Source organism: Chrysemys picta, chromosome 4 (genome assembly GCF_011386835.1).
Source record: "Chrysemys picta bellii isolate R12L10 chromosome 4, ASM1138683v2, whole genome shotgun sequence".
Taxonomy (NCBI): Eukaryota; Metazoa; Chordata; order Testudines; family Emydidae; genus Chrysemys; species Chrysemys picta.
The window spans coordinates 60,799,606-60,860,553 of NC_088794.1; the positions used below are offsets into that span (position 1 = coordinate 60,799,606).

Consider the following 60,948-nt stretch of genomic DNA (forward strand, 5'->3'; position numbering starts at 1 on the left):
TAAGAAAGCATGGGGTCACATTTCTTAGCAATACTAGTGCTCCTAATCCGACATTATCATTACTGCAGCTAGATGGGCAATGTAGGATAGTTATGATTCAGTTTGCATCTGGGTGTTATAAGTGAAGGATGCAATTTGCATAAAGGATGGGCAGTCACCTAACCTCAAGCAGTCTTTCCTGGGAAGGGGAAATCTTGTTAGTTCCTCCTTCATGCTTTGGAATGCTGTTACAATGGAGACAGATAAATATGGCATTTCAGAGTTCTTGTTAAATATTAAGTCTCCTGGAGAATTTCTGCCCACAGCTAAGAGATACATGGGAGATAAAATCCAGATTTTTTTAATATATCAGCTATTTCATAGAGTTTAAGGCCAGAAGGGGCCATTAGATCATCTAGCCTGACTTCCTGTATTTCACAGACCATTAAAATTTCACCTAGCAACCCTACACTGAACCCAAAAACTTGTCTTGGACTAAAACATTTCAGTCTTTAGGAGACTAAACTGTTGTGTGCCATAGGCAGAGAACAGGAGAGACTGCGGTTCCACCAATGCCTGAGGCCCTTGCAATGGTAGAGAATTGATTAGGTCAGATATACCCAGATGATCCTAGCAGGTGATCAGTGCCCCATCCTCCCACCAAAGGTCCCTGCCAATCTGAGCAGGGGAAAATTCCTTCCCACCCACAACTCTGGAGATCAGTTGGACCCTGAGCATGTGAGCAGGACATCTAAGGAAACAGATTCTCTGAACCATCTTGGAGCACTGGTCCACCTTACCAGGTGTCCCTTCTCCTGCTATGGTCAATCCCTGATGCTTCAGATGAAGGTTGGAAGGAACCACCTGACCCCACTCACAGCGTACACCTAGTCAATTGTATATGGGGGGAAAAGTCCTTTATGACCTCTACAGGCAACCGGATGAACTCTGTTCCATGAGTCTTCTCTGCAAGTATTTAAACGACCATAAAATAAGATTAAAGGCTTTCTTCAAAACAGGGGGCCTAAAGTTAGGCTTCTAAATTCATACCGATGTCTAAAAAAGTGGCCTGATTTTCAAGAGATACTGAACCCCAAAAAGTTCCCAACATAGCCAATAGGTACATGTGGGTGCTCAGGATTTTTGAAAATGAGGCCCTGACTAAGCAAAACTCTTAAGCATGTGCTTAACTTTAGGTCTCTTTGTTGTCTTAGACTTAAGCATGTGATTAGGATGCTGACTCAGGGCATAGGTGCCTTAATATGGATTTAGGAGCTTAAGTTTAGGCACCCAGTTTTGAAAATTTTGACCATAAATTATTATTCTGTATGGGATCAAAACTCTTGAATTGATAGTAAAGAGGGAAAGGAAGATTATTTTACATGGGGATCTACTTGAAAGGAGCAAATTTTCTTCATTATGATTTCCCCCCAAACACATTGGGTAGTTCGGCAAACAAACCTGGTCATCAGGCGCAAGGAAGAGGATTTACATGATTCCCAGGTCTACTTCTCACCGTGTTTGGGCTCCTGCAGAATCTTTACTGGACAGTGAATTAAAGAGGCCGGCATCAATTTCTACTATCAGTGGTAACCAGCCGAATCCTTTTATTTAATTTCAGGTGTTTATACTGAGGTTGTTTCCCTCCTGGCAAATATGGATGACCAAGATAAGGGCAAAATTGCCCTCAGGATTGCCTTGATAGCTGAGACCGAGCTGGCTAGCGTTGTGACAGTTCTGCTAGAGAAACTGCAACAGGATGTGGTAGGGCAATTTCATGAAATTACATCTGCTTTCCATGTGTCCAAACCAAATTCTGCCTGATTTCAGGGGGGTATAGGGGAATGCATGGGAGTAATTCAGTATAGAACTTGGCCTGGCGCACCATCAGTATAATCAGTATTCACCCTTCTGTCCTCAGGCATAAACTCATAATGCAAAATGCTGTTATTACAGATCAGGATGATATAATGCTCTATAAAGAGAGAGTTGTCCTTTTACACACAGTGGAGTACATGGGCTGGATATAGTAAAAGTACACTGTAGGACTTGCAGTAATCTCTTCCAATAATACTTTGCCCTTCTTTAGCATCTTCATCCAAAAATCTCAAAGCACTTACCTAATACTAATGAATTAAGACTCACATCTTGTGAGAATGGTAAGCATTATCCCCATTTACGGATGATTTGTGTCACAGGGAATTAAGTTACTTGCTCAACACCACTTAGCAAGTTAGTAAAAGAATGTGAATAAAGTGAATAAAGTGAACTGACTCCCTGTTCTAAATCCTAGGCTCATTAATTATGTACGTGCGCAGTAGTGCAGAATTCCCCCAGGAGTAATATTCAGACCCCTTTTTCCATTTATTGATACTTGCATCCAACAAAGTTCATTTCTCTATTAAGGGCCAACACGGAAGGTATTTTAGTTTCAATTAAAGTACTAGGAGGCCAAGACAAGCAGTTCAGTTCAAAACTGAACTTGGCCTCCTAGTACTTTAATTATTTGAATTACTCAATTATGCTAATTAATTTGATTAATTACTTGAATTACGTACTGCTTATGTATTCGTAAGTTATCAGTGACAATTTTCAATTAAAAAAATCCTCCTTCCATTTAAAAATGAATGGAAGGAGCTTCTCCCCAGTGGAGCTGTCTGGTATGATTGCAGTGTGCAGAAGCATTCCTTTTCAAGCAGAACCACTGGAATGTTTAGCCAGTCAAGAGATCTGATTGGCTTTGAACATTCCAAAGTGCTTTATGACCTTGGCCTGCAGGTCACATAGATTTAGAGACTCGCAGGAGACAGAGATGGAAAAGACCTATTGGATCATCCAGTCCATTTCCCTGCTAATGCAGGAGCATTCCCAGCGACCATTTTCCTAATAGACCTGTCTCACAGTTGGGGCATTTTTCCTGTTATTAAATTGTATGTCTTTTTTTAGTTTAATCCCATTACTCATAATTTTACCTAAATGTATTATACTAAAAAATTCCTCTCCCTCTTTGGTGTTCACACCCTTCAGATACTTGTATGGTATTATCATGTCTCTCTCATAGTCATCCCTTGGCCGCGTCTGCCATAGACAGCTCTTTCAGTCTGTCTGCAGAAGCAGAGGTCTGCTCGGGCCCAATTTTTAAGCCCAACCTGAACTGGCCCCAAGCCCACTCACCTCACCCTGAGAGGGTTGAATCATTTTCCATTCTGATCCCAACCCTTCCCCCCAAACCAGATACTCAGGGCCGGCTTTAGGCCGATTCAGCCGATTCGGCTGAATTGGGCCCCACGGCAAGAGGGCCCCGCGCCGCAGCTCTCCACCCCGCCCCCAGCTCACTTCCCTCTCCTCCCCTGAACGCTCCGCCCCCTGCTCCTCCCCCGCCCCTGCTTCCCGCGAATCAGAGGTTCGCGGGAAGTCTGAAAAGAAGCAGGGGCGGGCAGACAGCACCAGGTAAGCTGGGGTGGTGGGGGGTGTGAGAAGGGCTCCGGGGAGGCGTGGCGCGGCCCAGTCCAGCCCCGGCCGAGCACCTCCGGCCCCAGCAGCTCCGGCCCCGGGGCGCCGGTCCGGGCTGCTCGGCTTGGCTCCGGCCCAGGCCCCGCGGCTCGGCTCCGGGCCCGGCCCGGCCCCCGCGGCTCGGCTCCGGGTCCGGCCCGGCCCCCGCAGCTCGGCTCCGGGTCCGGCCCGGCCCCCGCGGCTCGAGCCCGGCCCCCGCTGAGCGGCTCCGGGTCCGGCCCGGCCCCCGCGGCTCGGCTCCGGGTCCGGCCCGGCTCGGGCCCAGCCCCCCGGCTCAGGTCCAGCCCGGCACTGGCTGAGCGGCTCCGGGCCAGATCCAAGCCCCACGACCCCGGCTGGAGCTCCGGCCGGAGCGGGGCCCGATTCCTGGGGGCGGGGCTTGTGGCAAGCCACGCCCCCAGGAATCGGGCCCCGCTCTTGCTAAAGCCGGCCCTGCAGATACTGCCACCGCATCCTGCTCATGGGGAGCGGCAACAATGTGCAGCAATGGCTTCATCCTCTGCCCCCTGGGTATGTGCTGCAGAGAGAGAGATGCTGTGACTCCTCGGCATCCTCACTCCACAGCGCATGCAGCGCAGAAAGGAGGTGATGGCTGGCAGAACATGCAGTCACGGTTCTGCCGATCCCATGGGCTAAAGGAGGAGGGCCGAGCTGACCCGAGTCCAAGAGGGGTTTTCTCATCCAACCTGACCCTGACGCCTGTAGTCAGGTCCCATAGGATTTGGGTCAGGTTGCAGGGCTCTATTCAAAAGTCAATTCAGCCACCACCCTGCATTCTTTTTTGCTCCCCCATGAATTACTTCCAATTTGTTGATCTCTCTGGGAATGTGGTGCTAGAAAATGCAACAATCCAGATGCAGTCACACCTCAGCTGAACAGAGAGGAACTGGTGTCTTCTTGCTTTGTACCATCATCCCTGTGTGTAAAAGACCCAACCCACATGGCTCTTTGTGGGAGCCATCACACCTTGCATATACATGTTGACTTTGTTTTTCACTGTCACCCCCAGGGCACTTGTTGCTTCCCACTTTTCTCCCTCCCATTATGTCAGTTACTTCTACCTCCTTTCCAGATGTGGCAGTTTTCTGAAATGAATCTTGTTCTCTGCTCAGGTTTTTAATTTCTCTGTGTCCCTCTTTATTTTTTCTCTGTCCCAAATGATACTACAACTGCTCCATATTTACAAAAAGAACAGGAGTACTTCATAGAATCATAGAATATCAGGGTTGAAAAGGACCTCAGGAGGTCATCTAGTCCAACCCCCTGCTCAAAGCAGGACCAATTCCCAACTAAATCATCCCAGCCAGGGCTTTGTCAAGCCGGGCCTTAAAAACCTCCAAAGAAGGAGACTCCACCACCTCCCTTGGTAACCCATTCCAGTGCTTCACCACCCTCCTAGTGAAAAAGTTTTTCCTAATATCCAACCTAGACCTCCCCCACTGTAACTTGAGACCATTACTCCTTGTCCTGTCATCTGCCACCACTGAGAACAGCCAAGCTCCATCCTCTTTGGAACCAACCCTCAGGTAGTTGAAAGCAGCTATCAAATCCCCCCCTCATTCTTCTCTTCTGCAGACTAAACAAGCCCAGTTCCCTCAGCCTCTCCTCATAAGTCATGTGCTCCAGCCCCCTAATCATTTTTGTTGCCCACTTTACTTGTGGCACCTTAGAGACTAACAAATTTATTGTAGCATAAGCTTTTGTGGGCTACGGCTCACTTCATCGGATGCATGTAGTGGATATATATACACAGAGAACATGAAACAATGGGTGTTACCATACACATTATAAGGAGAGTGATCAGTTAAGGTGAGCTGTTGTCAGCAGGAGAGAAAAAGAACTGTTTGTTGTGGTAATGAAGATGGCCCATTTTCAGCACTTGACAAGGAGATATAAAGAACTGGGGTGGGGGGAAGATAAGCATGGGGAAATAGTTTTACTTTGTGTAATGGCCCATCCACTCCCAGTCTTTATTCAAACCTAATTTAATGGTGTCCAATCTACAAATTAATTCTAATTCAGCAGTCTCTTGTTGGAGTCTGTTTTTGAAGTTTTATCTCCTTGTCAAGTGCTGGAAATGGGCCATCTTCCTTACCACAACAAACAGTTCTTTTTCTCTCCTGCTGACAACAGCTCACCTTAACTGATCACTCTCCTTATTATGGTAACACCCATTGTTTCATGTTCTCTGTGTATATATATCTTCCTTCTGTATTTTCCACTACATGCATCCGATGAAGTGGGCTGTAGCCCACGAAAGCTTATGCTCACCTAAATGTGTTAGTCTCTAAGGTGCCACAAGTACTCCTGTTCTTTTTGCAGATACAGACTAACACGGCTGCTACTCTGAATCCTCCATATTTAGTATCATCTGTGAATTTCTACACTGATGGGCCTCATAAAAGACACCTTTGAGTGTGCAACTGTCACTGTAGATCTAACTGCTGAGCTAATTTCCCCTAGGAGCTGTTGAGGACTTATTGCGGGAGTTGGGTATTTTGTAATTACAAATTTACAAATTCTGTCTGGAGTGGATAGAGCAAGGGCAAGGTGCTCATTTGTATTGTTTGTTTTAAATAAATGAACTAGATAAGGGGGCAGTGAAGGAGGCTTATTCTGGCTCTTTTCTCTCCAGGAAGATTAAAATATGTAAATTGCTCGGCTGCTTCTGAAGTGCTGCTAAATGCGGGGATTGGAGGGCATGGCATGTTTTACACCACTTAAGCCAATGCAGGCTGAGGAGTCGGTGTGGCCTAGTGAATAGAACTCTGGATAATGACTCAGGAGACATGGATTCTCTTCCTGGCCACGGACCTGCTCTGTTATGATAAGACTTGGGCTAGTCATTTCATGTTTGGATTGTAAACTCTGTAGGGCAGGGGCTTATTTGCCAAATTACTGTGTGGTCATCAAGAAAAACTTTTCCCAATTGTTTGTTCTCTTATGTTTTGTCCCCAGCAAAACAGAGCAGATATTTACTGTGTCCTGGAAAAAGTATTACAGCAGGACACCGGGGGCCTAGAGAGAAGGCTACTGAACAAAATAATAACCCTGGCCTCCAACCACATGAGAGAGACTCAGGTAAGTTAGTTCTCCCGAGATACTGATCAAAGGCTCCAAAGCTTTAACTAATTAAAACTCTCTTTTTGAGGGGGTAAACTATATACTGAAACAAAAATATATTCTCCTGTTAGAGGCCCACACCTTCCTCCAGACGAAAGCCCAGGTCCTAGACAGCACTTGTGCACATGCATAGGATGGGAGAACTCACATGCGAAAGTTACACATGTGCTTAAGTGCTTTGCAGGATCAGGACCCGAGACACACGATATCAGACACAGAGACAGGCCTATGGTTTCTTAATGAGCAAGTCTTTCCCAAAGTCTACTAGGGATTTCATTATTGATCCTGATGTTATGTGGAAGGCGCTGTGATACTATCGCGATAAATGGCAGTATAAAGCCCCAAGACAGACAGAATCTGAGCTATCTCCAAAAGAAGCAGCATTGGATTTAGAATATAGTTTGCCAGCAGGAAAACCCATGGAAAAATCCCTCTCTTGTTCCAAAGGAAGTCAGCCTCCTTTGGGGGACAGTTTATTCCAGGAAAGCTCTCTGAATATCTTGAAGCTGCCCAGTCTGTGTCTCACTACCTCCTCAGGGAAGAGCAGGGAAAAATATCATATGACATCCACCACAAGTAGCTAATAGTAAATAGTCTAACTAAGCAGCTTGCAAGGAACTCAAAGGCTGAAAATTGTTTAGCCAAATGACTCGATGAATATTTATGACTAATGACTCTAGCCACAGAAAGTTGGGAGGCTTCATTCACAACTTATGCACAGAAATAAGGACTTGACTCATATAAACAACCCTGGCTAGTGCAACCGGCTTCAGTCACCTCAGTCTCTCTCTCTCTCTCTCTCTCTCTCTCTTTTTTTTTTTTTAGGAAGCAACAAATGAACTAAAATTGGCAGTTAGCAACACCTTAGTGACCCTGGCACGCTGCTATTTCCATGAGGTGATGTGCGAGCTGCAGTGTCATCTGAAAACACTGGATGAGTTTATTTTCATTACGTTGGGCAACCTGTCATCAGCCTATGGTATGGTAACTTCCATCTTTTGTTTCAAAGTTATTGTCTTTCATTTAAGGACAGGGGATTACTCTCTCTACCTAAAAATGTTACAGCTAAACAGAGCTCTGTTTGAGTGTGTGCATGCGGGTGTGTGTGGGAGAGACACAAGATTAACTGCTGTTGCTAGTTCTTGGCTTCCAGATCATGAGCTATCCAGACAGAGGTGCAAGCTCTAACTTATGTCCCTGACTGAAGTTCCTTAAGGATCGGATGGGGGAAGGTCAGGTCTAGTGGAGCTCTTCTCCACCCCACTTCCCATCCCGCCCCAGTGCTCCCTCCCCTTACTCTGGGAGTGAGTTGGGCATTGGGCACAGCTGTACACTGGTGGAAGATTCCCCTCTTCAGGGTGAATCCCCCACTAGCTTTCAATGGCTGCTTTAAAGCCATTCTGCTCTGCTTACGCAGTGCGAAATGGCCTAGGAGCCCATAGCATCCTGCTCCACGGTGTTTCTAAGTGTGTTGTAAGAAGGCGGAGAGCAGCTGATTATCTTTCTTCCTTCTCTTCTGGCCTTTCTCTGCAGCACTTGAGTGTATCCCTTATGTGGGAATGACCCTGAAGCACATGTTCTCCATGTTGGAGTTAGTCAAGGACAGCAGGCTGAGACAAGCATTTTGTGGTGGTAAGTGCCAGCACTTACTGTAGTGCCCAAAATGGATATTTAGGGGGTCTTGGTACAGATTTAAGTGACTGGCTAAGTTTGCAAACAGGCTCTGAACTGTGCTCCCTGCCCTGGATTGTACCAGGTGCTGCGTTCCTTGGCTGCCGTGGCACTCAGTGAAGTTGAGAGTGCTCCGTACTTTGCAGGAGGCGCTGAGCATTTGTAAATTCAGGCCCTTTATGACTCATGGATATAATTTAAAATAAACAGACACAAAGGCTGTGTAGTAAACTTTAGGCCTGGGTGTGTTCACTGATAAAGCAACTTCTCCTCGTTACTAATATGTCCTTTTCACATTGCCTGTCTTCTCTCCTTCCATGCAGTTCTGGAAAAATGGTCAATGGCAGTCCATGTATATATTACTAACTGGGAAAAGTGCACATTCCCCAGAATGGGTGCATCGCAATTCTGCGATCAAATTATTCCTTTACAATGTCATGTGACCAGCAACTGGCTGACCTGTGAGGATCTGGAGGTGAGAATTGCTGGCTTTCTAAACCTTTAGCAGAAATTGTAATGTTAAATTCTATGTGTCTGTCACTCTTTGTGATGATGGCATTTAATGGTAGGTCCTTTTGGATGGAACAGAGTGTCATGTAAAACATCTAAAACCCATATATTTATAATGTCACCACATCATGGAAATTCTGTCTGTGCACCGTGTACATGTATTCTAGTGTTATGCACCTAATGTGCAGATGAACATGGGATAGTGGGCTAAATTAATTCCTGATATAAGTCCATTCAGCCCCAGTGGAGTTACAGCAGTTTTGAGTTGGCCGAGAATGCCTACTAATCTGGGGAATATTTCACCTGGTGTAGTTGTGAGGTGCATTAGAATATAATCCTGAAACCAACCCTACGAGTCCCGGTTCTTTACCAGGAAATATTGAGATAGGGCCGTTCCTACAGTGGAACAAGGGAAGTTACACTCATTAGAAGTAGAAAAAGTGTGCCCATTGGATGATATTGAATGAATTCTTAGGAACATAAATTCTGTGTCTCATCTATGCAGCTCAAGCAGGCCATCATCAAAGCCCTTGGTCCCATGATGAGCCTCTTGCTACACAAAGAGGAGCATCACGATCGGGTATTTGAACTGATCTCATGGGTCCTTGAACAATATAAGGAGGACATTGATGTTTTTCACATCACCAAGGTGAGGTACCACTCATTAAGGTCTATGTGTGTGCATGTATGAACTGCACGAGGAATTTGCTGCCAGTGGGGTTTCCTGGTCTAGACAGTGACTTGTTAGATAATAAATATCCACACGAGTTCTGGGTTTATACACATGGTGACCCAGGCAACAAGATTTGTAGGTAAATGCCTCTTATGAAAAGCATCCTCTGTTTCCTGGGGGAGGATGATAAGGAGATAAAAAACAAATCATCTGCCCCCCTCCCCAACAAAATACTCCCCCCTTGTGATTTCCCAGTACATCCTGTCAACTCTGTGTCTCTCTTTTAGATCATAAGCTGCTCAGAGCAGGGACTGCCCTATGTTGTCTCTGGTCAGTACCAAGCCAACTGTCAATGATTGAAAATTAATACTAAGGAGGCTTGAGGGTGATTTCTTTGGATTATGTAACTAGATCGATATAAAAGCATTGCATGTCTATTTCATCTACCGTTCTATGCAGTGCTGTTGTAGCCATGTTGGTCCCAAGATATTAGAGCGACAAGGTGGGTGAGGTAATCTAATTAAAGATATTGTCTCACTCCCCTCTTCTCTCTATTTCATCTACCCTCAGTACCACATGAGAAGAAGTAAGGGGCCATATTCTGTCTTCAGTGGGGCTACACAGTGGTAAATGAAGTCATGAGACAGCTATAACTACTTGGTAGTGATATTTACTCACCATCTCTGTTGGTTGAAGCTTTCTGGTACAAAGTATGTGGTCACTTTTGGGGCTGAAATACCCATGATTTGGAGGGAACCAACGCATCATGGACTTGTTTGATAGCATCAGGGCACTACACAACTGCTTAAACATAGTAAAATATGTAGATGGCATCAGAGACATTCTGGAAGCTTCAAGCAGCAAAGGAGAAAAGTGTTTAGATGCAGGAAGGAATTAGGCCAGGTCTACACTAACCCCCTAATTCAAACTAAGGTACGCAACTTCAGCTACATGAATAACGTAGCTGAAGTTCGAAGTACCTTAGTTCGAACTTACCTCGGTCCACACGCGGCAGGCAGGCTCCCCCGTCGACTCTGCGGTACTCCTCTCGTCTAGCTGGAGTACCGCAGTCCACGGCGAGCACTTCCGGGTTCGACTTATCGCGTCCAGACAAGACGCGATAAGTCGAACCCAGAAGTTCGATCGCTCGCTGCCGAACTACCGGGTAAGTGTAGACCTACCCTTAGATTTTCACCTTTTTTATCAATCAGCTGGCAGAGGACATAAAACCATCACTGGTAAAGTTGGCAGATGAGGTAAAAATTGGGGAGTGGTAAAGAATGGAGAGGACAGCTCACTGATTCAGAGTGACCTAGATCACTTGGTAAACTGGGCGCAAACAGGTGCATTTAAATACGGCTGAATGTAAATGTCTGCATCTAGGCACAAAGAATTTAGGCCATACGTAACATGCTGGGGGATGCGGTTCTGGGAAGCAGTGACTCTGAAAAAGATTTTGCGGGTCATGATGAATATTCAGCTGAACACGAACTCACGCTGTGGCCAAAAAAGCTAAAGCTGGGATGCATAAAAAGGGGAATCTCGAGTAGGAGTACAGTGGTTATTTTACCTCTAAATCTGGCACTTGTGTGACTACCGTTGGAATACTGTGTCCTGTTCTAGTGCCCGCAATTCAAAAAGGCTGTTGATAAATTGGAGAAGATATTGACAGAAGAGCCACAGTGATTAAAGGATTAGAAAACATGCCTTATAGTGGTAGAATCAAGGAACTAAATCTATTGAGTTTAACAAACAGAAAGTAAAAGGGTGTGTGATGGGGTTTACCTACCCCGCATTGGTTCAGCAGGGGTTAATCATACATTGTGGGCGGAGGAGGCCATGCCCCCTCATCTCTGCTGGGCATGCTTCAGCTGGAACCAGGATATAAAAGAGAGCCGCTCAGCTCAGGCTGAGATGACTGCCGAAGGGAGCAGAGGTGCATTGCAGGCTCCTGCAGAGAGACTGCCAGTGCTCCAGGATTCAGAGGCCAGCCGGACTGTGGCTGCAACCAACCCCCAGCCACCCAGTGCCAGAGATGGAGGAGAGACCACAGAATCCCGGAGACTACCAGCTGCTGAAGAACGGGTGGGAAGTAGCCTAGGTGGATTAAGCACTGATCCAGTTGAGGTACCAGGCTTTGACTCGGCATGTTTGGGAAGGATCCCCTCTGAGTGGAGGCAGATACCCCTGCGGCAAGACAGGGCCCTGGGCTGGGACCTGTGGAATAGGTAGGAGCCAGTGGAGAAGGACTGGCCACTAGGCAACACTTCCCTGCCGCAAAAGGTGGTTCTATTGACTCTGGCCACTAGGCCGCATTGCCCTGCTGCCAAGGGCGGTTCCATTGACTCTGGCCACTAGGCCGCACTGCCATACCCAGAAGGGTAGCCCTAGTGACTCGCGCTGTTGGGCTGTGGACCCTCACCGAAGGGCTGCTGCACTGATCCCGACCATTAGGCTATACTGCCCTAGGAGCCAGGACTGCTGCGGTGACTAGGGAGACTAGGCCAGTTGGGCCGCCCCAGATCTACTTCAATTCCTCCACAACCTGGTACCACCCTGACAGGGTGGACCTATCCTGTGACAGGGTGACTTAATGACAGTCTATAATATCTTACACGAGGGATTCATGTTTTATAATGGGCTCTTCAGTTTAGCAGAGAAAGGTGTAACTTGATCCAATGGCTAGAAACTGAAGCGAGACACATTCAGACTGGAAATACGGCGTACATTTTTAATGGTGAGATAATTAACCATTAGAACCATTTACCAAGGGCCGAGGTGGATTCTCCCTCACTGACAGTTTTTATATCGAGATTGGGATGTTTTTCTAAAAGCTCTGCTCTGGGAATTATTCTGGGCAAGGTCTATGGCCTGTGTTGTACCGGAGGTCAGACTAGATGATGGCAATAATCCGTTCCAGCCTTGGAATCTAGGAATCCCCTGAAGCTGCTTCAATCACTACATATTGCTCCTGTGTGTGCCACCATCTGACTTTCACCCTCTGTTGCAGAGTCTGAGCCAGCTCTTGAAGGTCTCTTTTGAAAATAAGATCCCTCTACCTAAAAGGAAGTTTCAAGCCATCTGCAGTGCTCTGCACAACCAGGTGAGGGGTGGTTTTGCTTGGATCCCTTGAGTTTAGGCACAGCAGATCTGAAGCATATTAACAATAAAAATCTATCGAATGATAGTGCAGAGCCTGGGCACCTCCTCATGCCTTACTGATTTCTGCAGGCTCAAGAGTAAGCAGGTAGCGGTCTCATTTTCTTAGCTAATATCCAGCTCAGTTTGTAAAGCAATTTCACCATAAGCCAATTATCAGGGGAGTCAGAGTTGTATAGTAAAAACTGTGTCTTGATTAGATCAGCTCTGCTGCTCAAAACCCTTTAGCTTCTCTTATCTAATGTATTGGTCATTGTGTTTGATTCTTGCTGTGCATTCAGTACCATCTACCTGGGGTTCAGATCTCTATTTGGACAAGTAGGAAGTGGAAGCTTAGAAATTAATTGAACATTTTCTTTTCAATTACTTCTGATTAGTTTTTCTTTGACCATTTCCCTTCTTCCCACAGATCTGTTCTCAAGCTAAGCCGCTCAGCACGGAAAATCACGCTGAGCTGTTGGATTGTGTAGTTCTGCTAGGTAAGGGGAAGAGACTCTGAGTTGCACAGTGGTTTCCTTGTAACTTCCTTTGTCAGGTATGGTAAGAATAAGAGTTCTGTTGTCAGTGAGGACGTGATTTGTTCCCTTGCAGCCCGTTCTTCTCCTGATGATCTGATAGCATTTCTGCACTCGCAGCTGGAGATTGAGAATGAGGCTGTTCGTGTGGCCTCTTTGAATCTGCTCAGTGCCATTGTTGGTGCCGACTGTAAGTAACACAGGAGCAACTGTGCCAGCTGCCCTCTTGGCCGACATGCTGAGGGTTAAGTTGGGGACATCCAGAGCAGGGCCGGCTTTAGGAAGTGCGGGGTCTGATTCGTGGGACTTGTACTCACCGGGCGGCGCTCCGAGTCTTTGGCAGCAGGTCCTTCATTCGCTCCGAGTCTTCGGTGGCACTTTGGTGGTGGCTCCTTCATGTGCTGCCGAAGAGCCGGAGGGAGTGAAGGACCCGCCACTGAAGTGCCGCCAAAGACCCCGAGCACCGCCGGGTGAGTAAAAATTGAAAAGCCACTGGGCACGGGGCCCTGTTAGGCGTGGAGTGCAGGGCCCTCTTAGGCACAGGAGAATCGGGGGAATCGGCCTAAAGCCGGCCCTGATCCAGAGCTAAAAGCATGAGCTACTATAGATTGAGCTAAAGAACCAAGGCTTTGTAGGCACGGCAGGGCTGTAACAGACTCATCGCCTCTGCAAATGGGACACTGAGGCTCTATAACACACAGTCACCAGTGGTTTGGATATCCACTAAGGAACCAAATGCTGCTATAAGTTACCCCCGTATGGCCACCCAGAAATCAACAGGTTCAACTAAGTGCTGAATGTAGCCCAAGGTATTTTTCAACTTCAAATACAGAAGTTAACTTGGGGCTAATGCATGTTAACAATAATCAGATACAAATAAAATAGGACTCCTGACTCGATATTCATCAGTATTATACACTATAGATTCTGAGTTCTGTTATACTGGTGTAAACACAGATTAACTTCAGTGACCCCAGTCTATCTAACGCTTTTATAAGATTTCCATCATGGTAGTATGATGGCACTATTTATAGAAGTGGAATTACTTTAGATTTACACTGGTGTAATTGAGACCAGAGTCTGGTCCTATGTTTTTCCCACTGATTCTGTAGATGAGAGAAGCTCGGTACTATTCTTAAATAGGGCCCTTTGAAATCCAGGATTAATTCCAATGTGGAAAGTAAGTGAGTAGAACAAAGAAGTACTGTACACCTCTCCTTATCTTTCAGTGCCCGAGACAAGAGTTAAAAAGTTTCTGATTGTGAAGGCAGTGAAATCCACTCTCAGTGATCAGAATGCTAAGGTAAGATTGTGTGTGGAGCAGTGAAATATTTCAATTTTTTTCAATGATATGGGATGAATGGATATCTGGGTGGAGCTTTCATTCAGATCCAGGGGAGAGACTGCAGACTAGAGAAGGCATGTCATTCTCCTGCCAGTGTTAAATGTAGCCATGTTTATAATCCAAGGAGATAAACTCAAAAGCATAAGGACTCTCATATCCTATCTCCTATTTCAGGCAGAAGGGATAACAAGAACTCTTGTGTGTAATCTCTACCCTTGCAGGTGAGGAAGGCAGTTCTTCATTTCATCAGGAGGCTGCTCAGTTCAGGAAGTGTGGAGAATTGTGCAGCATGGGATATGGTAGCATATGTTTTCCGCGAGTTCAGTGTGTCCACCAGCAAACTGGTAAGGAGAGTTCTTAACACGTAGGACTCGGTCCTACCATTCTTGCATGCTGATTGCTCCCTTTGCCTTCCGTGGGAGTTTTGACTCAAGGACAGCTGGGCTGAATGATTAGAGCCAGAGTCTGATCAGTTATATTGGTGTAAAGTCAAGGTAACTCCACTGACTTTAGTGGCGTTACTCTGGATTTATACTAGTGTAACAGAGATCAGAATCTCACACTGGATATTTACATCTAACAGAGTTATCTAGGTTGCTCAAACCTCTGATGAGACACTGAAAATTCTGAAAACACCATTTTTCAGTGAAATGTTCTTGTACAAGGAAGCACATCTTTTTGTTTTCAATAGACTCTCCAGAGAACATAATGATGCCCAATTCTGTGGGTGTTGAAGCATACATAAACTATCAGCAAAACACCGAGGTTATGCAGGCTGCATCCCAGACTGTCAGGAGCCTGGAAAAGCTTGCTGCATATTTCCCTCACTACATACTCGACCCTACATGTACTAGTTTAAAAATATCTTCAATCCGTATTTCTATCCATGGACACAGCCAGGGGCTCCAGACACTTTGTGCTCCATGACTGGATCCATGATATGTATTAACATAAACAGTTCAACTTTACAGTAAGTTGTTGATAGACTCACACTCACTACACACAGAATGACCAAGCTGGTTGGGGCATCAGAACAAACAGAGTGGATCCCCCTGGTTCTGCATATTTATTTCCACTGAGCGGAGACTGAATGTTTTTCCTCAGAGATAAAAAGTTGAAACAGTTTTTTTTTCAAATTTAAAAAAATTTAACACTGTTGGGGAAACTCTTTTGTGTTCAGTGAATCATTCCCTTCACTTTAGGGTTTTCCTAAGCCTGGGATCTGACCCACCAGTTAGGAGTTTCTATTATTCTCTTTCCTTCAGACGTTTGTGCACTTCCGGTGCAATATAAAAGCAGGCATAGGTCAATGTTCAAGATGGCTTCGTAAGAGGACACTGATTCTATAGCCAGTGTCTTACTACTAGCTAATAAGTTCTATATAGCTATCTCACAGCAGGGTACAATACTTCTCACCCAGGCTATTCAGGAAGAAAGCACTATCCAAACCCTGTGCATTGACATCCTGCAATGTCTGGACACCTCAGTCAGTGGAATGACCCAAGTAAGTGACCTGTTGCTACTGCTTCTTGAAATAGGGACGTTCTTCCTTACGTTCCTTGTACCTCTCCACAAGGAAGCTTTTTGCACAGTCAGCATAATGGAGGAACAGCATGTCAAATTCATGTCAGGGATGGTGTGACCCCTTCATCATGGAGTAAGTGGTTCACATTAGAGAAAAGATATAAAGCAACTTAACTGGAAGGAATCATGTTGCAGAGATCTTCTCTTAATTCTTTCCACTGTCTGAGTGCAACTTCCCCTTAGATCCCCCATGAATACTTCTGATTTGGTGATCCTGGATTTGAACAGATATTGGGGCTGAGACTGTGCCTTATATAGGTCTGTAAAGTTCTGGGTGAGTTTATGGTGCTATCTAAATAGCTCCATAATGCTCTAATGCAGGGAAAGAGGATTCACCAAACAAGGCAGTGTATTTAAAAGACAGAGTGAGGGGGCACCAGACAGGTAGAGTGAGATGATGGGGATGAGGTGATAGGTTAGGGAAGGGTCAATGAGGAATAAAAGGAGAAGGGAGGGATTGAGACAGCAGGATATTGGAGGTGGGGGAATGGAAATAGCTGTGTACTGAACAGTCTCGCTCTTCTCTGCAGGTGTTATGGCCAAGGCTTCTGGAGTATGTGGTGCCAGCTCAGTACACTGGTACTTTGAAGCCTCTCTGCAGATGCCTTAGGGAACTGGCTGAGAAAAAGCAGCAGGAAGGAGAAGAAGCTGCTTGCCTCGACTACAGTGGACGAGGTTTATAACAGAAACTCTTTCATTTATTCTCTCCAGGCCCTATGAAATGAACAGATTCAGTCTGTTCCAGTTCTCTCGTCTGCAATCAGGAGGCTAAAATGAATGAGGGATGGTCTTGTGATTACAACATGGCCATGGGAGGGAGCTAGGAAATGTGGGTTCTCTTCCCAGCTTGCCACCAAAATTCTGATGTGACCTTGGGGAAATCACTTGATCTTTCTCTCTCAGCTTCCCCACTTGTAAAATGAAGGAGTAATTAATGCCAACCTCATAGAGGTGCTGTGAGGCGGAATTCATTCCTGTTTGTAAAGCATTTTGAGATGCTCAGAGACTAAAAGCACTATGGAAATGCAAATTATTATCAGCTGTATTCAACATTGGTGGGCAGGTTGGAAATGGATAGGTGAATAACATCAGCAGGACTCTCTGCAAAGCCTGGCATAATGAATGCTATTCTGTTTCTTTCCCTAGTGAAACTCCCTACACCCCAGGGACTGCTGGCGCGACTCTTGGTGAGTAGACCATGAGAATAGAGAATGTGAAGTGGGACAGTTAACTATAAAAATCGGTTTTATAGCTAGATGCTTATAGACAGGCTAAGGAATGTGTATGATTGGGTCTCTCTCTCTCCACCCTCTCCTGAGACACACTGTTCTGCATCCTCGTACTAGCTAGAATGCTTGCTTCTTCAGGAAGACACTGCAGTAGAAGCAAAAACTCTATTGTACGGTCTCCACAATGAGAGAGTCTGAACTATTCCCTCCTTCAGGAACAAACTGGTGTTGTGCTGACAAAACTTAGCCTGTTCTTTCTCTCTCATTGACAGGTAGTAGCCTCATCCCCTTATGAAAGAGAAGGATATGGATATGCTGCCTTGCAATTACTTAAGGCCCTGCACCACATTATCCACGCAGCAGTGGATGAGATGTGGGTAGTAAAGATCCCACCTCTGCTGCAGTACATTGAAGGTAAAGTGCTAGTTAGGAGGAGTGCGGTCCATGGAGAATAGAAGGGAAGCCACAAAATGCAGCTTCGTATTGACATGTGTTGTGCCATTCCTGTTGCAGTACGTGAGAACAGTGGGGAATTGAAGTTGGGGTTCTGGGCCCTCACTTTTCCTTCACCTGGATAACTGGGAACCACTGGGATAAATCCAGAGTTTAACCACTGAGGCCAATTCAATCAGGGCAGAATCAGGCCAGGAAGGTTTCAGCTGAATGGAAATTATACAGCAGTTCCCCCCACACCTTTGCTAGGTTATTAGTTGGGAAGGTGAATACCCATGAAGCTGGAGGTTAGTGAAATATTTTGGGGTTACATATATAGTCTGATTTTGCAAACTAAATTTTTCTGAAAATTAAACCCCATGTTTACTTTCAAGGGCGATTCAATTAAAAAACCCAGAGTTTTCTTTCTGTAAGGAAACCTGAGCCATAAAAGCTAGGTTGGCCAAGTGGCTGCCCTATGTAGAATCTAGGTATTGTGGGCCCAAAAATGTCTTTCACCAATTTTACAGTGGTATGAATCTATTGACCTCCGTGGAAAAAACCCTTCAGTCAGTGTAGGCTGTGTCTACACTATGGGGATATGCCAGCAGAGCTCCAATGACGTAGCTGTGCCAGGGTAGTCTCTGTGGAGCATGACAGACCCTACGTGGAGCACAAACCCGATATGTTTCTGATGAACGTCGGACCCCACAATGTTCAAGTGGGTTTGATATTCAAAAAAAGATTTAAGAAATGAGCTGTATCTTCCCTAGTTGTTGTTGCTGTACAGAGTCTCCAGTACTACATTGTGCCGACATTAAAAAAGGGTAGGTTAGAGCTGGACATTCAGAAACAGGGCCAGATTCTCAGCTGATGTAAATCAGTATAATTCCATTGACTTCAGTGAAGCTACACCGATTTACATCAAGTTAGGATCGAGTCCAGAATCTCTTATTATGCAGGAAAAGTTTGTATTCACATTAAACCCAGTCCTCTGATGTGCTGAACCGTTTTGTGAGGTGCTCAGCACCCTCAGCTTCCATGAAAGTCAACAGGAATTGGGAGTGTTCAGCGTCTCATTCCTGGTGGGTTGACCCTGAATAAAAATGCCAGCAAGGTACATAATATGATACTTTCTGTTGGTCCAACAAAGAACGTTGGCGTAGGTCCCATTTAGCCTTGAAAGCCCAGGTATGTTACAGCTTGGCAGACCAGGGGTTTTAGAAGGACAGATTGCAAAGGTAGGGTGACCAGATGTCCCGATTTTATAGGGATAGTCCCGATTTTGGGGTCTTTTTCTTATATAGACTCTTATTAGCCCCCCACCCCCTGTCCCGATGTTTCACATTTGCTGTCTGGTCACCCCATGCAAAGGAGATACCTGGGACGACTCTTCTTGCTAACCTAGGTGACACTATTGTTTTGCCTCCTGCTTTATAGGAAACACAGAGAATTCCCTGGACCATGAACGGTGAGAGCACATGCTGCTTCAGGTACAAGATGGCTTTCAGATGTATTGTCACAGCCCTCCCTCCCCCCTCCAAATGTACCAGCTGGGGAAAAACTTAATGATAAATTATTCATTAGAAGCAGAGCTGGTCAAACCATTTCATTTGCAACTTTTGTTCAGTGAAAAATGGCCTTTTTTATTTTCATGGGAGATTTTCAAATTTTTCAGTTTTTGTTTTTGTTTTTTTTTTTACAAAAAACAAAACAACCCCAACCCAAATAGAAAATGTTTAGTTTTTTTAAACTGAAGTTGATATTTTGGGGGTTTTTTTCCAGGTGCTTTCCTGTTTGTCTCCTCCCCCCTCTGGCTTTTTCAGTCACAAAGTGGAAGAGGGGAAAAAGGCATGGGGACGAGGGATAAAGGGAAGGAAAGGGGGGAAAACAAAGAATTGAATAATGGTCATTTTTGATTTGTAAAAGCAAAATATTTTTGTTTCTTTCACTTTTCATTTGTGTGGTGAAAAATCCCACTTGTTTTGTGAAATGGACTTACTATTGTTCAACCAACTCTAGTTATAAATAACTCTGTATTACCTCTGGGAACAACACAAAACTTAACCATAAAACCAGCATGCTAATGGTGCTAGTGCATCACTGGGGGACATCTAAAGGATTCTTTTTTTCTATTTGCCACTCAAAAGAAAATTTGCTCTGAGAAACCCAACGAGGAAAAGAGACAAGACAAGGTTTGGTGACTGTATCTCATGGAGAAGCCTTTCTGGTCAGAAAGAGCTCTTTACAGCCTCGTGTAAATCCAGACAAGGAACATTTTTATGGCGAGCGCTGAAAATGAAAGGAAAGGAACTAGTGACAAATAAGCCCCAGAAGGTTTGGAGTTCCATTTGGGGTTGGATTACACTCTAGAATTTCCCATTCCAGATCCAGGCTCATTTGAAATTCTTTGGGCTAAAAAATCAAATAAGATTAGGTTCTCTTGTGAGGTTTTTGATATTTCCTGGCTGCTGTTCAAAATTCGGGCCCGAAACAGCAAAGTGCTGAGAGTTACTAACCTCTCGCTGACTTCAATGAGAGTTGAGAATGTGACCCCGGATCCTTTGGGTGCCCAGTGGCAGAGGCCACAGGAGTGCATAAGATTACCAGGATTCCCTGGATCTGATCTCTATATAATCAAAGGGTGTCATGTAAAGACTTTACTGGATACCTGTGCCACACGGATCATCATAATCATTGCACAGTGACTGGATGGATAATATATAAGGCGTTATGGTTGTATACTGAAGTTTATGCTTTTAAGGTCTGTGAGTTAGGGCTGGTCACCAGAAAGCGATCAACAAGTTTCTTTCAGGCAGGAGATGCTTATCTGCCTGAATGGCTGTATGTAGATGAGTAATTATTCACAGTGGATGCTAATCAATAGAGCAACATTCTAATCAAGTGGTTGCAAAGTCTCCAGAGGAGATTCGATACAAGAAAAACAAACAAACAATAGGGGGTACCCTGTTTACAAGTGAAGACAATGGATGCTTGGAACTATATCTGGAGGTCCAGAGGTATCCTGCATCAGGTATCCTTCGCCTATTGGATGAACTGCCAGCTAGCTTGTCTCATGAATGGAGGATCACATTTGGTCTGGGTGTTTCATACTGGGAGAGAGATTTGGGGGAGCTGTCCTTTGTGAGACAGGGGAATGTTTGGTTATCTAAGTTTAAGCTCTAGAAGTGTGTTATGATTTTATTTTTATGTAACCATTTGTTTACATTAATTTTACTTGCTGCTTCTCAAATCTCTGATCTTTGTGAATTAAACTCTACTTGTTTTCACTATAAACGTATCTAAGTGAAGCATAGTTGTTTTCACTCTAAACGTATCTAAGTGTGTTAAATGGAGCGGTGATGCTGAGGTGACACCGGTGACATGGTATGTAGCAAATCTATGAATTCTGTGAGTGTCCAGTGGAACAGGGGCTGGACATTCTGGGGCTGCACAGAGGGCTCGGCGGTTGGAGTGTACCGATTGCTTACCTGTAGAAGGACAGAGGAGCTGGATGGGGTGAGAAGGGTGTGCTTGTGTTTCCTGTGGCTGGCAGAGTCAGGAGCTGACACCTGGCAGGCACAGAGAAGGCTTCCTCATGCTAAGGGCAGGTGGTAGTGAGGTACCTCACAACCCTGGGTACTCTCGGGAGGTGTCATAAAGGGTCCACAGCACTTCAGAGAAGGTTCCTGGTCCTTCGTAGTCCAGGGTTCTTTGTTCAAAATTTATTAGACCTATTCTCCATCCACTATAAAATCACTCCTCAATGGTCAGATTTCTTGGCTCCATCTCATTCTCCAATTCACTGTCTATCTGGGTTTGGAGACTGAGAGGAATCATCAGGCAAAGGTTTAAGAACAGGCAGAGGAAGTCTGGGTTGTTGATGTTTACAGTTCTCAATAGGGAAATAATCTTCCCATGACACCTGAATATTGGAAAGTTTAAACAGAGAACAAGGAAGAAAACAAACAAACAAACAAACCCCACAACAATCCCCAAATTCTTGCAATTAACCATCTACTTTACCTCTTGTTTTACACTCAGTTCCTAAGAACATCTCTGGAGACGATAGACAACAGTGCCTGGAGCAGCCAGATAAGCCTTGAGTTGAGCCAGCAGATGGCCGGCTATGCCAGCCCTTCCAAAGAGAAGGTTTGTTATCTGTTAAGGCTTAGTTTCTAGTTAATTTCCCTTGAAATTCTGACTGGGGGGCTGCATAAGGCTTCTCTCAAGGCTTCATTACTTTATATTTTATTCTGCATATAAAATTTGTTTTTACTTGTTCCCTGCTCTCTTGCCCCCAGCCCGCCCTTCCAATATTTGCTTGGACAGGCTGCTTGTCTGTACTGCATTGTTGGTTCTCTGGCTGGGCTAGATGATGGGATGTTTCTGCAGTATGGATGCTTGGACTTGGCTATCTTGTTCCTTCCTGAATGTTGCTGAGCTGGGTCTGTACTGACAGGCACGTTGTGTTACCGATATCTCAGTGCTGGTCTCTTTCTTTCAGAGTTTCCTGTATAAGGCGCTAGGAACATCCTTAGCAGTTTGTCAGGACCTGGTCCACGTTAAATCACAGACTCATAAATTTCTGTCAACAACAGATTATATGGAAGCCCCTGAGAGAGAGGTGAGGACTCTGTCCCTCTCCCCACTTTACCAAGTAATCCCTGAATGCTCCCTGTGGGGCTCAGCTCTGAGTTGGCCTGGGACAGATGCCATTTTGCTTCATATCCTCATTGCTATTTCACTCAGCCCCCTCCCTCTCCCCATGTGTCTCAGGCCTCATTGGCACTTTACACCACTTCAGGTGAAAGGAATGAACTCGTGGGATCTATCAGGCACCTGGTTAGATCCTAACCAGTATTTTTCTTGGGTGACAGGGAGTAATTTCCATCCTCGCATTCTCTGCTGAGAGCCACTTGGACCTCACCTTGAACGCACTTCAGGAGTTTGGGGCTGCAATCAGCAAGGTTAAGATTTCTGGGCTCATCGACCGTCTGAAGGTAAAGGAGCCAGGGGGTTCTCTCAAACTTCCTCTCCCTCTAAAGCAGGGGCAGCAACCCTGCGGTAGTGTCTGCTCTGGTCAGCTAGCATTGTCCCCCAATGTATGCGTTCTGTGTGATGCCTGCAGTTAAGCAGGGAGGAGCACAATCTGGAGCTGGGGTTCTCTCAAATGATTTTTATCGTCTCATGGCTTGAGCACCCCTCCCATGCACAATGTGTGGGAACTACATCAGTTGCTTGCATGGAAAAACATTTAAGGTATTTTTATGTTTTTTAATCCCGGAAATGAGAAGGTGTTGCAAGCAACATGTGGCTAACCAACCTGCTGTAGGTAGACCACCAGTGGTCTACAGATGACAATTATGGAACCTCTGATTTAGAGCAGTGGTTCTCAACCTTTCCAGATTAGTGTACCCCCTTTCAGGAGTCTGATTTGTCTTTTGTACCCCAAATTTCACCTCACTTAAAAACTACTTCCTTACAAAATCAGGCATAAAATTATTAAAAAGTGGCACAGCACATTATTATTGAAAAATTGCTTATTTTCTCATTTTTACCATATAATTATAAACTAAATCAACTGGAATATAAATATTGTATTTGCATTTCAGAGTGTAGTATATAGAGTAGTATAAAGAAGCCATTGTATGAAATTTTGGTTAGTAACTTTGCAAGTGCTTTCTTTGTAGTCTGCTGTAAAACTAGGCAAATATCTAGATGAGTTGATATACCCCCTGGAAAACCTCTGCAGACCCTCAGGGGTACACAAGTACCCCTGGTTGAAAACCACTGATCTAGAGGATAGAGCAGGAGACTAGGCCTCTGGGCTTCCATTGCTGGCTCTGCATTTACTCACTGTGCAGCCTTAGGCAAGACATTTAGCGCCTGATCTTGTACCCACCAGTGTCAACGACTAAGCTCCCGTGTACTTCACTGCTGTAGGTTCAGCATTTTAGGCTCTCTGTGTCAGAGTGACCCGTGGGAATGATGGAGATACTAATAACTCCCTACCTCACACAGTTATTATATTGCTTAAATACTGTTTGCAAGTGGTTTGAGATCTTTGGCTGAAAAGAGCTTTGCAAGTGCAAGCTGCCATTGCTACTGTGAGCAATTCCTCGGTCAGCAGATCAGAATTCCAAGGCAAAACGAATCAGAAGAACTTGTCTCTAGTGACGTTTCCGATTGTCTAGGACTACCACCATGGGAAAAGAGGCAAGACTCGCAGCACCCTGATGCTGACATACAGCAACGTGGCTGTCCATGCTCCAAAAGAGCAGCTTCTCTCCCGAGTAGAGGCAGACATCACAGGGAACATCCTTCACCATTACAGAGCCAGTTGTCGGGTAATCGCTTTTGTGCGATAAGGGTTAGGGTCATTACCCTGAAGTGATAGCATTGCCTCTGAGTTTATAGAGAGAGGGCTTGTATTTTCTAAAACTCTCCTTTGAGCAATAATTTGTCACATAACTCAAATTTAAAACTGTAATGGATGGAGCGTGAGCTGTCACATGTTGTAGCATTTTTGTTGCTCTTCTTTGTATTTTCTCTAGTTTCTCTATATTCTTCTGAAATTCTGTAGACCACAGCTACACAGTAATTCAGATGCAGTCACACTCAGGCTATTCAGAATAACACTCTAACTCCCCTAATATGTATGTGTATCTAGCTCTATCTTTCACTACCCAAGAGAGACTAGTGCTAGCTTGTATTTAGTTGATTTGCTGTCACTCTGTTTCTTGGACTCACTACTTCCCTTACCTCTTATCTGTCTTCTTGTTTGTCTGTGTGCTCCTTATTTCTGTTCCCTAGGTGTCTGACTGCTGGCACTGACTCTCATCTCAGAGCAACCTCTCCACGTCACTTTGCCATTCAATTCTGCCCTGTCTGACTGAGACTCTCACTTAGGCATTGTCAAAAACAGTTGACCAAACTTATATCTTCCAGTAGTTCACAAATGCAAATATTACATAGTATGGCCCCTGATAGTGACCTCTACAAAACACCCCCTCTGGATACATTTCCTGCCTTTTGGAAGATTTAACAATAGTGATTTCTCTCTGCTCCATATTCACCAGCCAGGACATTTTGAGGATGTGTGTTATGGGGGACTATGTACATTGCTAAGAGCTGTTTTGCATTTTGTTTTTCAGATGCTGGGCATCACTCTTACGAACAAGGTAAATTCTAAATAATCTGCCCTCAGCTCTTGCATTTTCTATACACAAGTTGCTTGTTTAAATTGCACAGAGCTTGATTTCCTTGCTACATCAAGCAGGAGTCCTGGCTGCTCTGGTGTAAGTGGACCTGGATTTATTTGATGAACCTGGGTTTTCTCTTCTTCTGAAGTGGGTGCAGAGCCGGGGTCCTCTGCCTTCTGGGGTCTGTGGACACCTCTCTCCTCTCCTGAGGCTAGATTTAATTCCTGATCTTTATCTTCTGGACTCTAGTTCTTCTCTCAGTTTCTCATCCACATCCTCTTGTTTCTCCTTCTGGATTATATAGGACATGTACCTAAAATTAACCCTCATCCAGAATGTCACGGAGATTAGCTGTGCCATCTTGGAGACCAGAGACTTCCAGGAGTTCGAATTCTCTTACAAACAGGAGCTCCTTGGCTACATGCTGGTGAGTGATTAGGAGCTTTGAGGACTGAAGTACAAAGGAGTTTGTTGTAATGCAATAAGACTGGTTTTCCAGGGAGATGTTATTTTAGCCATTGGCTGTGACTGTACTACTGCAGTCTCATGAGCTACCTGCATGGCACCCGAATGCTGGGTCCACTCTGAGCTCGGCAGAGATGCTGACATATTGTGGGCTGTAACTGGAAGGAATGGCTTGTGTCTGGTGAATTATCTTTCTGTCCTCCGTATAGCCTGCAGATGGCCCTATGGTCCATTTCAGAGGCAGAGAGCCTGCTGAGTACGGTGTCTGTTTATTACAGGTCTGGCATATGGCCCTATTTCAGGGTGGGAGAGGAAGACCTCTCTGCCTTTCAAATCCATTTCCCATTTTTTATGTCCCTATTAATGCATTTCAGGACTTCATTAAAAAGGAACCACTGGATTCCCTGGCATCTCCAGTTCGCTACAAGGCAATTCTTGCCATTGAACATCTGAGGTAGGCTATTTTCTGCCACATTTCCTGGCACTGTGATGACTTCTTATTTGTTAATTCAGGAGTGTCAGGTTGGGAGCAGTCTGATGCCTGCAGGATTTGGCTCACATGCTGCTCACCAGCAGAACTTTCGTTCTTGAGGGTTTGAATGTGTCCATTTGGAGGTTTGTGCTTGAAAGACACAAGATTGCAGGTTGTGGGCCATGCAGTACAATGGAGGAGAGTTCAGATGGGGAGGGAGGGGTCTGGCTAGCTGGCAGGGGGAAGGAAGCTTGTGGGTTTCTCTAAAAAGGGGACTTGAAGCTTTAGTTTTACTTCTAGATGAGCCAATACTTAATAGAGGTGCAAAGAGGTGCTCAGCTGCAAAGTGAAGGGTTGTTTGCATTTGGGGTTCTAGACTGAGGCAATCTCTAGTCATTGGACCCATTTCTTGTACTTGGAGGTGGTACTGAGTCTAATGCATGACTTTTCTCCCTATCTTTCTTCTGCCAGCAAACTCAAACCATCTTTGACCTTGGAGGATAACTGTGAGCTCCTTGATCAGTGTTTCAAAAGTTTATTTCCCCTTCCTCCCTTGGAGAAGACGAAAGAGGAAGGCGAGACAGCAAAGGATGCTCTGCATATACAGGTACGTGACAACAATTCTCCTCTGGCACCATCCACTGTATTTCTGCCCAGCAGGCACTGGGTGATGGCAGTCACACATGGCCTCCCTGGCAAGGTTATGGTTAGCTTTCCCCAGCCCACACACACAGATGATCTGTGCTGAGCCTCACTCCTTCTCTTCTGGTTTCAGTCACTGTACGTAGGGTCCGTGGAAGCCCTTGGCAAGCTAATGAAGACTTTGCTGGAGGAAGAACCAACTGCAGACTGGTTCCAGGAAATGTTTGAAGTGAGTAGACCATTGAACCGTGGTGGAGATTGTTTCTTGCATTACAGCAGGGAAGAGTCAGAGATTTAGGGGGGTCAAGCTTCAGTTGTGGAGGAATTTTCCACAACGGAGTGAATTTTAGGGAGAAAGCACCAAATTCTTCCTGGGATAAGTGGGCATGTGCCCCACTGAAATCCACGGAAGCTATGCCATTTTATGCCAGAGCTGGATTGGGATCAAATTCTTACAATGGAGTTGACATTACTTGGACCGGCAAGAAAATCACCACTGCAGTAGCCAAATCCAAGAGAACCAGTTGAAACTGATCATTTCTTCGAAGAGGAATTCATTACTATTGAGTTAAGCCCTGTGTATGGAAACTCATTCAGAGGAGACTTCCTGTTCCTCAGACATGAACAGAATATCTTGAAGAGCTGAGGGGTGGGGAGTTTGTTGCACCTTCCGTATAAAAATGAAGTTATAAAAGGAGCTGGGCTGGGGGGACTTCTCTGCTCTTATTCAAATTAATAAAAAGAAATGCTCCTCTCTGTCATTTTGCCACTCGACGTGGGAGAAGTTGCCCAGGAAACAGACCACAGCAGCAGACATCAAACAGCATGCAAAGTGCTAGACAGCTCCCATCAGACAGTCTACAGCAGACATCACATACACGGGCCCAGATTCATCTCTCATGTACCTCCTTTGGCTTCAATCACCAGAGGTGAATCTGGTCCCTGGGACTTGTATATCTAAGGGGCTCTTCCATTAGACATGTGATTCCTTTGCTACACCGAGGTCAGATGCTTTGGAGAGGGATTTTAGTGACCATTAAACCTGTTGAAGAGGAACTTTTGGGAGGGATTTTCTGGTACTAACTCTGTCCATTCCCCTGCTCTACCAACAGCTACTAGGGCCATGGTTCAGTTCAGAGAAGGAGTGGGAGAGAGAAAGGGCCTTGCAGGCCAGCACCCAGCTGCTGACTGCCTATCAAGAGACAGTTAATAGCACAGTGAGTATAGCCTCTTACTCTTCCTTGAGCGACTTCCCTGCTTGTATCCGATCTGACACTCAACGCAAATGCATGAAAAACTCTTCCAGGGCAGCAGCTGGGATCTCAAGGTGACTAAGATCCCCCTGCTTCCAGAAGAGAGAGGTTTACACAACAATGCTGTGACCACACTCCGGGCAGACTGCAAGAAGTAGAGGGCAGCCAATCCCCCAAACTGATGGCTTATTCTATAATTAGATTCACCAAGTCAACAACAGAAGAGCTCCCACCCTAGTTAACAAGATGCCAAATTCAGTCCCCTTTTGGCAGTCCAGACCTTGGCTCCCATCTAAATATCCATGTCTTAGAAGAAGGGGGAGGGATAGCTCAGTGGTTTGAGCAGTGGCCTGCTAAATAAACCCAGCGTTGTGAGTTCAATCCTTAAGGAGTCCATTTAGGGAAGTGGGGTAAAAATCTCTCTGGGGATTGGTCCTGCTTTGAGCACGTGGTTAGACTAGATGACCTCCTCAGGTCCCTTCCAACCCTGATATTCTATGTCTAATATAGTGAGAGGTTACTGAAAACCTGGCTCACCATATGTGAGGTTCACTGATCATAAAGGACCAGATGCTTATCCCCAGGTCAATATGAATCTCAGGTCTTTCCCAAATATCATGCTGTCAGCCAATCCTTAATAACTAAATCTAAGATTTATTGTTAAAAGAAAGAAGAGAGTTACAAATGGTTAAATGATCAATATCCATACAAGTGACTTTCAATGTTCATAGTTCAAGATCACAACAGTGATGGAATAAACTGCTGGTTTGTAAAAGTCTCTCTGGAACCGTCCCAACAGATCAGAATCCAAAGGCAGCTTAGATGTAAAGTCTGTTAGTTTTTCCATGCACTTTCCAGGTTATTCCAAATGATTATTTGGAAAATCTCTGTCCTATGATAGGCTCAGGCCCGAGCCTTCTCTTTTATAGATATTCTAGCAGGCTGACAAGCCGACCTCACAGAAATTGTCACAGAAGGACCTTCCCCCAATGCAGATCACCTGTTGTACTTTGCTTTGAAGATAATCTTCTATTATCATTCTATTAACACAGTCAACTAGTTACATTCCTTCACATAAGGTAATTAGCCGTTCTTCCATTATAACACAGATAGTTAAGCTGAAGATAATGTAGAAACGATTGGTTTCCTGGAGTGTCTTACAGCTTTGATTTTAAGGTTAACCGAACACCTTGCATACATAATTAAGGCAATTAAGACATGAAAGGGAATTAGCATCTAAAAGCTAATTTGGTTACATTGTGAAACTTCTAACTGGGTATAGATAAACACAGACAAATACACGTAGCCTCTATTGTTCCTTTTTGAATGAGTTGATGATTGCTAGACTAATTCACATGCAAGTGAACTGTCTTGATACAGTAGAAGCGCCTCTTGTTAAGTTATTATGGGTCATACACAGGTTGACTGGTCTGCCAGTGTCACAAATGCATTCTTGGTTCTTATGCTCCCAGGATGCTAAAGCTGAATTTCTATTTAATCAGCTAAGAACATAAAACATAAGAGTGGCTATCCTGGATCCCCCAGGAGAATGGTTCATCTAGCCCAGTATCCTGTCTTCTGACAGTGGTGGGTGCCAGATGCTTCAGAGGGAATGAACAGAACAAGGCAATTGTCAAGTGAACCATCCCCCGTTGGACAGTCCCAGCCCCAGCTTCTGGCAGTCAGAGGCTTAGGGACACCCAGATCATGGGGTTGCATCCCTGACCATGTTAGCTAATAGCCATTGATGGACCTATCCTCCGTGAACTCATCTAATTCTTTTTTGAACCCAGTTATGCTTTTGGCCTTCACAACATCTCCCTGGCAAGGAGTTCCACAGGTTGACTGCACCGTGTGAAGAAATGCTTCCTTTGGTTTGTTTTAAACCTGCAGCCTATTAATTTCATTAGGTGACCCCTTGTTCCTGTGTTATGTGAAGGGCTAAATAACACTTCCTTATTGACTTTCTCTACACCAGTCATGATTTTATAGTTCTCTATCATATTCCCTCTTAGTCGTCTCTTTTCCAAGCTGAAAAGTCCCTGTCTTTTTAATCTCTCCTTGTACAAGAAGTTGTCCCATACGCCTAATCATTTTTGTTGCTCTTCTCTGTATTTCTTCCAATTCTAACCTATCTTTTTTGAGATGAGATGACCAAAGCTGCAGGCAGTATTCAAGGTGTGGGGGTACTGTAGATTTATACAGTGGCATAATGATATTTACTGTCTTATTATCTATCCCCTTCCCGATGGTAACTAACATGTTGTTAGCATTTTTGACTGCATGTTGAGCAGATGCTTTCAGAGAACTGTACACAACGACTCTGAGGTCTCTTTCTTGAGTGATAACAGCTAATTTAGACCCCATCCATTTGTATGTACAATTGGGATTATGTTTTCCAATGTGCATTCCCCAGTTCTGTACAGGAATCAGAGGCACAATGTTATCAGATGTGCGCATCACTTTGGGTAGGCTCATTGATTAGGGTTACTCTTCTGGGGGAGGGGGAGTTTTCTGTAATTCTATTAATATGCTGCTTATGTCACTTGTGTGTTCATATGGAGCTCTACTCCTTCCTTCTACAAGTCCCCTCCCAATGGAGCTCCCAATGGAGCTATCCTGCAGGACCTAGGTTCCCCAGGGCTAATAACTAGAACTAGATGAACATGCGCACACACACACACACACTAGCAAAGCAAGTCAATCAGCACTCCCCAGCTGATCCCCTCATATGTCCCTGTATTCAGTGGGCTGGGTTAAGCAGCACTTTCAAGCTGGTACCCTTATGCGCCCCTGGTCTCAATAGGCTGGGTTGAACAGGACTTTCAGCTGCCCCTCCCTTATGTGCCCCAAGTTTAACACGTCCCTATCACACTTTCACATTACAATTGTACTGGGAGTAACACACTTGATGAGCAAACCCCACAGTATTTTTGGGCACTACAGGGATCTTTAGTTTAGGTACAAGAAGCGTTGCTGCCGAGTAAATGGGGGAAGCTAAAAACACAAAAGAGTAAAATTCAGAGAGAGAGAGAGAGAGAGAGAGAGAGAGAGAGAGAAAAGCAACCAGCTGAACCATAAAAGTTATTTATTGAATAATAGTGATAACTACACAAGGAGGGCTAAACCAACATAATAGTTACATTTTAAAGGTTAATACCTGAGGTAGAAAAGAAAACAGAGAGAGAGAGAGAGAGAGAGAGAGAGGGATCTCCCCCACTCCATGAGGCTTGAACTGGTCGGGGTTCCCAGGTGATGGTGGTAACTCAGGGTCCTGAGTGCTGGAGACAGGCAGAGCCCCCAGCACGATCAGTCAGGAGATGGAATCCCAGTGGAACTGATGCAGAGTTTGGGTCTATACATCAGAACCCTTACTTGGGCATAGGTCGGGGGTTTTGTAGAGAAAATACAATGGCTCAAGGGAGAACACTAGATTTGTGTATGGGTAAACTGATGGCTCAAGGATTTTCTTTAGGCTAGGCCAGGGGTAGGGAACCTATGGCACGCATGCCAAAGGCGGCACGCAAGCTGATTTTCAATGGCACTCGCACTGCCTGGGTCCTGGCCACCGGTCCGGGGGGCTCTACATTTTAATTTAATTATAAATGAAGCTTCTTAAACATTTTAAAAACCTTATTTACTTTACATACAACAATAGTTTAGTTATATATTATAGACTTGTAGAAAGAGACCTTCTAAAAACGTTAAAATGTATTACTGACACGTGAAACCTTAAATGAGAGTGAATAAATGAAGACTCGGCACACCACTTCTGAAAGGTTGCCGACCCCTGGGCTAGACAATAGGAGCTGATCACTCTTGGCTATGGGTGTTGTTTTTTTCCAGGGAGCTCACAAGGCAACTAGGCTGCTTCAGTATTTTGGAATATCAATCAAAGATCTATTACTAGAATTGCTCTGATAATTGCTGAGCTGGGTGTGTGCAGGTGTAAGTTAATTACCATCTGGAGCAGGGATTCCCATGATGCAGTGCGTCCCTGCTTTTCTGGTCCCAGAGTTCAGTGTGGTTCCCCGTTCCTCATTCTTTATGCTAATCCCTATCCCATCTTTCATGCAGATGAGGCTAGGGGAGTTGTCTCTGTTCTTCATTCTGTATGCAAAAATGGAGACGTCTTAATCTTGTCACCCTTGTCAGGAGGGGTCTAGGTGTGTCTCCCCATGCCCTTCGTTGTTCTCTGCAAGCCTTTTCTCCAATCGGTTTTGGTTCAAACAGAGACGGGGGTGAGGGGTGTCCTTCATGAGTCACACCGGCTAGATACCGTGCCCTGGTTCCCCAAAAACAGAGAGCTGACTGGTATCAACAATAAGGATGGCAAGTGAAGTCTAGTACAGCTGGAGAACATTCATTCTTCATTCTTTTGTAATTAGACTCAGGAAACTTTTAATCGGTTTGGATCTCTGATTGGACTAATAGCACCATACAGCTGTGATTCACTGGCCACGTCCCGTCAGTGGGTGGTTGACTGTATCAGCTGCCTTCTCTGTATACAAGGTGAGGAGACCATTAGCAGGTATAAGTAACTCTTCACCTTCTTTCACTGTTGTAATGTCCATTTTTCTGCCTGTCTAGTTCTTTCTGTCCTGTCTGTTAGCACTTAGATAACAGAATGGTGGGCATCTTGTAAATACCTCATTAGAAGAGAAGATTATGATGTGTAAAGAGCCTAGCACACTTTTGGGAACTGTACAAATAATAAATGGTCTGCATACAGGTAAATAACTGCTAAATTCCTTAGGGCTTGTCTACACAGGGACACTAAGAAAAGTTAATCCAAATGAACTAAAGGTGTAAATTTAAAGTGGCATTAAACACATGTGTGGATGCTCTGATTCTGAATTAAAATTAATTAATTTTAGTGAATTACGTGAATGAAACTAACCTGAAATAAGGCCCCTTTAATTCTAAATAAGTGTGTCCCCATAGGTGTTTAATGAAGTTTAATTAATGCATTTTGAAAATGAATTTGGATTAGCTTTCTTGACTCTCTCCATGTAGACAACCCCTTGATACTAAACATTTTCATTCTCTTTACCCTGCCACTGGCTGTATTGGAGGGGTTTCCTGGAATAATTCTTTAAACAAAAAGTTCTTCCAGCAGCCCTCTGTCATGAGCATTCAAAGCTACTGGAGTAAGTGTAGGCCATTTTCCCCTTTGTGAAAGAGTAGGATATTCTTTTCACCTAATGGTTAGATGTAAAGGGATAGGGCTTGGTTATTGTTTAAGGCCATTTCCAATTAGGGTGACCAAACAGCAAATGTGAAAACTCGGGACGGGGTGGGGGGTAATAGGAGTCTATATAAGAAAAAGACCCCCCAAATCGGGACAATCCCTATAAAATCGGGACATCTGGTCACCTTATTTCCAATTATTATTAATCAGTCCTAAAAAACAGTGTTGGTGATTCAGAAACAGAAGAAGGGACTCCAATCTTTGCATGTACAGGATAGAAATCCCAGCATTGTTTACAAGTGACTGATGAGCCTAGGTTTCCTGCCGAAGTTTTTGTCCAGCCCCATCTCTTTTACAATGAGAGTTTGGTGGAGGGATTCACCTCTACATTGGAACCTCAGATCTACCTGCATGACTGGTACTTGACTATGAGATTAGATTTAAATACTGAGAACAGAGAGGCTACTGAAACCAGACACACCCAGAAAGCTGCTCCAAGCTGAATACAGTGCTTGTTCAATCCTATATCATTCACAATAACATACCACTACCGTTAACTTTCAGACATTAAGGGTGTAATCCCAACTCCATTACAGTCAACAGGAGTTTTGCCATTGACTTTGATGGGGCCAATATTTTACACTATGCTGATAACAGCATAGCACATGGATCCTTCTGTATGAATATCCATGCAGTAGAGGTTCAGTTTCATTAATCGTTACAGTACTTTTTCTCCTTTTCTCCACTCCAGGCCAGTCCATGAACCTGGGGTCAGCGGCGGAGGAGCTGAGATGTCTCCGTGAAGCACTAACAGCTCCAGACCCTGAGGCTCTGTTTCAGGCATCTTCCAAAATGGCCAGGGTAACTGACTCAAAAAGCTTGTGCGGATGTTCTAGTGACGGGGCACCATTCATTTTACATTTACGCTTTCATGATGCCTTTCCGTACTTGGAGTGAGCTGTGGGAGCGGGGCATTCATTGCTAGTAACCGGCAAGATGCTTTTCATAGATGTGTGCTATGAATGCCATGTAAAAACCAGATTCCACAGAATGTTGCACGCACATGAAAATACGCACGCAGCTGCGCACACATGTACCTATCCAGCCATCCACGAGAAAAAACGGTGTTAGTGGAACATCAAGCTGAGAAACCACCCAGTCTTCATTCTGTCACTTTGTGGGTTTGCCTTAGCCTATATTTGTGTGCATGCCTCTCTTTACTTCATTTTATAAGTTGTAAAAAGATGCAGTGTATATAAGAGAATACAAACTGGAAACTTACCTCCTGCATATCCAGTACAATGTTGTGCTAACTGTGCAACAGAGGCTTTGTCTCTAACCTGATATCATTAGTGAAGAACACAAAAATGTCGTATATAGACTGTAGAGAGAATTGTAATCACAAATGGCTCGCTAGACATGAGGCTAATTAACAATTTGTTGATGCATATATCTTTTCATAGAGATATTAGGCCTCCATTTTTAAAAAGCCAGACATCATTGCTCTCCTGTTTTTGATTTGTTCCCAGGTTGTTAGTGAGTACTTTCCTTCAGAACAGGCCACAGACTTTATTAAGGCCACATTGGGTGGTATGCTGTCTGCCAGCCCCACCTGTGCCACGGCAGCTGGACTGTGGATGAAGATCATCCTGAAGGAGTGTGGAGATGCCATGCTGGACAAGGTAAAACGGGAAACTGGAGAGGTTTTCTGCCTAAACTCTAGGCTTTTAGATCTTTGCCCTTATGTGTAATGAACAAAAATCTTGCTGTGTCTCCCCCTCGGACATAGAGTCGATTCCATTTCTGTTCCTACCCTAAGATAGGCAATGGCAGAATAAATCGCAGTAGACAGAGATAATCCAAGGGAAAAGGAAGATGGTTGGTTATTTATTTGTCTAGCTTGTTGCCACAGTATTCAGCCAAGAAAGGCTTGAAAAAACAGACTCTGGGGAAAATACAAGAAGACAGAATGACTGGCACTTGGAATCATCCAGTTATTAGGAGGCCTATGGCTAAGGGCTACCTGGATAAAAATAGCACTGTAGTCATTCCCAGTCAATCTGGAGTCTGGGCTCTGAGACCCACCCTCTTGCCAGGTTTCAGAGCCTGGGCTCCAGCCCAACCAGGAACAGCTACACTTTTACACTGCTGTGAGATTTTTTTTTTGCTGTGTAGACGTACCCTTTAAGAATAGAAGGGGGGAGGGAGGGAGAAAACGATAGTGTCTTTGGGATCCACTATTTATATGCCTTATTCTGGAGCCCAGTGCGTTAGGGCTAAATGAAAGGAGCACTCCACAAATCTTCTAACAAGGCTGGTGAATGGTCTCAGGACAGGGAACCCTCGCAGCAGAACTGCCATGTTTGCACAGTGTTTTGAAGATGTGAAGGGCCAGGAGTGAATATGAGAGGTCATCACCTGTTCATAGTCCCAGGCATTTGCACACTGTGTTTAAAGCACTTGCATATTTTGTGCTTGTGGTTGTTTATGAACTAGGCATTCTTCGAGGCAAATGGTCAGATTTGGCTGCTTAAATCACACCTGCAAAATGTGGGCAAGCAAAGCCTTCTTTTGTGCATGTGAACTGGTTTATTTAATGCATAGCTGGGCACCACCACATTAAATTACCTGGTATGTATATGTGTGTGTCAGTGTTAGTTTTTACAGCCAAGTGTGGGCAATTTCTGTGGGTTAAATTTATGCAGACATATTTGAACATTTGTTTCTTGAAGTGAAGAATTTCTAAAAAAGCAGCAACTGGCTAAATGGCTAAATAAAGGTTTTGATTCTGTAGAATGAATGGAGAGAAAGAAAAAGGGACATTTCTTTCTGGTTTTGTTCCTTCCAGGTGCCAGATATCCTGGTTATAATATATAGCCACATGCCTACTATCCAGGAGGGCAGCTTGAGGCAGTTCCTGGTGGAGGCAGTGTCCATTTTAGCTCACCGTGACCTAGAGACAGTGATCTCCAGCCTCCTCGGTGAACCTCTGCTGATGGACAGGTATATACCGCTACCTATTGCATTCATCTTGGTGAAACATGGATCCCTCAGCTTTACTGGGAGATGTAGGGCTTTATTTCAGCAGCAAACAGTTTGGGATAATTCCTAAAGGTTAATAGCCTGGGTCTTTCTGCAGGAAGGTCCAAGAGCATGTGAAGGTGGGGTGCGGAGAGAAACTAAGTGTCATTCTGTTTCCATTAATTAATACCCTGTTTCCCCGAAAATAAGACAGTGTCTTATATTAATTTTTGCTCCCAAAGATGCGCTAGGTCTTATTTTCAGGGGATGTCTTATTTTTCAGAAATGAAAAATGCCTTATTATCGGTGGATGCCTTATTATCGGGGAGGTCTTATTATCGGGGGGATGCCTTATATTACAACGAGAGGCAAAACTGTAAGTAGGCCTTATTTTCGGAGGATGTCTTATTTTCGGGGAAACAGGGTAGCTGCTTTGATATCCTAAAGACCTATCTTTACTGGTCTAACTGGAGTGTATTGTTGGAAACATCTACCTCTCTAGACACCTGAATTGACCTCACTCTGGAAATTAGCAGTGGCTGTTGGTTTCCTGGTAGCATGACAGCTTCAAGTCCAAATCCCTGGCTGATTACAAAGAATAGAGCCAATATGAGCATCAGTGAGGTATCAGCGAGGGTGTGGCTGCTAGAATAGAGTTGCTGTCCTGGGTACTTAAAACTGGACTGGAAGCAGATCCATCATTTCATTTAAAGATCCCTAACTGAGTTATCAGTTATCAGTGCTGGAATTATGACCATAAGAACGGCCATACTGGGTCAGACCAATGGTTCATCTAGCCCAGTATTCTGTCTTCCGACAGTGGCCAATGCCGGGTGCCCCAGAGGGAATGAACAGAACAGGTAATTGTCAAGTGATCCGTCCCCTGTTGCCCAGTCCCAGCTTCTGGCAAACAGAGGGTAGGGACACCCTTTGTGAAGGGGACATAGGATGGTCACGAATATTTGGTCTCATAGTTGTATGTCCAGTGTGGCAAATTGCCGGCACTATTATGTTGCGTCCCGCACTTTCTCCTCTTGTGGGGTTGCAGGGCACCGTTTCTCACCCCTGAACTGGGGTATCAACTGTCCCATTAGTGTCCCAGAAAAGGGAAATGGAGAGGGAGGGACCTGGGCCCACCCTCTACTCCAGGTCCCAGCTCAGGGGCTCTAGGGATAGCAGTGAACCACTTGAACTAGCGATTCCTTCCCCTGGGCTACTTCCCTCTCCGGCTCTTCAGCTTGTGGGGCTTCCTGCCCTCTCTCCGCTTGGGCCAAGGTTCTCCCAACCCCTTGTGTCTCTAGAGTCCCACTGCTCTGCACAAACCGGGTTTCCCTTTACCTAGGGTCTTGGTCTTCTGGCCCGCCACAGCACTTCTCCAAACTGCTTCCTCCAAACTGCTCTCTGTTCCAACACCAAACCACTCTGCTTCAATCCTCCAACTGTCTGATTGAAGCAGGGGGTGTTTATCAGGTGACTGGCTTTAGGTGCTCTAATTGGCTTAATTGGTTTCAGGTGCTCTAATTAATCTGTAGCAGCCTCCCTTCCCTCTACAGGGACTAAGGCTCTCATCATCCTGGGGCTTACATATCTCCCATCTATCACTCTCCTGCTGTCCTCTGGCCGTGCTATATCACACCAGTTAGTAGGAATATGGCTTTTCCTTCATCAGCTTGCCTAGATCTTTGTAGCCACATGTTCATGATTCCATATTTACTGGAAAATGGGAAAGCAGGAACTGAGGTTGGCGCTCTGTGTCCTGTCCTTCTGAAGTCTAGTATTAATGGTGAGGCTGCAGTAAGATTAGGTCACTTAACCTAGTTCTGTAACTGGAAACTCAATATTTAAACACGAGGAGCGTTAAAGGAGGACAGTACTCCTAACTTTCTCATCATTGGCAAGGAGAAAATTTGGTCTTTACTTAAATATGACATATTCAGTTTGAGCCACAAAAGTGTCCAGGGGTCACATGTAACTTCTGTTAAATTGCAGTGACATCACTGAGCTATGGAGATCTCTGGGGGGAGACCCCTTGCTTGCCACTCAAGTCCTACAGGTCCTGAAAGACAAGATAAAGACTCCAACAAGCCAAGAAGGCAGCATCACCTCAGAGACTGAAATCGACAGGGATTTGGCAGCTGCTGAACCTCTCTCAGTAAGTAAAGACAGACACGTCTTTCAGGGTTTCCTCTGCCCTGTGACAATCCTGCTGATGCAAAGCTGGAAGTGTGGTATAATATTGCTGTGTGGGCACTTCTCCTCTGATGTATTGTTTCCCTGAGTCCAGCTCTGCTGTCTGTGGAACAAATACGGCAGTTTTAGAGTACGTGTCTGATTTACTTAATAACATCTGGCAATTAGAAAGTCTTTGAACCAGGTTTCTCACAGTGCTTTGCAAATATTCCTTAGGACTCACAACATGCCTTGGTAGGTCATCCAAATTTGTACAGATGTAGGAAACTGAGCCACGAGTTAAGCGAGTTGCTCGCAGTCATTCAAGTTACTGGCAGAAGTGAGAATTTAGTACAGTACAGCAGATCTCAGAAGGGGAGAGAGGGTGTGATGGTGTTGGGAAGAGCTCTCATTTTTTACCATTCTCTCCTTTCAGGCAACATGTGCCATCTTTGAGGTGGTGTCAGCACTGCAGTCGAGCAAAGCTGTGCAGGAGCTGCTCCCAGAGTTGTTTCCTGTTCTCCTGCAGCAGGTCAGCCGAACCCTAGGACAAGAGATGCCTTTGCCAAGGATAAGCAGCCAGAGGGAATTCCAAAAAGACCTACAACATACTGAGGGCGACCCTTGCCGGTAATTAGAAGGAAAGGAGAGAAACAAAGAGAATTCCAATAGAGTTGTGTGACACTCCCCAAGAGTTCCCAGGGTTACGAGGCACCTTACCATTGCCTGACCTTAGAGTGAGGAAGTCTTGTCTGTGCCTGCTGTAGGTCAGTTCCCTGAAACGACCAGGCTCTGGCAAAACAAACACTGCCATCCAGGCCTCCTCAGACACTTTGTACAGGTTAGTGATAGGTACACACCAACCCCCGAGTCTTCTGACCATTCCATATAGTGTCCAGACCTTTATCCACTGAACACCCACAGAATTACCAGGCCTGCTGTTCCCAATGGAACAGTACACACCAGTTTATTACTTATACTTTAGACTCTATACTTTATTACTTATACTATACGGCAAAACACACAGCACTTAGATATATTTATAATGCAAACAAGAACAGAGATGATCAAAGAACAGAGATTCCAGTGATAGTGAGTAAGAATGCAAGCAAAAAATGGTTACATGTAAAATGAAATCATAACATGCTCTTAGAGACTAAACTTAACCAACAGGTTCACCTCCTGTCTAAATATGTTTCTCACCCAAAGTTCTCAACCACGCCTGATAGCAACCCCGCTGTCCCTATCACTGTCCATCTACTACCTAGGTGAAAGATGCCAGGGTGTCTTCTTTGTCCCCCAAATATACTAGAGCACACCTTTGATGTGTACCCCAAAATTGGGTCCCCACCCCGTCTACTTCCTGTTACTTTTCTTTCTTTGAAGTTCTCACAGTCCTTCTGAACTGAATGTGAACCCTACATGCTTAATTTACAGATAAAGAAACAGATGGATAAACATTTCTTCCCTGAAAGAAAACCATTTTTTCACCTTTCCTGGTGACTAGTCCCTAGACACAGATCATAAAAATGTAATTTTCAATGCATATACATGACACTTTACACCGCATCTGTACATGTGTTTCACAATGATATTGGTGACATGGGCTTTTATTTGAGACTCATATGGCAATCTTTTAGTGAACTAGAATGTACATACCAGACCACTCGGCACCCACTCTGTGCCCCTCGCCAGTTAACACTAAGGCTTGGTCTACACTAAACCCCCCAAATCGAACTAAGGTACGCAACTTCAGCTACGTGAATAACGTAGCTGAAGTCGACGTACCTTAGTTCGAACTTACCGCGGTCCAGACGCGGCAGGCAGGCTCCCCCGTCGACTCCGCGTACTCCTCGCGGCGAGCAGGATTACCGGAGTCGACGGGGAGCACTTCTGAGTTCGATTTATCGCGTCCAGACAAGACGCAATAAATTGAACCCAGAAGTTCGATTGCCTGCCGCCGAACCAGCGCGTAAGTATAGACAAGCCCTAAGAGATTCCTGAGTCATCAGTTGACTTCAGCTCTGATAGCCCATTAATGTACATTTCCCACCAACCTCACAACATTATTAGTTTCTATTACTGTTGTGTTTCTTTATTCTGTGCCAACAAGGTGCTCAAATTACAGACTTCAGGGTTTTATAATGTCTCTGAATTTTCCTAGGAAACCAGGATCTAAACTCTGTTCATGGATGGGCAGTGGCTATAAAATAAACATAAGTACTACTTCACACAACACACGGTCAACCTGTGGAACTCATTGCCAAGGGATGTTGTGAAGGCCAAAAGTATAACTGGGTTAAAAAAGAATTAGATAAGTTCATGGAGGACAGGTCCATCAATGGCTATTAGGCAAGATGGTCAGGGATACAACCCCAAGCTCTGGGTGTCCCTAGGCCTCTGACTGCCAGAAACTGAGACTGGACAACAGGGATTGGATCACTTCATGATTGCCCTGTTCTGTTCATTCCTTCTGAAGAAGCTGGCATTGACCACTGTTGGAAGACAGTATACCGGACTAGATGGACCATTGGACTGACCCAGTAAGGCTGATCTTATGTAGTGGCCACAGTGAGTCAGGTTTTCAAACATGGGTGCCTAAGCTTGGTCCACAAAACTTGAATTTGTTCACTTGGATGGGTACCTAGCTATGTGATTGCTGGCGCTGCAGATACAAGTGTATATTCTGCTCATGCTGTTGGCCCATGTGCAGGCCCATTTTAGGTACCTATATGTGAGGGGTGGTATGCTGTGCCCCGGCCTCTTCCATGAACACAGACTGCGCTTAGTACCTCCAAAGTGTTCTCGGGATGCCCACTCCTGAGATCCTGGTGGTAAGGGCTCTGATGACTGTTTGACCCCACTGGATGATCTTAAGTCACCTTTACTCTTGACCTTTGTTTTCTTTCTCCTCCCTCTTGTCTCTCAGGGGACTTCTGCATCCTCACCTTCTCTGTGGCTTGTACTTTCATGTCTAGGTTCCTCCAGCCCCTTTACATATCTTTCCTCTTTACCTGGCCCTTCAGGTTTTGTTTCCACCCTCCTGAGCCTCCATACATGCCTTGATGTCCCTGTTAGAAAGGGATGCCAGTCCATGCCCAGTAGAAGGCAGTGGGGCAATCCATCCACTACCCCTACATGTTTCTGCCTAAACTTCCCCTTGCTTTCCAGAGTCACCTCTGCCATTGGGCAGAATGTATTGTCCCCATGTACAAATTCAGTTTTGATCCTACCTCTGGGAAGTCTCCAGTGGGGTTTCACTAACTCCTGCCCGATTAACAAACAGGATGAAGCTGTGTCCATTAGTCCCTTTCGTGGCTCCTCCCTACCCACACCGATATGGTAGGTACTTTCTTTTTTCTTTCCTGCCTGGGAGTCTTATCCCAGCCACAAAACTGCAAACCCACCGTCTATTTTAGGACAGTCTCTTTTTAGATGTCCTTCACGCCTATGTCGGTAGCACACTGTAGGCCAAGCTCCCACTACAGTTCCTTGAGGCGCCTCCCTCTTCTTCTTGCTGCCCTTCCCAGCTGGAGGCACTCTGGTCCTTCTCAAATCTAGTCCCTTAAACCACTGACTCACTCTGGGAATGTCCGCCTCTGCAAATTCCTCTGTAACTTTAACTGTGGGGTCCAGATTAACTGGCTGGCGCCACGTAACCCATGCTCGGGTATGCTCAGGGAGACTCTGAAGAAACTTCCAGAATCATGCAGTCCATGATCTCCCCCACAGTTTGAGTATCTGGCCTTACCAATGAGTGGCCCAATCTTTTAATTTCTGTCCAAATGCACAGAGGCATAATCCATCTTTCAACTCTCCATTTCTGGCAGTACTTTTCTGTGGACAGGCCCCACCTAGTCCAGCATGACTGCCTTAATCATGTCATAATCTCTTGCCCGCTAATCACTAAGACCCATATATGTGCTTCCCCAGTTAAATAGGGTGTCAGCTGAAGGCCCCACATTGTTCTGTCCCTATGAGGTATCACTGCTGCTCCTTTAAGAGTAACCCCAAAAACGCATCAGGGTTGTTCGCAGGTCCCATTTTACAGAGTCTGATCTCCTGTGCCTGGTTTCCATTTCCTGTCACAGGATTGGCCAAACTTTGGAGGAGTTGTTGCCAGACCTGGGCTTGCTCCCATATAAATTCCTGAAGGCTCTTTTGCTGTTAAACCTACCAGGCAAGCAAAGGCTGTTTTTCTGCATGGTGGGATTGTTGGAAGGTCTGTGGGGTCTTCTACACCAGCAGTTCTCAACCGGGCCGGTTTTAGGGAGTCCGCTAAGCAGGGCTGGCATTAGACTAACTGGGGCTTAGGGCAGAAAGCTGAAGCTCTGAGCCCAGCCACGCTGGAGCCCTGAGGCCCAGCACCTGCACTAAAGCCCCGAGCCTCTGCACCCCATGAGGTTAAAAACCAGAGCCAGGAGCCCCAAACTCTGATGCCTGGCAGGGCAGAGGCCTGGAACTGGGCCATGGAGTATTTGTAGTATGTTGAGGGTGGGGGGAGGCTCAGAAACAGAAAGGTTGAGAACCCCTGTTCTACACTTCTCTTTGCTGCTTCACCATCCATTTCAGTGTTCCCTCCATCACCCAGATTGCCAAAACCTCTACACTGGCTTCTCCAACAAGCTCTCCATTTGCATAGATAACAGGGAAATCCCCGATGAGCCCCCAGCTGTGACAGAGAGGGGTGTTGCACCCCCACATCTTCCACAAACACAGACCGCGTTGAGACTTTCTTGCTTGTAAGCGCCAACATATAGTCTATTTAATCCCCCTACCAATACATAGCACCTTTATATTGTACCTCAACTTTCTAAACTCTTCTCCAAAAGTCAGGGCTAAGGCGTTTCCACTCAGAGACCTCACTTGGTCAGGCTCTCCTAGCTTTTTGTCTTTCTGTTTCTCCTAGCGTGACCAGACAGCAAGGGTGAAAAATCAGGACAGGGGGTGGGGGGTAACAGGTACCCGTATAAGATAAAGCTCCAAATATCTGGTCACCCAAGTTTCTTTCTCTGTCTGTTCCCCTCAAAGAGCTCCTGCCCATGTCCTTTTATACAGTTTCCCTGTTAATGGAATGATTGGTTCCTTGACTCACTAGCCCCAATCTGACCTCGTAATCAGGTACACCTCTGTCCAATTAGGCCTTCTGTGAGGAACCAAATTAGTACTAATAGTGACCAGAGTGCTGACTCAAGTGCAAACCCTCAGCACTCTGTCACATCATATCTGGAGATATGACCCCAAAATGTCCATTACTGATCACCACACTCTATGTCCCCAGTGTTTGGGTCCTGATCATGTATCTTTTCCATATTATTGTACTCTGCTAGTGCCCATACTCCTTGCAGAAAGGAAAAAATGACTGCAAAATGTTGTCCCTAGCAAAACTAGTCATATGAGATGTATGAGACTGAAACTTACCTCCCGGCATCAAGTCCTTCCAGGGACACTGGTGTCCAGGATATTGCCAATGGATGAACTGTCGATGAACAGCAGACCTGACAAGTAACCGGGGCTTCCTGACTCTGTTCAGGCTGCACCTTCTTACTGATTGCTACAGTTCTGTGCCTCTCTTTCCCCAGGCTTTCTATCCAAGCATTAGAGGCTGTGCTTTTCAAAGCTGGGAATGAGAGACTGGGGAGAGCGCTCAGGGAGCAGAGAACACAGAGTCTGCTTGAAAACCCCAAGACTCACCATGAGGGAGTGTGTCTGCTGGTGAGGTAAGAGATCTAGGAGGCATCATTTTATCCTTGGGAATCAGTAGCAAATAGAGTGGCTGAGAGGGAACCTCCAGTTTATAGCTTTGTGGGGGGTGCCCTGGGTGGAAACACACAGCTCCCATTCATAGATATCAGTGCTGTATGCTCAGAGCAGCTGAGTTTTTGAAGTGTGCAATCTACCCCATAAGCGGTTTATTTTGTCTTCCAGTGTTCTGCTAAGAGCTGAACTAATAACACCTGAGATCTTACAGAGCCTCCTCCCCTGGGTGAATTCCCCAACAGAAAACCTCCGAGTCACCAGCACAGCTTTCCTTGCCCAGGTAAGACACAGGGTTCTGAAGAGCGGTTTCACCATTAGACTGTTGTCTCATGTTTGCCTTTCTTTCGGGAGTTGTACAGTTCAGTTCATAGGAGTAATTGTCATTTTAGATAGTAGAATGGGTCCTCCTTTATATGGAAACTTCACAAGGAATTTCATTACACCTTTCTGAGTCATTCTCTCTCTGATATTTTTATTGCTGTCATTGCCTATGCCAGCTACACAACCATTGGTGCTGGCTGAGAGAGATACAGACAGAGTTTGAATTCCTGGACCTCTTCTGCCAAGTCCTAGTGCTGATACTAACCAACAGCTCCTAATTCTGGTTTAGCTCAGCAGATCTTCTGAATGAACCTAGTGTCCTAATACTATAAAACAAGCAACATACAAATACATTCACATCTATCTTAGGTTCTCTTACTGTAGTATCTGAGTACCTCAAAACTCTTTAATGTCTGTATCCTCACGACACTCCTGGGAGGTAGGGAAGCACGATGATTCCTATTTTACAGGCAGGGAGCTGATGCACAGAAGGGCTAAGTGACTTGCCCAAGGTCTTTGAAGAAGCAGGAAATTGAACCTGGGTCTCCTAAGTCCTGGGCTAGTGTGATAACAGCTGGACCATCCGCCCTTTCCACAGCCTTCCTCTAACATTGGCATCATATTTCCCACTTATGCTAAGCAACTATCTTAGGGGCTCATCTGGTTCTAAGAAAAACAATCGATCTGTGCCTGTGATGGGCTGTACCTGGGCTTGGAGGCTCCTTACAAGAGGCCCCGTGGTCCTACTACACCCTGCCCCAGGCAAACAGCCACAAATCTGGGTCTGTCTAGAGAGGCCTCACAAAAGCAGCCAATCAGAGCCCATCAGGCTCAGCTGAAAGGAGCTGCAGGGCCTTAGCAGGTCAGTTCCTGGCAGGACCTGGAGGGGCAAGAAAGGGGGCTGCTCTCTGGCCACAGAAATTCAGGGGATAGCCAGAGTTTGATTCTGGCAGCATTTGCTTAGCTGGATTTGCAGGAAGAGGGTCCCTAAGAACTTTAACCCGGAGGTGAGGGTGAAGCGAAAAGTGGCCGGTAGGAAGAAGTAAAAATGAACTGAAATCAAGCAGTGCCTAGCTACTGTTTCCAGGGTCCATGGTTTGGAACCCAGAGTTATGGGCAGGCCCTAGTTCCCTCACCATCTACAGTGGCATAAGCCCCACGGAGGGGACAATGCTTATGGAGAGCTTGAACAAAGGGCAGAATTTCAAGGACCCAGAGTTGGGGCTGGAGACCCTAGTGAGGGCAATGGGATTGTTCTTGACTACCCCAGAAGGGGTTCATTTGGACTTTGGGATGCAGCCAGAGGCCTGAGCCACAGAAGACTCACTGAGGTTGGCTGGCAGGGTGCGCCAGGGGTGAGAAAAGGACTGTGGTACCAGACCCAGCCACTAAGAGGCTCTCAAGAGGTGAGTGGATCCCTATAATTGTGCCCAAAAGGAAAGCTTCATGTTTTAAGACATTTCTCATTTGTGTGGAATGATAAAGTTACAGTGTCTTATGTGCCAAGTATCAGAGAGGTAGCCATGTTAGTCTGTATCCACAAGACTGTGGCTATAGGAGGACTCCTTGTTGTTTTTAGTGTATTCCATGTCTGCTCAAATTATATTCCCAATCTTAATGATCATATTGGGGCTAATGGACATGTTGATTTTATTTCAGCTAATGAGTGACCCCATGCTCAGGGAGAAGAAGTTCCTTAAGTCTGTCTTGAGCATCTTGGAAAAAAGGTCACATGATAGGAACAGCATTGTCCGCCAGATGGCTGTGAGAGGCCTGGGAAATTTAGTCTATGGGGCGCCTGAGAAGGTAAGAGAGATTACTGAATAGAATGCAGCATAACTACAGAAACCAGGAGAGAGAGTTGTTCAGAGTTTCCAGAGGCTGCACAAAATGCACTAGGCCAAATTCTGCTCTCTCATATACCCTAGTAACCTCTTTGCAGTAAACATAGAGCAAGTTGGATCCTTTGGTAAGCTGGGCATAAGTCAACAATGTGCACTTTAATATGACCATATGTAAATGTATACATCTGGGAACAAAAAATGCAGGCCATACTTACAGGATGAGAGACTCTATCGCAGGAAGCAATGATGCTGAAAAAACTTGAGTCATGGCAGATAATTAGTTGAACATAAGCTCCCAATACGAAGTTGTGGCCAAAAGGGCTGAAATGATCCTTGGAGGTAAACACAGAGGAATCTTGAAGAAGAGTAAAGAAGTTATTTTCTCTCTGAATATGGCACTCATATGAGCACTGCTGGAATACTGTGTCCAGATCAGGTGTCCACAGTTCAAGGAGGATGCTGATAAATTAGAGAGGATTCAGAGAAGAGTCTCAAGAATTATCAAAGGATTGGAAAATATCCCTTTAGTGATAGACTCAAGGAGCTCAATCTATTTAGCTTTACAAAGAGAAGGTTAAGGAGTGACTTGAGGACAGTCTATAACTACTCACATGGGGAATAAATTTTGATAATGGGTTCTTCACATTAGCAAACAAAGGTATAACAAGATTCAATGGGGAAAAATGAAGCTAGGCTAATTTAGACTGGAAATAAGGCATACATTTTTAATGGTAATTTTAATGAACCATTGGAACAATTTACCAAAGGTTGTGGTGGATTCTCTGTCCCTAGCAATTTTAAAATCAAGAGTGGATGTTTTTCTAAAAGATACACTCTAGTTCAAACAGAGACTATTTCAGGGAAGTTCTATGTTATGCAGGAGGTCAGACCGGATAATCACAATGGTCCCTTTTGGCCTTGGAATCTAAGTAACTAGGAATCTAATAATAGGATTACACAGATGTATTATAGCACCAAGTTGGGCTCATTGTAGCTAGCACCTGGTCTGAAATATAGCTATAGGTCTCTGGGGGGAGACAGGGTTGATGAAATTCCCACAGCTTCATAACTGCTAAAGAAAACTTATTAGAAGTGTGATCACTGATAAGTGTTCTTTAATGTCATATGTTTGTACAGGTGAAAAAGCACAAGAAGTTTCTTCTGGACATACTGATCGGGGCCTTACATGACATTTTCAGTTCGGAAGTCATTGGCGAGAGCATGAAAGCACTGGCCAAAGTCCTGAAGGAGCTGAAAGAGAAGGACATAGGTTCTTCCTTCAAAGACCTCACCCAACAGATCCGGACTTACTTTGACGATGTATGTGAACAGATCTCTCCAACACCAGTTCAACCGATCTTGATTAGACTCCATTTACAATGCATGATGTGGACTCCCTGGGCATTGCTCATGTCGGAGTGAAGAGATTTTAGGCCCCAGGGAAGAGAGGTGTTTTACGGAGGAGGAGAACATTAGGAGGATGGGGATGACATCCCTGCTCCCACAGTCTCACCCTTCTATTCTTCCTTATTGCCACTGAGAACCTCAAAGAAAGTCTGAATACTAGATTAGATAGCTAGATAACCATGAAATGGGGGTTACAGAGTACAATAGGGAGTGTTGGGCCTGTTCCATACCATTTTTATGTGAGAGGGTTAGAATGATAATTCCGTTTTGCACAGAATTTAGAGATTTCAAATTTGGGTTTTGTTCCTATTTGTGGGAAACCCTCTCCCCAAAGTTCACTCTTTGTGAAACAGAATTACTATTCTCAACCTAGCTCTATTGGAAGCCTTGGCCCAGGCAGTTTGCTCTCAGACTATCCCGGTGCTGGGAACCCAGGAAACTCTGGGAGCTAGAAGTGCCAGGGAGTTGCAAATTTGAGAGCCAGGACTCCCAGGGTCCCAGAAGCTGGGGGCCTGGAAGCCCACGATCCCAATCAGCCTGCTAGATTGGCTGCCACAGAGCTGGATGGGTGCACTGGAAAGACACCAGGCAAGTTTCTAAGGACCCCTACCTGGCTTCCGGAGGAATTTCATCAAAACTGAACTGTCTCTAAAATATTTTGATGAATCAGCAAATTCGAACAAAAAATTGGTTAATTACCATTTTTCCAACTAGCTGTAGTTGGAATCACTCTACTTTAGCATAGAAGAGATGGCTGTGCAAAGTGCATGATGTGATTGTCTCTTAGTTACTAACTTGCGGGGCTTTCTTGGCTGTAGGAGGATGATGCTCTTCGCTCAATGGCCTTTGTCCTATTTGGCATCCTGGCCCGGCTGACAAAGAGAAAATGGAAGACCTATTTCGCCGACCAGGTTAAAAAGAGCTGGGTCACACTTCTGCTGCACCTGCAAGACCCAAACCCTGAGATTTCAATGGTAAGACCGACAGTGACTTATTTACTAAGCAAAAGGAATCTTCCTCCCAATGCCAGGGGAGCTCTGCTATTCCTGCCTGCTGTGGAGGCCCAAATTCTCCCCTCAGTTCATTGCCCTCCTGCTGAGTCAGTTCCAGCCAGGTTGGTCCATGGCTGCCTCACCAGAATCCAGGAGAGGTCATGGGTCTGACCCCGACAGGTCTCTGTTCCTGTCTGCCCCTGCCTCCCCAGACCCCTGCCTCCCCAGAACAGAGAGACCACAGCTATGCCTGGTGCAGCAGTGTTCATCGGTATATCTGTTCCCAAAAGACATTGATGCTACCTCCAGGTTTCAGTTGAAGCTCTCCCGTCTATTAGTCATTCCTGCACGTTTTCTGCCAATTACATCCAGATGAATCCCTTTTTTTGATCCTGGAATAGATGAGCAGTCACGCAGATGAGTTCCCTTTGAATGAACATAGCACTCGGTAAGGAACCATTCAATGGTGTGACGCTCTTTTTCAGGAATGCAGAGCTACGTTTCACCTCTGTTTACCGTTTTTGGGACTCAAGAGACTCCAAAGTGCAATCAGTGAGCACCTTGGTGGCACAGCCGAGCTGAAGCCTGAAGAGCTCCAGGTGGACATTTGCAGACACCTTGTGAGTGAGCTGTTGAACTGTCTGAGATTATTGACTGGAGTGGTGGTGTAGAGGTGGGGGGGGATGTGTGATGGATAATGTAAATAACTGTAAGAGTGGGATATATGACTGAGGGTGATGGGAAATGTAAATCTGCTACAGATTCCCATTGTTCCCACTTCTACCCAGCCACCTGTTCTCTATCTTATTTACCTGTGGTTCGTAAAAGCATGTGCTGGCAGACAAAGGGCACTTCTAGCCAGAGAGAGCTCATGTGTCCCTGATTTCCTCTAGGCCAAAGAGAATGCAGAGCTGCTGGAGAAATTGTACCAAACCACCATCACGTACTTCTATAGCAGCTGGGAAGAGATCCGGGCAGTTGCAGCCAACTTAGCTGGTGAGAGATGATGCCCAGTGTCTCTTTTGGTATTTCCATTGAGGGAGACAGAAACAATCCCACTGTGCAGCGCTGAGCTGCCATTAATCTCTCTGTGCCTCAGCTTCCCATCCATAGATGGAGATATTAATATCCCTACCTCTCCAGTGTGGTGGATTAGTTGCTATCAAGTGCTTCGGGATCATTGCAGGGAAAGCACGGTGCAGTCATTTAGTAGTAGAGGCAGGGACATTGTCACATAGGGCATGGTTACACTTTGAGCTGGGTGTATAATTCCCAGCTTGATGAGACGTACCCGCACTAGTCCTGCGTGCTAGAAATAGAGAGTAGTTGCGATGGCAGGAGCAGCAGGAGATTTAACCACCCCAAGTATGAGCCCATCCAAACCCCAATGTCTATTCTCAAGGTGGCTAGCTCCTCCCACTGCTCGTGCTGCCTTAGCTACATTCTAATGTTAGCATGCTATCGCTGTCAGAGCCAGTGTGGGCCTGTCCCATTGAACTGGGAGTGATACCTCTAGATCAAAGTGCAGACCTACCCACAGTGTTGTTCAGTGCTCCTCACTGCTACTTCATCATTGGGAGGCATGCAGCCCGCCTCCCCATAGTGCCTGCTGTTTCAGGTTCCTGGCCACACCACCTTGTCAAGGAAGCATTAGGTTCCTCCTTTTTGGCCCTGTGCCCTCTTCACCCTAGCACACCCATGTGAGACAGCCAGGCATTGTGGCCTACGTCTCACCTATCAGTTACCTTGTGAGATCCCTGCTTAGAACTCACTTATTCCTGGCCCCAGTCCTTTGCACAGACCACTAGACCAAGACACTATCTTAGTATGTCTCCAATAACTGACAGCAGTGGCAAGAGGAACACAGACTGTTTCAAGCAAATGGGTTTTATGGAAACATTCTTTTTTAAAAATGTCTCTCTCATTCTCTTCAGTGTGAACTCTAAACTGCTCTAGCATCCTCTTGCCCACAGCTCACCTTTAGGCCCACAGTAGGAGACGCCAAAGACCTGTGTAGGGGCTGCTAATATCACTTTGCACTCAACAAGGGAAGGTTTTATTATTACTGTTGTTATTTATTTTACATTGTGTATTTAGGCATCATCCTGGAACACACAGACAGGCAGCGTATGAAATGGCTGGACCTGGAATATCTGCTGATGTGTAAGTAATAAATACAGCTGAAGTCCTGTTCATTAGTGAGTTCTAAAGGAATTTAGCTGGCAAGCAGCAGTAACCAATACCACTGGTGCAAAGTGCATCAGCCCCACAGCAAAGGACAAATTCACTCTTGCCCAGTAGAAAGTCCGCTTTAATTTTCCCTAAAGGAGGAAGCTGTAGAAGGTGTGATATGAGTCAGTACATCTCCTGGTTGTCCTGGCAATGCCCCCTCCACAGCCAGTGCTATCCACTCTTTGGGTTTTATTGGCTCTCTGTGGACTCCCCAGGTGAGAAGAAGTTGTCGCCACTTTCTGCTACCTCAAATTTCCCACCAGCATTTTTTCTTCCAGTAGGTGCCCTGTATCATGCATAAACCTGCTTGGACCTGGCCTTTGTTAAATTCCAGGTTTATTTGAGCTCAGGCAGTGTCTCCTGAATAGAGATGGAAAATAAACTTAAAAGTGGAAGCTATTGAAACAATGGGCCTTCTTCCATTTACAGCAGAGTGGATGACTTTCTGGTAGAGTCAGGGTCTCCCCCTAGTTGAGAGCATGGAAGGGACCCAGTGGAGGAATCTAAAGCTTTGTTTGTATTGGAGAGCTGTTGTAGTGTGGTATTCAGTGGTAATAAGTCACCAGCTATTTCAGGCAGAGGTGACTATATGAAAAGTGGGGCATATTCATCTCTCATGTATTTTCCATCCCATTAGAAGGACTGAGCCCAGTCTCATATTTTTCCATGTGATCATTCTGCTCAGGTAGTTCAAGGTTCTGTGATCACACTTAGCTGTGATTTGACAGTCTGTTCACTAACGTGTTGTCCTCTGTAATTTCAGCTCTCCAGGTCCTACAGAAAGACCCAAGTCCCACTGTCCAGCTGGTGGCAACTGAGATCATAAGTGACATCTGTTCTGGCCGAGTGATTGGGGAATGAAGCGGAACAGAGACAAATAGAAGAAGGCGCTCCAGTAGTATAAGGGCCCTACTGTCAATCAAACGTTAACCCACCCCTTGCCCACCCGTCACCAGAAGTCCCACACCCATGGGGTATTACTTCTGGGGACATATAACCAGAAGCAAGATGTGTCATGTGGCCCCTCTAAGAACTCCTCCCACTACCCTCTACCAATCAGGAGGGGTTTCAGCCACTTGGGACCACCCCGAGAGGAGATTTGACCAACTGGGGGGAGTTCCAGGGCGGGGTGACCTGTCTGGAAATGGTTCATGTAACCTCTCTAAGAACTCCTCCCACTGTCCTCTACCAATCAGGATGGGTTTCACCCTGATAGGAACGCGCCGAGAGAAGAATTGACCAATCAAGGGGAGTTCTGGGGCAGGGTGGTTTGTGTGACCCTTCTAAGAACTCCTGCCACCGCCCTCTACCAAACAGGAGGGGTTTCAGCCGCTGGGGACCACCCCAAGAGATTTGACCAACTGGGGGGAATTCCAGGGCGGGGTGATCTGTCTGGAAATGGTTCATGTAACCCCTCTAAGAACTCCTCCCACTGTCCTCTACCAATCAGGATGGGTTTCACCCTGATAGGAACGCGCCGAGAGAAGAATTGACCAATCAAAGGGAGTTCCGGGGCAGCGTGGTTTGTGTGACCCTTCTAAGAACTCCTGCCACCGCCCTCTACCAATCAGGAGGGGTTTCAGCCGCTGGGGACCACCCCAAGAGATTTGACCAACTGGGGGGAGTTCCAGGGCGGGGTGACCTGTCTGGAAATTGTTCATGTAACCCCTCTAAGAACTCCTCCCACTGTCCTCTACCAATCAGGATGGGTTTCACCCTGATAGGAACGCGCCGAGAGAAGAATTGACCAATCAAGGGGAGTTCCGGGGCAGCGTGGTTTGTGTGACCCTTCTAAGAACTCCTGCCACTGCCCTCTACCAATCAGGAGGGGTTTCAGCTGCTGGGGACCACCCCAAGAGATTTGACCAACTGGGGGGAATTCTGGGGTGGGGTGACCCATCCGGAAGTGTTTCGTGTGACCCCTCTAAGGACTCCTCCCACCACCCTTTACCAATTGCGATGGGTTTTGGCTGCAGAGGACCGCCCCAAGAGGAGATTTGGCCAAAATAGGCCAGGCTCTTGGATGGGGTGAACCACCCAGAAGAGGGTCATGTGACCCCTCTAAGGACTCCTCCCAACACCCTCTGCCAATCAGAGTGCAGAACCATCACCCCATAAGTCCCAGTACTGGGCAGAGGAGGCAATCTCTTACCAAGAAGACATGTTTTAGAAATTGTGGAAAGGCTGAGAGGAAACATGGACTCCTCTACCACCCCTGTGAGAACTTCAGACTTTGTTTTAGCCCCGAGGACCTTTGGACTTGTATGGAGAAAGTGCTACAGCAGTGACAGTTCCAAGGAGGGCCCTTTGACTCCACCATTGATAGATACCTTGGAACCTGACCCCCAAACCCAAACCTTCGTGAGGCACCCCAATGAGTGTGACGGCCTCTCATTGTCCACCCCCCTAAAGTTGGAAGAGGATCATGGCTTAGGGGAGTCATCAGCGGACAAGGTGAACGGGAAAGATGTCGCACAGGTAAATGAATGATTAAGAAGCGACGGTTGATCATGGGGGTGTAATGGGGTTAGGAATCGACCTGGCATTGCATAAATCTAAAAACAAGCAGTGAGGGTGCTTACACTGTTTTTTGTCTGAAAATCTCTCAACAGCTCGACGATGCCTTTCTAGAGGCCTTTGAGAACTTACACATCGGTAGCCCTGTGGAAGTAAATATATCCTGCATCAGCTGTTTTTTGCTCCTGTCTGAGATACAGATCTCAAGAGGAAAATCCAGAAAAGGACAAAATAGAAGAATGAACCAGATCAGACTCCCTCATTGTAGGGGTCATGGCATCCATTTTTACAGGTGGCTGTAAAAGGTTGTGTTAAACCAGGCAATTAATAAAACTTATTTAAATGTGTCCATATGAATGTGTCCCCCTCAATACTTGTGTTAGTAAAAGACGGTACCAGGAACAATCATGTCTCCACAGACGACTCTGTTAAAGAAAATATATTATACCCCAAGGGAAGTTGGGAGCTTTGGCGCGGTGAATCCTCTTTTTCAAGTGGCCAAAAAGCATAGTAAAACTTGAACTAGAAGACAAGTAACAGCTTGGCTTTCAGACCAGGATGCTTACACTTTACACAAACCGGCTCGAATACAGCTTCACAGGAAGGATCGGGGCTGATGTACATTAAAAGGAGGAAGAGAAAGAGAAATGTATTATACCTGCAACGCACAGGTCCCCCAATACCCTTTAAAAGAAGGGCTTTGATGCGCAGGGCCAGCCATAAGCAAAAGTCCAAGAGGAAGCCTGAGCGAAAGAGAAGACGCTCTCCACCTCGTAAAAGAGAGATATTTTAATCAACATGGCTTTTGTTCACTGCGGGTCTGAAGAGTGCACCAAATCCAAACTAGACTTGTTTCAAATAGCCCCTACCGAGACCAACATTGAGAAAAGCATTTACATTGAGGTGCCACCTCTATCGGCTGTTACGAAGTCTGCCCCCATTGATGTTTTTATAGCAGGGAATGGAATCGATTATATGGATTTAAACAATACACTTCTGTATCTATGTTGCAAGATTGTAAAAGGAGACGGAACTGAACTCGCCATGGACGCCGAAGTGGGCCTGGTGAATTACCCCATGGCCTCTGTTTTCAGTCAGTTGGATGTCACGCTGGGAGACCGCCTTGTAAGCCAAAGCAACAACTGTTACCCTTACAGGGCCTTTATAGAATCGGCGCTCAATTACAGCGACGACACCTTTGACACGCAATTTTCCACTGGCCTGTTTTATAAAGACACTGCCAAACAAGATGAAGAAACAGAGTTGGATGGCGAGAATCTAGGGTTTGTGAGGCTTGCAAAGCTGACAGCCCAGAGCAGGACGGTAGAGCTGCTGGGTCATCTATGCAGTGACCTGTTTTTTCAAGAAAAAAAATTATTTAACGGAGTGGATGTGAAAATTAAACTGACGCGCAGTAAAGACGCCTTCTGTTTAATGGCATTCTGTCAGCATCCCTTTTTGTGATGAAAGTACGGGTGGCCCCGAGTGTTCATCTGGGGCACGCAGAGGCCCTGCTTACCGCTAATGCTAAATATCCCATGGACCGTGTGAGAATTAAAGTGTTTAGCATCCCCGCGGGCAGCAGGGTCAGTAACCAAGAGAACCTGTTTTTGGGACAGTTACCCAAAATGCTTGTCCTAGGGTTTGTGGATAATGATGCCTTTAGCAGAAGTTACACAAAAAATCCCTTTCATTTTCAACATTATGATATTAATTTTTTGGCCTTGTATGTAGATGGTGAACAGATACCAACCAAGCCTCTGCAACCAGACTTCGAGGCAGGATGCTGCGTGAGAGAATACATGAATGTGGTACAGACAGCTGGTAAACACACGAAAGATCATTCTGTTAATCAACCGTGAGGAGTTTGCACAGGGTTACACCTTGTTTGCCTTTGACCCGTCTCCCGACCAGGAATGCGCCGATCACTATTCCCTGATTAAAACCGGGAACCTGAGAACAGAAATACGTTTTGGGAAGGCTTTAACCGTCACCGTCAATATGATCGTGTATGGGGTTTTTGATAACGTCATAGAGACGTTCAGAGGAGAAACATTCTGTTTGACTATTGTGAACATGGATACCGTGCAGCTCTCACATGTCTTATCATTGGCCCATTACACGAAAAAGAATTTCTTAGATGTGTTCCCTTGTGATTGGCTCCCTGGCAGCAAGCTATCTCAGAGACCCCTAGCTTTGGTGGTCAACACGCATCCACACAACCAACTTGGTGAACACTGGCTCGCCTTGTATCTGGCGGAGCGTAACCGTGGAGAGTTTTTTGACTCATACGGGCACCCCCCAAACAGCCTGTTGTTTCCTAAAAGCATTATGAAATTTTTAAACAAAAATTCCACAGACATTGTGTTTCACAATAGACAATTACAAGACCCCCGCTCTGTCGCCTCCGGCTATCACTGCGTGTTTTTCTTACATCATTGTAGCAAGGATTTATCTTTTGACCGGATTAAAAAATTGTATTCTAACGACTTAGTGCAAAATGACCGGATGGTGATGAATTTTGTAAAAACTAAATTTAAATTCTTGGGCATGCCTAGCCTTGCTCAAAACATGTTTCAACAAGCCCAGACATGCGTATCTTGCAATGATTTTGATAGCCATGTTATCCAATATTCTCAGGCATAACAGACAATGTTTGTTTGGCATTATCCAACACATTTTTTATAAAGTAACTTTTCCCACAGTTGCTAGGCCCCGCACGAATTGCAGAAAAGGGGTGTTTCCACCTTGTATCCATTTTAAAAGCCATGGGGCAGGGTTTTAAACCCTTCTCCTAGGACCCTCTTGTTGTAAACGACTTTCTGTGTTTTATTAAGAGTTTTTGTCTCTATTTGCCATTGATTTTTGTTCCTTACGATAGAGGGCTGCTGCACCTCTATCTTTTTTGAGGTGTTTTCTCACAGGCCCATGCAATAGTCCAGGACTAGATCTTTCAGACTGTCAAAGTTGATCTTTTCACAGTTTGCTACGTTCAGGGTAATACCTTTGACTTTCAAACAGGCCTTTCCTCTCTACAGCTTATACCCGTATGTTTTCAGGCCTGCCAACACAAACTGGGTGATGTGTTGATCTGGCGGGATCTTGCTCTTGAGGTCCCCTAAATAATCCCCCAGAGCGGATGCCAGTCACCCTCCCTTTTCACAGATATCACCAAGTCAGTTTCATGGTACAGGCACCGCTCTTGCAACCTGTCTAGCAGGTTGTATAGTTCTAAGCGGGCGTAACCAGTGGTGAAACAGGCTATGAAAACATTGGTATTTCCAGAGACTGAGTACTAGTCTTTTGCATGCTTCCAAGACACGCACGCTGTTTCATCGTCGATAAACTCACAGAATGAAACCTCGTAGTGGGGGGGTGGGGGAAACAGGTACTGAAAGAGTTCGTCAGGGTTTCTCACGATGCTGCTATTGGGTAGGTTTGTTCTTTGGCTGAATTTACCCCACAGAGAATTTAAAAACAGTTTAGCAATTTGGTGTTTAGCGGGGTTAAACCTGATCTCGTGTTGGCGTAAATGCACGCCTTCTTTCTGGTAGAAATCGTTAATGTACTTATTTTGTTTTTCTTTGTCTGTGTACCAGCTGGGATCCCCTGAAGCCTCTTGTTTCTGGTGGAGGTGTAATTTTATGTACTCTGAAAACAGTTCATCAGATTTTTCATTAAAATGCCAGATTTCATATATTTTAGCCACTATGTACCCCTTCGCTATGGCCGCATTCAATTCCACCGTGCACCAAGTCCCCAGGATGGCCCTCTCCTCGTCAGTATGGGTGCACATCTCCCGCTACTCGGTTTCAGCACAGGTTTGTCATAGCAGGAACATAAGCTTGTTACCCACTCTGACAGGTAACAATGGGGAAAAGAAGCCTCGTGGGGGGTACATTTTAACTTTTGCAATTCCAAAATAATTTGCAAGGGGTCCAAATTTGTCATAAAGTATATTGGGGTGTCCGATAGGGTATTCTTGGGTTTTGCTTACGAAAGGGTACGGGCTGGTAAAATCATAATAGTGAATTTCTTCCCTGGGGTTAGGTTTGTAATATAGGCGGATATCGTTTGACTATACACAGTTTTATCTCAGTGAATTTACCAGGTCCTCTCTCTACTATATCTCCCTTCTCCGTCATTTTCATAATCTCTTTTCTGTATAGGATACAAGCCTGTCTCAAAATTTTGACATCCTGCTCACAGTAATACGCGAGCTCTTTCTGCAAGTCAAACATCTCATACCTGTGGTTCCGATACCAGTCGAGAAACTGCTTTTTCCCTGGGCATCATGCTTTCTACACCATAGTGCTCCACGCCGGGCATAGGCCCCATGTAATTTTGATTTTTCTCAAGTGTTAAAAAAATGTGGAAAATACCCTTTGCACCCTTCAAACTCCATCACCTGCAGGAGCATGCTAAGCTTCATAGGCAAGAAGTTTAAAGAGTCTATAAAACGAATGCCCAGGACCTTAACTTCCACATACATTAGTTTACTACCCTGAGTAATCAATTCTAGGCACATCTTTTCCTTCAGTAACTGTCTAACGATGAAGTACACATCGTAACCTTTGGAATTGTGTGCTAGGAATATGTAGTCCTGGAACTCTTTGTCAATAAAGGTCTTAACAACCATAGAAAGACACTCATCGCCCTTAAATTCCCAGGACTTTTCCGGCTTTAGGGACATAGCAAAAATGTAATTGGGAGTGTGCAACCCAGTCTCCTGCGTGTATTCAAAATCATAAAAAAATATACTTTTCTGAGGATTCAGGCTTTCTAAGGCTGTCCCCTCACCATTCTCTAACTTAATCCTATTCGATTTCTTACAAAAAGTCTTTTTCTTAAGCAGGGTTCTGTCACTTTTTGTGCGGACCAGACGGTCAACATAACGCTGTAAGCAGGCATCTTCCGGTTTGGACATTTTCTTTAAAACATGATCAGGGTCTCCACTGAATTGCACAGCATTTATCAAGGTCACCCCTTGCGTTAAATGTACTTGGGTTAGGCACAGAAATTGCATAGCATAACCTATGGCAATAATAGTGTTCAATAAGCTTTCCAAACACAGCTCAGCACACAAGCCCCGGAGCTTGCAGTTTATATCCATTGAAGTCCAAGTCACATGGTCATGGTGCCGGCGGGCTGGTGCATCTATGACACAGCCCTCAGAATCTTCAAAAAGCTTTCCCCTAAGACAGTGATTAAGAACAGCAGAAACAGCAACGCGTACAATAGTCCGCATAATTTTTTACGCTCACGATGTGGCACTGGCTCAGCGAGTTCCATGCCAAACCTCCTCCTAAACTCCTCATAGCCATCATCCTCGGAGTTCATCTTCGCTGCTTGATGCAATGCTGACCAGGGCCTCCAGGTCTCTAGAAAGGCATCGTCGAGCTGTCAAGAGATTTTCAGACAAGAAACAAGTGTAAGTTCCCTCTGCTTGTTTTTAGATTTACACAACCCCAGGTTCCTAACCCCATTACACCCCATCATCGACTATCGCTTCTTAATCATTCATTTACCTGAGCGATGTCTTTTCCATTCACCTTGTCCGCCGGTGACTCCCCCAAACCATGATCCCCTTCCTCCTCCAGGGTGGTGGACGACGAGAGGTCACCATGCTCATCGGGGTGTCTCATGAGCGGTTGGGCTTCGGGTTTGGCTTCTGGCAGATCCATCAATGGCTGGGCCAAAGGAATCCCCTTGGCTGCTCCCTCATCCTCTTCAGAACTGTCGCTGCTGTAACATTTTCTCCACACAAGTCCAAAGTTCTCACGGGGGTGGCAAAGGAGTCCATGTTTCCTCTCAGCCTTTCCACGATTTCTAAAACACGTCTTCTTGGTAAGAGATGGCCTCCTCTGCCCAGCGCTGGGACTTATGGGTGATGATGCTGCATTCTGATTGGCAGAGGGCATTGGGAGGAGTTCTTAGAGGGGTCACACGACCCTCTTCTGGGTGGTTCACCCCATCCCAGAACCTGCCCTATTTTGGTCAAATCTCCTTTCGGAGCAATCCTCTGCAGCTGAAACCCATCGCGATTGGTAGAGGGTGGTGGGAGGAGTTCTTAGAAGGGTCACACGAAGCACTTCCGGACTGGTCACCCCATCCCAGAATTCCTCCCAATTGGTCAAATCTCCTCTTGGGGTGGTCCCCAGTGGCTGAAACCCCTCCTGATTGGTAGAGGGCAGTGGTAGGAGTTCTTAGAGGGGTCACATGACACACCTTGCTTCTGGTCATGTGTCCACCTTGACCCCGGAAGTAATACCCCCATGGGGTGGGACTTCCAATGACCGGTGGGCAGGGCTTATTGGGTTAAGGTGTGGGGTTAATGTTTGATTGACAGTAGGGCCTTTATACTACTCACTCCCGCTACCCAAAATTGGAAGAAGACAGAGGCAACTATAATACTGGGCCGTATTAGCCGTTGTACTACTGCTCAGATGCTGTAAGTGAGAGAAGGATGAGGCCCTGTAAAGTAGCCTGGGTTGATTTTTATTACTCAAAGTGTTTTTATTACACATCAGGACATCTAGTCATTCTGATGGACATGTAGCCTCTGGACAAGCTCAATGATAAGCATGTACATGATACTGTTTGCTCCGGGGTCATTACTGTAGTAACAGCCAAGTACTGGCCCAGATCCTCAAATACACCTGAGCTCTAGACTCTGGGTTGTTCTAAATTATGCTGTCTTGAAACAGCCATTCTTGCACTGGAGGTTGCTGTAGCACAACGCACACTGTGTGTGCCATCATCTGTTTCCAGCTCACACCCCATATACTTGGGTGGGAAGCTAGGAGTTGGTGACATACAGCCAGCTACACTGGCAGTACACTATATATGATAGTTCTCTGTGTTAGGGATTTGCACATGCTGGGGAAATCCTAGCTGCCTCTTAGGGCAGCTTTATGGCTACTTTGTCCTGCTCCACTGCAACATAGGGCAGCAAAAAGGTGATTTTACAACTGACCCCACCCCTATTTATGCACCTACATGTGATTGTTAGGAGTCAAAGTTTAGGTATCCAGATTTGGAAAATTCACTCACCAGGCATAAAGTTGTCTGATGTCAACCAAAGGACAAATATGCCTATAAACATCAGTCCCCTTGTTTTTCAAATATCTATTTTAAACACCACAATGCTGATAGAGATTTAATCAGCACGGCTGCAGGTGGCTATAATGAGTATTTAGGCATCTAACTGCAGATTTTAGTGCTTAACTTTAGCCACCCAAGGCCTTTGTATTTCTTTGCCCAATCCTATGAGTTGCTGAGTGTTCTCAAACTCCCACTGATGTTATTGGGAGATAAGGATGCTCTGCCCTTCAGAGAAGGCGCTCAGCAGATATAACTCATCCTCCAAAGTTAGCTACTATGATCCTTCACCTCATAGAAAAAGGTCACTGAATGGTAAGGTTTCTAGTCTCCATCACCACCTCATTCTCCAGTTTACTGTCCCCCTGGGTTCAGGGCCTGTGAGGATTACCAGGCAGAAGTTAGCAGAGGAGGGCGAAAGGCAGAGGGAGTCTGGGATGTTATTGCTTATAGCTCTCAATGGGGAGACAATGTTCCTGTAACAGTTGAATATTGGAAGGAAATCAATAGAGACCCCTGCTGAATTGACCCATTCTGCTCATTCAAGAGCAACTATATTAAGTAATATGGGTTCCCCTAATCTTGTAGTGTTTCCTGTGTTGGTGTTTGCTTTCTATACCATA

The 60,948-nt window shown here is 45.4% G+C and overlaps 3 protein-coding genes across 3 annotated transcripts; all 3 read left to right on the forward strand.

Moving 5' to 3' along the window:
* The first annotated feature begins 1,635 nt into the window (after positions 1 to 1,635).
* LOC135982772 (maestro heat-like repeat-containing protein family member 2A) lies at positions 1,636 to 17,879 on the forward strand. The gene is made up of 14 exons (XM_065590949.1): positions 1,636 to 1,743; positions 6,451 to 6,573; positions 7,441 to 7,599; positions 9,302 to 9,445; positions 12,480 to 12,572; positions 13,038 to 13,102; positions 13,137 to 13,333; positions 14,373 to 14,446; positions 14,710 to 14,832; positions 15,909 to 15,992; positions 16,603 to 16,747; positions 17,219 to 17,259; positions 17,574 to 17,715; positions 17,815 to 17,879. The coding sequence occupies exons 1-14, from the start codon at positions 1,636 to 1,638 to the stop codon at positions 17,877 to 17,879; spliced, it is 1,563 nt and encodes a 520-aa protein (XP_065447021.1).
* Positions 17,880 to 25,245: 7,366 nt separating this feature from the next.
* Positions 25,246 to 34,433, forward strand: LOC135982773 (maestro heat-like repeat-containing protein family member 2B). Its single transcript, XM_065590950.1, has 8 exons — positions 25,246 to 25,365; positions 25,778 to 25,857; positions 26,347 to 26,482; positions 26,651 to 26,746; positions 27,630 to 27,734; positions 32,159 to 32,282; positions 33,713 to 33,822; positions 34,425 to 34,433. Exons 1-8 carry the CDS (start codon positions 25,246 to 25,248, stop codon positions 34,431 to 34,433), a joined length of 780 nt encoding a protein of 259 aa, XP_065447022.1.
* Positions 34,434 to 43,754: 9,321 nt separating this feature from the next.
* LOC135983405 (protein maestro-like) lies at positions 43,755 to 52,084 on the forward strand. The gene is made up of 9 exons (XM_065595067.1): positions 43,755 to 43,871; positions 44,080 to 44,191; positions 45,892 to 46,038; positions 47,214 to 47,396; positions 48,302 to 48,457; positions 48,961 to 49,095; positions 49,369 to 49,471; positions 50,573 to 50,638; positions 51,471 to 52,084. Exons 3-9 carry the CDS (start codon positions 45,895 to 45,897, stop codon positions 51,566 to 51,568), a joined length of 885 nt encoding a protein of 294 aa, XP_065451139.1. The 5' UTR covers positions 43,755 to 43,871; positions 44,080 to 44,191; positions 45,892 to 45,894; the 3' UTR covers positions 51,569 to 52,084.
* Positions 52,085 to 60,948: the final 8,864 nt, after the last annotated feature.

Excerpts from the sequence above, each read along its gene's own strand:
- LOC135982773 (XM_065590950.1), top strand. The coding sequence starts at position 25,246 with ATGTACCTAAAATTAACCCTCATCCAGAATGTCACGGAGATTAGCTGT. Across the intron at positions 25,858-26,346 it reads CTTGCCATTGAACATCTGAG|CAAACTCAAACCATCTTTGA; the intron begins GTAGGCTATTTT and ends TTCTTCTGCCAG. Across the intron at positions 26,483-26,650 it reads AGGATGCTCTGCATATACAG|TCACTGTACGTAGGGTCCGT; the intron begins GTACGTGACAAC and ends TTCTGGTTTCAG.
- LOC135983405 (XM_065595067.1), top strand. The coding sequence starts at position 45,895 with ATGAGTGACCCCATGCTCAGGGAGAAGAAGTTCCTTAAGTCTGTCTTG. Across the intron at positions 47,397-48,301 it reads TCCGGACTTACTTTGACGAT|GAGGATGATGCTCTTCGCTC; the intron begins GTATGTGAACAG and ends TCTTGGCTGTAG. Across the intron at positions 48,458-48,960 it reads CAAACCCTGAGATTTCAATG|GAATGCAGAGCTACGTTTCA; the intron begins GTAAGACCGACA and ends GCTCTTTTTCAG.
- LOC135982772 (XM_065590949.1), top strand. The coding sequence starts at position 1,636 with ATGGATGACCAAGATAAGGGCAAAATTGCCCTCAGGATTGCCTTGATA. Across the intron at positions 7,600-9,301 it reads TGTCATCAGCCTATGGTATG|CTCAAGCAGGCCATCATCAA; the intron begins GTAACTTCCATC and ends TCATCTATGCAG. Across the intron at positions 13,334-14,372 it reads TGCCATTGTTGGTGCCGACT|TGCCCGAGACAAGAGTTAAA; the intron begins GTAAGTAACACA and ends CTTATCTTTCAG.